The sequence below is a fragment of the Meles meles genome, chromosome 20 (genome assembly GCF_922984935.1).
Source record: "Meles meles chromosome 20, mMelMel3.1 paternal haplotype, whole genome shotgun sequence".
NCBI lineage: Eukaryota > Metazoa > Chordata > Mammalia > Carnivora > Mustelidae > Meles > Meles meles.
Genome location: NC_060085.1, coordinates 52,584,894 through 52,652,950, shown reverse-complemented (window position 1 = coordinate 52,652,950; position 68,057 = coordinate 52,584,894). Strand labels below are relative to the sequence as shown.

Below are 68,057 nucleotides of genomic sequence, written 5' to 3'. Positions count from 1 at the left end.
AAAGTTGTCTAACTCCAGGCGTTGAAAGAATTTCAACTCCTATATCTGGTCAATACTCCCTTCCTTTCTAAACTTGCTTACCCTAGTTGCCTCTTTAGCAAGGCCACCTTCCTCTTGCTGAAGGATGAGATCCAGTTCTCTTTCTGATATCCCAGATCCTTCATCATCTGGCCCCAATCTACCGCTCCTTTAACTCATTAATCCAATATTGTATGTTAGAGACTGCGCTGGGTGCTGAGGTTACAAGTAGGAACCAGATATGATCACTGCCCTCAGGGAGTTTACACTATAGTAATGAGTAGTCTTTTTTTTTTTTTTTTTTTTGAGATTTTATTTATTTATTTGACAGAGCGACAGAGAGAGAGAGTACAAGTAAGCAGAGCGGCAGGCAGAAGGAGAGAGAGAGAGAGAAGCAGGCTCTCTGCAGAGCAGGGAGCCCGATGCAGGGCTCGATCTCAGGACCCTGGAATCATGACCTGAGATGAAGGCAGCCACTTAACAAACTGAGTCACCCAGGCGCCCCTAGTAATGAGTAGTCTTGAGGTAATTATTTGGGTACAGTTATGTAAGTGCTATAAGAGAGAAGCACAGGGTGCTATGAGGGCTTACAAGGAAATTTAATCTAGTTGGGGGTAGGGGAGATTAAGAAAAGCAGGGACAAGTTCTCAGGGATAATTTCTGTAAGAAAAAGGTATTAAAGCAGGGACCTGAAGGCCGAAACAGGAATTAGCCCATAGAAGATGTATGAGAAGAGTAGTCTGGGCAGGAAAATATTCAACACAGAACCGGTAAAGAGCCTGTAGAGTTAGAAATCAAACTGCAGAGGTAGGGGATGTCCTGAACCTGAACACTAAGGGCCTCCTACTTTATCTTGCAAACCAAAACATTCTTGGTCTCAGTGCTTTTGCATAAGGTGTTTTCACCTGAAATGCTCTTATCTGCCTGGAAACTACTACTCATCCTTAAAGACAGAGTCAAATGTCATATTCACTGAAAAATGTTCCTCCTATCCCCCAAGGAGCTTTCTACTCCAGCCTCCCTGTTCCATAGAGTGTATCTAGGATCCCCTACCACATCACACCAGACTATGGGGCTCATTGAGAACAGGAAATCAGTCTCACTTATCTCTGTATCCCTAGTGCCCAGCACAGTACCTGGCATAATATTTCTGAGCATATTCCCTAAATGAGAACGGCTGGCAGGCAGGTAAATACTAAAAACTAACAAGAACGATTTTAAGTGCTTCATAATTACTCACAATTACTTTTTTGAGGTAGGTATCCTTATTACTCTCATTCCGTGGTGGAGTTGGGTTTCTAAGTCAGGCAGTCTGACTCCAGAATCTGCACTACCTACCAACTATACTTTTGATTATAGTGATGGCTTCCAAAAATAGTTAACATTTACTATGTACCACGCACCATGCTAAGGGTTTTCTTTATCTACAACCATCATTAGCCATTTTACGGACAAAAATTAAGTTAGGGTCGTCTGACTTCAGGGCACAAGCCCACAACACGGCTCCTTTCCAAAGAAGCCTGAAAGCCTGGTGGGTGGGGCCGACTGTCTGGACCAGGTCATTCGGAAACGAGTTGGGGGTAAAAGCCTTCGTCATTTTAACGACGCAGGGAGGTACCTGGGTGGGGGGGGGGGGGGGAAGCGGATTATCCCACGACCCGGCAGAGGAGAAGGCCGAGGTTCGGGGCGCGGAGCCCCAGAAGGAAAAGCCAAGCTCGGCCGGGGCCCAGCGACAGGCCACAGTGACTCTGGACCTCGAGAGACCGCGACCGCTGCTCCACTCACCCGCCGAGAAGCCGTCACCGCCCTTTGTTTTCGACTTTGCCGCCCTGCGAGACGCCACGCTGACGCCACGGAGGCGCGCCTCGCCTTGACGCTAAACTTCCGCGCCGGAAGTGGGCGGCCAGGCGGCAGGGCTAGGGGCAGTCCGCGAGGGCCAAAGCTGGAGTTGGGCTCCGGGCCCGGAAGGCTGAGAGGCGTGACAGGGCCCACAGGCGAAATCAAAGAGGGGCCTTCGCGCCCCGCGGGGAGAGAAACCCGGTTACACGGGGTGGGAGCCGGCTCTCTGTGAAGATGGCGGGGCCGGAGCTGCTGCTCGACTCCAACATCCGCCTTTGGGTGGTCCTACCCATCGTTATCATCACCTTCTTTGTGGGCATGATCCGCCACTACGTGTCCATCCTGCTGCAGAGCGACAAGAAGCTCACCCAGGAGCAAGTCTCCGACAGGTCAGCGCCTTCCCTCTCTGGCGGCCTCACTCCCCTGTGACCTTGGGCAAGAAAGTACAGGGGTTTTGTCAGTTTGTTCGGGTTGACATCGCGCCCCAAAGGCTGGGTCACCTTGCCTGTGTTACCTCTGTGTTTCCCTTTAGTCATTTGTAAAATGAGGATAACAGGAGATGCCTCATAGAGCAGGCGTGGGGATTAAATTTTAAATGAAGCCTACAAAGCCTTTAGCACAGGGCTTGGGACCCATTAAGTGCTCAAAAAAAAATGTTGCTGTTAATTGTTAGGCCAATGGCCAACCCTCTTATCTATGAACTATGTATAAGGTGGGTGTGTTTACACTATTCCTTTTACAAGCTACTGTGGTGGTCAGCTGAGATACTAAGTAACCAAGTGCTGTGCAAATGTAGAATTGCCATAGAGATGTGGGGGGTTGTAATTATCATTTCTCCTTCAGGAGTGGAGGCAACTTCTTTCTCATGTGCTTCATTACAGTATTTATCTGTGGAGAGAGGTAATTTGAGATGATTTTAGTTATCTAGATTTGTGCCCCCACCATATTAAAATTTTTTAAAAATTCCAGTGAATCATTGTGATTATTTTCAGAGATCATCTTAGGGAAATGTTGCTGTGTCTTTAACCACTTCGCTATCACTTACTTATCTCCCATTTTAAGAAATAGCAAGTCTCGGGCTCAGAACTGTCAACAAGCAACAGTATCTTACCAAGATTCAATTATATTTTGTCTTTATTGTCTTTATGTTAAGTGTGGCAACTAATACTGGTTTTCCATTGGTTGTCAACTTAAAGATTTATGTTAAAACTTACATAAGTAGAAAAAGTTGATATGTAAAAAATACTAAGCTTTTGGGACACCTGGATGGCTCAGTCAGTTAAGTGTCTGCCTTTGGCTCAGGTCATGATCCCAGTGGTAGGATCAAGTTCCACATTGTGCTCCTTGCTCAGCGGGGAGCCTGCTTCTTCCTCTGCCTAATACTCCCATTTCTTGTGCTCTCTCTGACAAATAAAATCTTTTAAAAAATACTAAGTTTTTAATACTACAAGTGCTAGTGAATAAAACAAAAATCATAACCATGGAATGAGAGTGACTGAAGTTTAGGAAGCACTGCTTTATCATTTTCAGTTATGCTTCCCAGTTAGGCTGAGAATAATAATAAACCGATATTTATTAAGCACTTACTCTATGCCAGGCACTAAGCTAAGCACTTACATTCATTAACTTATTTAAAATTCAAAGCAACTCTTATGAGATAGATGTTGCTGTCCCATTTTATAGAAACTGACGCTTAAGAGGTTTCATGGTGTCCCATTTTATAGAAACTGATGCTTAAGAGGTGTCATCAGAATGATGACATTCTGAACTTGAGGCCAGATTTTCTGGTTCCTAAGTCGGGAATTCTTTCCACTACACCATAGCGGCCACTTCAGTTATTTTTCAGTGGCATCAGTTGCAGAACTGTTGAGAACCAACCTCCTGAGATAACCTGAAGTCCGTTCTCCACAGAAAGGAAGGCTATAAAAAGATGCAATGTGAAGAGAGCTCAGATATATAGCATTTATTAACACCAATAAATTGTTCTCATTTTATCCTCACAATCACACCAAGTTAGATAATCCTGAACCCATGTTTACAGTTGAAGAAAAGAAAGCCAGAGAAATTAGCCTACCCCAAATAGCCAAAATTGTAAAATACTGTGCCTGTACTTAAACTCAGATCAGCTAAATTAAATTCAAGTTAAATTCTCTTGACCACAATTACTGTTGTCATAGATTCTCTGCCACAGTTTTCTGCTCTTGGTTGACTGTGTGATTTCAGAATGATGTTTCTGAATGATATCGCACCCATAGCTCCTTTTTTGGGGGGTGGATTTTATTTATTTATTTGTCAGAGAAAGAGAACAAGCACAAGCAGGGGAAGCGGCAGGCAGAGGGAGAAGCAGACTCCCCACTGAGCAATGAGCCTGATGTGGGACTCTGTCCCAGGGTCCTGGCATCGTGACCTAAGCCAAAGGCAGACACTTAACCGACGGAGCCACCCAGGCGTCCCCACAGCTCCTTTTTCTAACCCAAGATGAAATTCACAGTTCCTGCACTCTATAAATAAAAATAATACTTAACAAACAAACAACATGATGTTTGCAACAACATGGATGGGCCTAGAGGCTACTATATCCTAAATGAAATAATAAGACAGAGAAAAGCAATTGCCATATGATTTCACTTATATGTGGAATCTAAAAAAAAACAAAACAAAAGCAGAAACAGACCCATAAATACAGAGATCAAATTGATGGTTGCCAGAGGGGAGGGAGATAGGGGGATGAGTAAATGCGTGAAGGGGAGTGGGAGGTACAGGCTTCCAATTACAGAATGAATCATGTGGATGAAAGGTACAGCATAGTCAATGAGATTGTAGTAGTGTTGTATGGTGGCATATGGTAGCTACATATATGAGCACACCATAATGTACAGAGTTGTCAAATCACTATTTTGTATACCCGAAACTAATGTGACATTGTGTGTCAACTATACTTCAATAAAAACGACAATGTAATGCCCTAGTTGTGACAAAGGAGAAATAAAAGAAAAATAATTTAATTTCTATTTCATAAGTACTTGTTCACAATGGTCCTCAAAAGTGTAATGCACAAGGCAAAGCATGCACCTCACTATAAAATCACCTTCGTTGGGACAGGTTCAACTGTAGGCTGATACAGTACTCACTATTTAGTACCACAGAAGGCAGTGCTGTTTTGGATGCGATTTTACTAAATGAGGAACTACTCTTGATAAAGTTCTGAACAAAACAAAGTGAGTTTTCCTTATACATACTTGGTGGTTGTGTACCTGGAAGTTGAATATATATAAAAATCACTTCTTCCTTCCCTGTGGAAAAAAAGAGGGAATTAGGTTTGAGGCTCATAATTAAAAGCAATTCAATGAGATATTCAAAAGTAGTATGAAACATGAGATGGTTCTTTGAATTGCACAACTGTTTCCAGCACTGAGGAATACTTAGCATCTCTTACCCCTAACAAATGACAGTTAATTTCTTTACTCCATCATTCTGACAATCAAAAAAGTTCCACAGATTTCCAGAAGTCCCCCAGAGGGCAGGACCACCTCCATGGAGAACGACTACCTTAGAGAAAACTCAAACCTCTCTGGTCATTATTGTTCCTTTATGTGAGATGTCTGAATCATGCCAGTTTCTACATGGTGTGACAGTACCCCACCAGGTCATCCTGTCAACTTGGATAGAATGCTGAGCACGTGGTTCTCAACCTGCCAAAACCAAGGCAAAACATGTTTTCTGGTTGTAAAACATTCCTCTAAATATAGCATAAGTTTCCATTAGCCTAAATAAAAATGGAACCTTTGGTCATAAATTATTAAGCTTTTGGTGCCTCTAAACTTACTAAAATTTTTCTAAAATATATTAAGCCCAAACTGAAAGATAAATGAATAAAATATAGTAAATCGCAGTTGGGGATAGAATGTCTGGAAAAAATGGTACTCAAGCTCAAAGAATATACCGACTCTTAGGAAAGGAAAAAAACAAACTCAGGTCTTTAATATATGATTAAACTCCAATTTGAGAAATACCAGCTTTAAAAACTAAAGCTTTCAGGGTGCATGGGTGACTGAGTTGGTTAGTTGTCTGACTCTTGATCTCAGCTTAGGTCTTGATCTTAGGGTGAACATGGAGCCTACCTAAATTTAAAAAAAAAAAGTTTTAAGAAAATGTCTTTCAATTGCAAATTATCAATGCAGAAGAGCTTTGTCTTTATAAGCAGTGTAAGGACTTATTTTTCAAGAGTAACAGAAATGGAAATGCAAAATTAAAAATTTCTTATCGTATTCTCAGACCTCAGAGAAACTGAGTGTTTAGAATATACAGGACATTGGGGAGGGTCTGTGCTATGGTGAGTGCTGTGAATTGTGTAACACTGATGAATCACAGACCTGTACCCCTGAAACAAATAATATATTATATGTTAATAAAAAATAATTAATTAATTTTAAAAACTATTGATTAACTATGGTAGATGTCAATGGAAGAATGATATGAAATTTTTATCATATAGAGAAGAGATCAAAGAGCACTCAAGCAAGAAACGTAGGGAAAAAAGAGGAGTGTCAGTTAATTATTAAGAATATTGTTATTTATCTGAAAAAAATATAGGATAATTTAAGCTTGCCTTGATTTAGGGTTGAAATGCCTCAAGGTCATGTTCTCAACCCCAGTTCTACAAAATTCCTCAGCAGTGAAAATACAGGAGATGTAGGGGAACTTCTGTTGATTACAGTGCCTGAAGAAGGCCTGAACTATCTATAGTGACCAAATTTTTATTGTTAATCTACCATGTGCCCTGCTCTGTACCATATGTTATAGGATACAAGATATGACAAGGCCAAGACCCTACCCTCAGGGAGTTTCAGTCCAAGTGACAAAACATGCAAAAGGAAAATAACATATGCCATATGCAGTGGTAATCATTAAATGAAACTATATATATCAAGAGCTCAGCTTAAAATCCTCAGTATTAAAAAATAAAAAATATTTTTTAAAAAACCCTCAGTATTTCCCTTTTGCTCCTTTTTTTTTTTTTTAAGTACTCTCCACACCCAACATGGGGTTCAAACTCACAACCCTGAGGTCAAGAGTCACACATTCCACCAATGAAGCCAGCCAGGCACCTCACTCTTTTATTTTTTTTTTTTTAAACTATTTTTAAGTGTACAATCCAGAAGCATTAAGTACATTCTCACTGTTGTGCAAACATCCCCCTCATCCTCTTCCGCAGTATTTTCATCATCCCAAACAAACTCTGAACATATTAAGTAATAACTCCCCATCTCTTTTCCACCCAGTTCCTGCAACCAGCACTCTACTTTTTGTTTCTATGAATTTGACTACTCTAGGTACCTTAATGTAAGTGGAATCATATAACATTTGTCCCTCTGTGCCTGTCTTATTTTACTTAGCATAATGTTTTCAAGGTTTATCCATGTTATAGCATGTGTCACATTTCAATACATTTTGTAACTAAATGAAATGTATAATGTGATTTGAGATACATATACTTTTCTGAATTGATTATCACAATCAATTAACATATACACCACCTCATACTTACCTTTTTTAAAAAAATCAGTATTAAAGAATGCTTAAGGTCTACTCTTTCAGTAAATTTCAACTGCATTACACAGTTTTATTGACTATAGTCACTATACTATATGTTAAACCCCCAGAATTCATCCTATAACTACCTTTTGGCCGGCATCTCCCCATCTCCTTCATCCCCCAGTAACCACCATTTTAATTTCTGTTTCTATGAGTTTGACACTTTTTTTTTTTTAAGATTCCAAATATAAATGAGATCATACAGTGTTTGTCTTTCTCTGGGCTAATTTTACTTAGCATAATGCTCTCAAGTTTCAACCATGTTGTTGCAGACAGCAGGATCTCCTTTCTGGTGGCTAATATTTCATTGTGTTTGTATATGTATATATACTACTGAATTGTGTGCTTAAATAGGATTACAGTGGTAAATTTTATATTACGTATTTTTTACCACAATTTAAAAATGTATACTGGGATGCATGTGGCCTTATATAGTATGTCTCTTGCACGTCTCTCAAGTCTCATTTTCACTATGTTTTCTGTAGTTCTCTTTCTTCTAGCCATGTGGCCTTTTCTCAGGTCCTCAGAGACATAGTCTTTATGCCTGCTGCAGGGCTTTTGCCCATGCTGTTCCCTCCAGCACTTTGCCAAGGTAATCTCTAGTTGTCCTAAGATTCCAACACAGTCATGCATCATCATCAAAGTGTTTTCCCAGACCTTAACTTCCTAGACTTGGTCAAAACCCCATGTTATATACTCCCACCATACCATCCATCTATCCTTCCTAGGACATAACAGGTGAATTTAACATTTATTCCTATGGTTATTTAATCAATGTCTTTATCTCCCACTAGACGTTAACTTTCATAAGCTATTTGCCCCCCCCCCCCCGCGCCTTTTTGGTAAAATTTATTTATTTAAAGGGCGCCTGGGTGGCTCAGTTGTTAGTTGTCTGCCTTTGGCTCAGCCCATGATCCCAGGGTCCTGGGATTGAGCCCCTCATCAGGTTCCCTGCTCAGCGGAAAGCCTGCTTTTCCTCTCCCACCCCCCCACCTTGCTTCTGTTCCCTCTTACACTGTCTCTGTCTGTCAAATAAATAAATAAAATCTTAAAAAAAAAAAGATTTATTTATTTGAGAGAGAGAGCAGAGGGAGGAGCAGAGGGATAAGGAGAGAGAGACTCCTCAAGCAGACTGCCCTCAAATGCGGAGCACGACAAAGGACCTGATCCCAGGATCCTGAGATCATGACCTAAGCCGAAATCAGGAGTCAGCTGCTTAACCTACTGAGCCACCCAAGCGCCCTGAGATACTTGCTTTTTGATGACTGTTGTTCATGTCACCTAATAGTATATGGCATTCAGAAGTTCAAGAAGTATTTTCCCAATGAGAATAAATCTTGTTATTGTGCATAATATGAAAGGAGGCATGGGAAATTTAAATGACTCACCCATGATTGCATAGCTAAGTGGCAGAGCCAGGATTTGAACCCATCTGTTCAACTCTAGAGCTTAAATTTTTATCTGTTACTCTAGACCCAATGCTGCCTAAACCATCAGTGATGAAGGACCATTTTTTTGTTTTTTTGATTTCCAATCTGTCATAGACCGATGCTTTTATAAACTATTTTAGTACATACTTATTTGGATATTGTGGAAATACCAAATTATTATAAATGTTCCTAAACCCTTATTTTGAATGTCTGCACTTAACCTTGTCACAGGCCAGCACTGGTACACAGGCCACACCTGGAGTAGCTTTAGACTAGCTCCGGGGGACAGAACATACTACATGTCACCTCTGTAAGTCTATGTTGAGGTCAAGTGGAGGAAGACCAGAGAGAATTCCATGAGGGCACCAGGCAGAGTTTCTTGGAGAGGGTAGGGCTTGAAGAAGGTATTATGATATAATGGTAGAACTCGTGAAGAAGTGGGGTACTAGAGCATTCCCAGCACATGGAGAGTCTAGAATACGCGTAAGGTGACAAGGGGACCCTGATTAGAGTAGGTGGTTTATACTGAGGAGTAGAGACAAAAGCAAGCACAATTTGCACGTTGTTTATTTCTGTCTGTCTGGTTTTTTTTTTTTTTTTTTTTTCACTTTCCAAGAAGGATTTCCATTAACTTAAGGGGGTTTTCCTCCATTAAAACGACGTTTGAAAACCTAGCAAACATTAGTATTTTGATCTCTGCCCTGTTTGGCATCTGTGTCTTCGCACCACCCACTTGTATCACACTCTGTTTAATAATCAGTTATAGTCAGATATCACCAAATAATTTATTAATTCAGTAAGTGTTTATTGAGAGTTTACTAACGGTCTGAATCCTGCTAGAATTTCTATTTGTTGTCTCTCGGGGATCAATCCTGTCAAATGCTGTACTCATTTCTCTGTGGCGTTTTAAAAGTTCTTTCTTTTGTCCTCACCCTCCCTCCCCCCGCCCCCGGATCTCCTGAGGAGTATCCAGTTCTTACTGTTTTCACTCAGAGAAAGTTCCTTCTTAGCTTCTTATACAATAAGAAAAAGCCGAGTGTGATGTTCCAAACGTGCCTTCCTTGGAAATTTTTATTCATAAACACAGTGACTTCTGAAAAATGCTTTTTTGAAGACCTGATTGTTGGGTTAAATATATTATATTGGTTTTAAGGACACTTGTATTTTGAAAAGTGTCCCCACAGGACTGTTGCCAAATAGGCTCTCTCTTGTGTTTAAATAGGTCTTCTACTCTTATTCTTCATTTTCTTCTAGTGTTTCGCTTTTAAAAATCTCATTGTCTTGGTTGTATTTTTCAGTCAGGTCCTAATTCGGAGCAGAGTCCTCAGGGAAAATGGAAAATACATTCCCAAACAGGTACTCATTTCTCTTTTTTTTTTTTAAAGTTCCACAATTCACTGTTGAGGGCAGTAGATGTCTGAATGCTTAATAAGGGGACTCTTTGGGGAAAGCTCAAGTTTGGCAAATCTGTAATTCAGCTGTGGCCTAGTGGTGTCTGCTGTCATTGTGACCTTGCCCTTCTTAGGAAATTGTTTTTAAATGTGACTCAGCTAAAGTGTCAGGTTGGATGCCAAGTAGGTGGCCAGCTCGGAGTGTAACAGCGTATTCTAAGGACCTTCTGACTAAACCTCTGGGGAATAATTTGACAATTTGCTCTGTCACAGTTTTAAAACTTAAAAAGCTCTCTTTTCTACTAGTCTTTCTTGACACGAAAATATTACTTCAACAACCCAGAGGATGGATTTTTCAAAAAAACTAAAAGGAAGGTAGTGCCTCCTTCTCCTATGACTGGTATGTTTTCTCCCTTCTGTCATCTTTAAGGAAGATTCTTAACATGAGTTGGGGGAGGGCAGGAAGAGGATGTGATTTATTTAAATGTTAAATTGTATGAGATAGAAATCTAAGGGGCTTAGAGATCATCTAATACAGGGACCTACACAAGTGGAGCTCTCCCCCCCCCCCAAAAAAATCATCTGGGAATGCTAATGTATAAAGTGGATTTAAAAAAAAGAAAAAAGAGCCGCTGGCTGGGGGATGAGGAAACTAGAGCCATTATCCCTGAGTCTCTTCCCTTTGCTGTTCCTCAGGACCCAGAGCTCTGTGGAGCACAGTTGGTAAAGCATCCTAGTCCCATCTCCCAGCCAGTGTCTGGATCCCCTTGCTGACAGATGGCCACCCAGCTTCTGTCTGAAAGAGGAAGAGCTCTTAACCACTTCCCAGCCCAGCCATTTCTTTGTCAGACATGATTGCTTGGCCCACCATACAATTTTTGCTCTAACGGACTTCTTACTTCTGCTGACCCTTAGTCATGTGAAAAAACATAGCACTTTTAAAGTAAAACAAAATAATCTATTATTCTGTGTTGGCTGTCTTCTTATTTTAATACCCATTTCTCTAAGTAAGAAACCCGGACAGAAGGTCCTACAATTGATTTTAATAAGTCTTTTAGAAAGCCCACAAGAAACAAAAGACCAATTTATGTATGAAGAGATACTTGACTTCACTAAATCCACAAAATGCAAATTAGAACAAGATGTCCTTTTTAGTTTTTCTAAAGATTTATTTATTTATTTGAGAGAGATGTGTGCACACCCAGTGGGGGTTGGGGGGTAGAAGCAGAGGGAGCCAGAGAGAGAGAATCTCAAGCTGACTTCCCGCAGAGCACAGAGCCTGTAGGGCTCGAATACACGAACTGATCATGACCTGAGCCAAAATCTAGAGTCGGATGCTTAGACAACTGAGCCACCCAGGTGCCCCCAAGATGTCCTTTTTAGACCATTAAACTGACGAAGATTGAAAGCTTCACAAAGCTACTACTGTCAAAGTCTTGGGAAGTTAGGCCCTCCTGCTACTGTTGAAGGACAATCTGATGGCATTTGTTCATTTTATTTATTTATTTATTTTTAAAATATTTTATTTATTTATTTGACAGAGAGAGAATCACAAGTAGGCAGAGAGGCAGGCAGAGACAGAGTGGGGGAAGCAGGCTCCCTGCCGAGCAGAGAGCCTGATATGGGGCTCAATCCCAGGACCCTGAGATCATGACCCGAACTGAAGGCCAAGGCTTAAACCACTGAGCCACCCAGGTGCCTCAAGTTCATTTTAAATGTTCAAACCCCTTGACCTAGAAATTCTTCTAAGAATTCTTCTAAGAATTTCTCTTACAGAAACACATCACATGCAGATTATATACTAGGTAGTTGTTGGCAACGGTGTTTATTGGCCAAAAAAGAAAAAGAAAAAACAATCTATAGGTCCATCCAGAAGTAATGTGTGACCACATAGTAGACTCTTATGCACACACTGAAAATAGAGAGAGATATTAAACCAATGTGAAAATACCATCTACAATATATTTACTTTTTTAAAATTAAGCAGATTAGTAAGTATAATATCTGTTTATTGTATACATATGGAAACTTGTGTGTGTAAATACATGGGCATATTTATACATGTATGTATAAAGATGGAAGGATATGCAACAAAGAATTAAAAGTATTCAGAGAGTAGGCTCAGAGAAGCTGTCTAATCCTATGTTTCCATGTCGTTTGTATTTTTTACAGTGAACTTGTATTAGTTTAATTATCATATAAATTAAAAATTTACAGAAAATCAGGGAGAAGTTCCTGCCAACAGTGGTAAAATGCTGTCTCTTGTTTTTGTCATAGATCCCACTATGCTCACAGACATGATGAAAGGCAATGTAACAAATGTGCTCCCTATGATTCTTATTGGTGGATGGATCAACATGACGTTCTCAGGCTTTGTCACAAGTGAGTTTCAGACCCAGAAGACTTCAGGTTCATTTAGCTATGATCCTTTCCCATGTCCCTGTTCAGAGAAATCCAAGCGCTGCTGAGACACTAATATAATGGGTCCCATATTCTCTAACCATATTCTTTTTTTTTTTTTTTTAAAGTTTGTATTTATTTGAGCGAGGGAGAGCATGAGAAAGCAAGCATGAGCAGGGGGAAGGTCAGAGGGAGAGGGAGAAAGAGAAGCAGACTCACCACTGAGCAGGAAGACCAACATGGGGCTCGATCCCAGGACCCTGAGATCTTGACCTGAGCCAAAGGCAGAAGCTTAACTGACTGAGCCACCCAGGTGCCCTGGAAACTAATCACAATCTTTGAAAAAAATTTTCATATGCTGTGACTTTATGGCTCTTATCCCAAACTCATCATTAGTTCAAGATGTGGATGTTTTTTTACAAATAGGAACTTAAGTGAATGACTTGCTCATTCGTATCCAAAATTAATTCTCATTAAGTAGGATGGAGGGAAGCATGTTTCTATTTTGACTTAATTTCCTAAGTATTGGAGTGAGTTGCCTATTTATAATTTGTTTTGAATCAATTTCATTTCTCAGGAATGTAGTTCTCTATGTGTATATATTCCATTTTGGGTTTTACAGATCAGTGCAAGTTTCTTTTCTAATTTTAGGTCACAACTCAGAGTCCCTGCCTTTTTTTTTTTTTTTAAGATTTTATTTATTTATTTGTCAGAGAGAGAGAAAGAGAGCACAAGCAGGCAGAGTGGCAGGCAGAGGCAGAGAGAGAAGCAGGCTCCCTGCTGAACAAGGAGCCTGATGTGGGACTCAGTCCCAGGACCCTGGGATCATGACCTGAGCTGAAGGCAGGGGCTTAACCGACTGAGCCACCCAGGCATCCCCAGAGTCCCTGCTTCTTAAGCAATAGAGAAGCTTGTGTTGAAGGAACTATAATAGAGTGACATTTGCCTTATTTTTTTCAGAAATTGACACAAATTTCCTGGTAGAAATCATTGCAAACTATGTATGGTACAGAGTTTCTACCTCATGGAAGGATTACATGTATTCATGCTTAAACTGTTCTAAAAACAGCAAGAAAAGATTGTGAACTTTCTCTCTCTTTTCTGTAGCCAAGGTCCCATTTCCACTGACTCTCCGTTTCAAGCCTATGCTGCAACAGGGAATTGAACTACTCACATTAGATGCATCCTGGTAAGAACTTTCTTTCCTTTATAAAAGCACAAACCAAAAGCTAAAACCAATGTCCCTTAAAGAACAGAATTTCTGATTTGCATTCTTCACTGGAATAGATTTTTGATTTTTCTCATTGAAACTCCACTCAAAATGCCATGGGTGGATTATGACAACTTTTAGCCTTACCCCAAGTGATTCTTTTATATACTCTTTGGGTGATAGAAAATTGTGAACTCTGTTAATTCTAAAATAACTACCTATGTTGTTTCACTTTTGCTTTCCTAGGGTGAGTTCTGCATCCTGGTACTTCCTCAATGTCTTTGGGCTTCGGAGCATTTACTCTCTGATTCTGGGCCAAGATAATGGTAAGAAGCATGTTGGGTTTAATCGAATACTTTGATAGACAGTCATCCATGCCAGGGCCAGAAAACTCATGTAGTCTGTTCGTTTGTTAGCATAGTCAAATACAATGCTTCACTCCTTAAACTTTATAAATTTCTGAAGTATTCTGCAAGAGTCTTACAGATTCCAGGGTTAGAGCATATGACTGGTTCTGTCGATGGAGCATGCAACCCTTGATCTCAGGGTTGTAAGTTCAAGCCCCACGCTGGGTATGGAGATTACTTAAAATCTTAAAAAAAAAAAAAAAAATCCCAGGATCAGCTGAAGATCTGAATTCTCCCTGGAAATCACAGGGACAATATTTAGTTCCCCAAGGTATGAAAGCCTCCTGTGAGGAATCCAGTACCGTAATGTAAGCCTGTAAACTGAAGCTGAAAAAAGGCCTGGTTTGACCAGTTAGTTCATTGACTAGAGTTCTTGCCAGGACCAATCCTGGCTCTCTCATTTAATGGTTGGGACCTCGGGCAAGTGACTTAACCACTTTGATCGGATGCTCATTTGTAAAATAGAGACCTTAATAATTAACGTCTGAGTTTGTTGTAAGCAGTGAACGAGGCAGAATATGTAAAGCACTTCGTGAAGTGCCTGGCATAAAATAGTTGTTCTATAACCGGTGGCTGTAGTGATTGTTTACACTTGAAATCAAGTTTAGCACTTCCTTCAGTTACTTTCTGTTATTATCAGGCCCATTTCTCAGACGAGGTAGAGTGACTTTCCCTAGGTCACATAGCCAGTGTGTGGGAGGGCCAGTCAGTGAATCTTTCCTACGGGGCTCCCATCCCTTCCTGAGCACCTGTCAGTGTTGTGTGAGGACCGTTCTTCCCAGAGGGTGCTGGGTGCTTGCGGAGCCCTGGCACTCACATCGGTGTGCCTTACACTGCAGCCGCTGACCAGTCACGGATGATGCAGGAGCAGATGACGGGAGCAGCCATGGCCATGCCCGCAGACACCAACAAAGCTTTCAAGGTACGCTCACACCTACCGTAGCTTCGCTAATGCTCTGAAAGACATTAGTGGACAGTTACTTTAATGTTGGGTTCCCTGAAGTGAGTGTCGTATGGATGGTTCCATCATTTAAATTTAGCACAAACGAATTTGTGTTTACATATTTCTTTCTTCTTCTGAGACAGAGTCAGCTGTAAATAAATTGGAGATTCTTGGTACTTTTACTAGCTTTTAAATGCTCACTCAAATTTAAGCCACACTGTAAATGAAGCTGTAAATAGAGTCCATTCAGAGACACCAAGTAAACATTTAGAATATTCTGAACTATTTAGGACCCTGTGGACATCAGATATAAATTTCTTTTTAAAAAAATATCAATATTAAAAGCCTTTTCATGAAATGATCCTGCACTATGTAAAATCCAGTATAATTTTTGTACAGCAAAACCTCACTAATTTTTCATGATAAAAACTAGAAACAGAAGGGAATTTGCTCATCTTGATGGAAGGCATCTATGATAAACCCACAGCTAACATCATACTCAGTGGTGGAACACTAACAGCTTTCCCCCTAAGATTAGGAACAAGACAACAATGTCCACCCTTGCCACTTCTGTTGAACCTTGTGCTGGATGATTAGCCAGGGCCATTAGGCAAGAAGAAATAAAAGGCATCTACACTAGAAAGGAAGAAGGAAATGATCTCTGTTTGCAAATGACATGGTCTTGTATACAGAATATTGTAAGCAACCCACAAGGAAAACTGTTTGAGCTAACAAACAAGTCCAGCAAGGACTTGTTTTTAGACCATCTTTTAGAAGATGAACGGTAAATGCAAGAATCATTTGTATTTCTACACACTGGCATTAAAGAATCTGAAAATGAAATTAAGAAAAAAATTCCATTTAAAGTAGTATCAAGGGGTGCCTGGGTGGCTCAGTGGGTTAAAGCCTCTGCCTTCCACTCAGGTCATGATCCCAGGATCCTGGGATCGAGCCCCACATCAGGCTCTCTGCTCAGCGGGAAGCCTGCTCCCTCCTCTCTCTCTGTCTGCCTCTCTGCCTTCTTGTGATCTCTGTCTCTCAAATAAATAAATCTTTTAAAAAAATAAAGTAGTATCAAAAAGTAAAATACTTGGAAATATATTTAACAAAAGAAAGATGAGACTTTTACAAGGAATTTATAAAGCATTGCTGAAAGAAATTAAGGTAAGACCTGAATGAATGGAAAGACATCCACGTTCATCGATTAAAAGACTTAATATTGTCAATATGGCAGTACTCCCAAAATTCTCTACAGATTCAATACAGTCCCTTTCAAAATTCCATATACCTTTCTTACAGAAATTGACAGGCTGATCCTGAATATCATATGGAAATGCGAGAGACCCAGAATAGCCCAATTAGAGTTTAATATGAATAAAGTTGGAAGACTAACACTTCCCGATTTAAAACCTACTTCAGAGCTACAGTGAACAAGACTGTATGGTACTGGCATAAGGACAGATCTACAGATAAATGCAGTAGAATTGAGGAGGTCAGAATAAACCCATACATTTAAAGATTTATTTATTTATTTATTTATTTATTTATTTATTTATTTATTTATTTGACAGACAGAGATCACAAGTAGGCAGAGGCAGGCAGAGAGAGAGGAAGGGAAGCAGGCTCCCCGCTGAGCAGAGAGTCCGCAGAGGGGCTTGATCCCAGGACCCTGAGATCATGACCTGAGCCGAAGGCAGAAGCTTTAACCCACTGAGCCACCCAAGTGCCCCCCCATACATTTCAGATCAATTGACTTTCAACAAGAGGTGCCAAGACAGTCCACTGGGGGAAAGAATATCTTACCGCTGCCTGGGTACAGAGTTTCTTCTTCTGGGGATGAAAAATTTTGGAAATACATAGTCTTGATGGCTGCACAGCATTGTGAATGTAATTAATGCCATTGAATTATATATTTATAAACGTTAAAAGTGGCAAATTTTATGTTACCTATTTTACCACAATTAAAAAAAAGAAGAAACTTTAAATGGTTTAAGAGGTAAAACTATAAAAGCCTTAGAAGAAAACATAGGTGTAAAATGTTTGACACTGCATTACGCAGTGATTTCTTAGACACGACATTAAAAGTACAAGCAACAGGGGCGCCTGGGTGGCTCAGTGGGTTAAAGCCTCTGCCTTTGGCTCAGGTCATGATCCCAGGGTCCTGGGATCCAGCCCCACTTCAGGCTCTCTGCTCAGCGGGGAGCCTGCTTCCCTTCCTCTCTCTCTCTGCCTGTTTCTCTGCCTACTTGTGATATCTGTCGGTCAAATAAATAAATAAATAAAATCTTTTAAAAAAATGTACAAGCAACAAAAGGAAAAACAGATAAATGGAACTTTGTAAAAATGAAAACTTTTGGGGTGCCTGAGTGGCTCAGTCATTAGGCATCTGCCTTTGGCTTGGGTCATAGTCCTGGGGTCCTGGGATTGAGCCCCGCATCAGGCTCCCTGCTCAGCAGGAGGCCTACTTCTCCCTCTCCCACTCTCCTGGCTTGTATTCCCTCTCTTGCTGTCTCTATCTCTCTCTCTCTGTGTCAAATAAATAAAATCTTAAAAAAAGAAAACTTTCGTACTTCAAAGAACACCATCAAGAAAATGAAAAGACAGTATTAGAGAATATATTTGCAAACTGTATCTCTAATAACGGTCTAGTATTCAGAATAAAAAACTCTCAGAACTCAGCCACAGTAAGACATTCCAGTTAAAAGTGGGCAAAAGTTTTGAGTAAACATTTCTCCACAGAAGATATGCAAATACCCAGTAAGTTCATGAAAGCATGCTCAGCATTGTTAGCCATGGGAGAAATGCAGATCAAAACCATAGTGACTCACTCGATGACTATAATAAAAAAGATGGACACTAACAGTTGTAAACAAGGATGTGAAGAAATTGGAATTATCCTATTGCTGGTCATGGTGCAGTCACTAAGGAAAGCAGTTTTTAGCCCATCCTGAAAAAGTTAAACGTAATTACCATACGACCACCAATCCGCACTTAGGTAAATAGCCAAGGGAATTGGAAACCTATGTCCACACAAAAACTTACACAAGAATGTTCAGAGGGGCACCTGGGTGGCTCAGTCGGTTAAGTGTCTGCCTTTGGCTCAGGTCATGATCCCACCTGAGATCGAGTCCCACATCGGGCTCCCCACTCCACTGGGAGCCTGCTTTTACCTCTCCCTCTGCCTGCCACTCCTCCTGCTTGTGCAGGCTCGCTCTCTCTCTCTGTCAAGTAAATAAATCTTAAAAATAAGAAAGAAAGAATGTTCAGAGCACTATTCATAATAGTCCAAGAGTAGAAACAATCCACATGTCCATTTTATGAACGGATGAGCAAAATGAAACCTTTTGGGATATACATACAGTGTATGGACAATAAAAGTGTTCATTGGAATATTTAGCAAAAAGCAACGATGTACCAATACATGCTACAACAGGGAGGAACCTTGAAAGCATCATAAGTGAAAGAAACCAGTAAGAAAAAGCCACATATTATATCCAGAATAGGTGAATCCAAAGATACAGAAAGTAAAGTAGCAGTAGCCAGGGGTTGGGAGAGGGGCTTAATGGGGGGCATCTGCTATTTGAAATAGAGCTTCTTTTTGTAGTGCCGAAAGTGTTCTGAAATTAGGTAGTGGTGATGGTTGCATTTCTTTGTGAAGCCACACTGAAAACCACTACATTGTACATATTCCAAGGGTGAAGTTTATGGCGTGTCAATTGTATTTTTTAAAAAATGGAGGGGCGCCTGGGTGACTCAGTTGGTTAAGTGTCTGCCTTTGACTCAGGTCATGATCCCAGGGTCCTGGAATTGAGCCCCACACAGGCTCCCTGCTCAATGGGGAGTCTGATTCTTACTCCTCCTCTTCCTGTGCCCCACTCCCCCTGCTCCTGTTCTCTCTCTGTCTCAAATAAATAAATAAAATCTTTTTTTAAAAAAAAGAAGATGAACAGATAAAGAAGATGTGTGTGTACCACACACTGGAATATTACTCAGCCACCAAATAATGAAATCTTGCCATTTGCAGCGATGTGGATGGAGCTAGAATGTATCGTGCTAAGTGAAGTCAGAGAAAGATACCATATGATTGTACTCATGTAGAATTTAAGAAACAAAAGAGATGAACATATGTGGGGTAAGAGAGAGAGGGACGCAAACCATGAGAGACTCTTAATGGTAGAGAACAAACAGGGTTGATGGAGGGAGGTGAGTGGGGGAACGGGCTAGATGGGTGATGGTATTAAGGGGGGCATGTGTCGTGGTGAGCACTGGGTATTGTATGTAAGTGATGAATCACTGACTTCTACTCCTAAAACCAATATTGTACTGTATGTTAACTAACTAGAATTTAAGTAAAAATCTTTTTTTAAAAAAAGCCATGAGCTAACATTTGTATTGCATATTCTATTTCCTAAAGCATTTTTTTAAACCTGCAAATTAAAGGCAAAAGTAGTCAGCATTTATAGACTGTTTGAGAAATGTAATTAGTTACTAGCTCTAGTGACCTCAGACAGATTATTTTACCTTTTTTAACCTTAATCTCTTTGCCTACAAATTGAGCATGGGGGTGCACAGGGCAGGTGCCATAGGATGAACCTCATAGGATGAAATGAGTTTATACATGTAAATAGCTTAATCCAGCTGCTGGCTAGAATCAGTGCTCCCACAACAGCACTGCTCTCAGTAACAGCCCTCCTCTTCCTTCCCTGGTGTCCTCTTCCTTTGCAGACAGAGTGGGAAGCTTTGGAGCTGACGGATCACCAGTGGGCACTAGATGATGTCGAAGAGGAGCTCATGGCCAAAGACCTCCACTTCGAAGGCATGTTTAAGAAGGAATTACAGACCTCGATTTTTTGAAGACCACAGGGATTTGCTGTGTCAGGAACTCAGAGTAGTGGTTAACTTTGTAACTTTGATTTGAGCTGGACCCTCTCAGAATAAAAAGAAGGATGCATGAGCTGGCAGGTGTTCAGCAAGAACTGTTCTTATCTGAGCCAGGTTCCCTTGTATGTCTGAAGGTAGAGGAGATCTGGGGAGTGTGTGCTAGATGACTTACCCAGAAGCAGCTATTTTTAAAATGTTTTACATTTTCCTTCCGGTGACTCTGATAATGAAAGTCAAAGAAAGGGGGAATACTCGAGCTAGTTATAATGTATAAAACTTAGCAAAAATTCAGTCTTTGGAAAAAGCATTGTCGATTATACCCAATTATTAAGTGCAGTCAGCCTGACTTCTAACCACAGTGAACACCTGTTTTCTTGGGATCCAAATACTTTGTGTTTTACCTTTAATTTTTTGTTAGTATTTGTACAACTTTCTTTACACAAATAATACATTTTCCTTACTGAAAATTTAGCAGTTATGGATGAGCAAAGTGAAAGCTCCCTGTGTTGTTAATTTTGAGCCTACAAAGTGATATAAAGAGCAAATGGGTCAAAATCTGATTCAAATAAGCTCTTTTGAGAGTGAATACCCAGGGCTAGGACAGACTTAGCCAGCCTTCTATCTCTTAACACTGTCCGGTGAAAATCGGCAACACTGAGACACTGCCGGATTCTCAAGTGCCTTCGGGATCATCAGAGATAGGTTACATAATCTGAGGTCTTGAGCTGGAGTTCAGGATGTATCAAATCCATTGACAGCAATAGTGCTGTACCAAATATGGCTACTCTGTTGAATGAAGGACCTCATTTCCCAATTTTTCTGGATAAGACAGTTTGCATATTGCTGTAAGAAGGGAGAAAGTGCGGTTGCTGGCAGACATGTAGTTAAGGTTGGCCCAGGAATCATTCTGTCTGGATTGACTGTCCCAGGGAAGTGTCAGGTGCCATTTCTGTACCAAAAGGTGAATGTAATTTGCATGTTGAACACTGTCATCAAGAACAAACAACTCTTGACTCTACCAATTAAAACATCCTGTTTTCTCTGCCTATAAAATGTTGCCTCTGTGGGTCACTAACAGCCTTGTGCCTGAGTGTCTTATGGATCAGTGCTCAAGAGTCAAAGATGAAAAAGATGTGGGATGCCCAGAAGGCCCAGTTGGTTAAGTGTCTGCCTTGGGCTTAGGTCATGGTCCCAGGGTCCTTGGATGAAGTCCTGCGTCAGGCTCCCTGCTCATTGGGAAGTCTGCTTCTCCCTCCCTCTCTGCCCCTCCCCTGGTTCACGTGTGCACGCACTTTCTCTCTCATAAATAAAATCTTAAAAAAAAAAAAAGATGTGACCCTTGCCCTCAAGGCACTCACTAGAGAGACATAAGAAATTACGACTCACTAGATGTCATTAGACATTGGTGGTTCTGAACCCTTTTTTGGGTCATGGAACTTCTTTGGGAGTCCAGTGGAAGCTCTGACCTTTCCCTCCAGAGTACTGCACATGGGAATAGACACAGAAAGTTCCCACGTAACACAGGGGTGTTGATAGAACTCCAAAGCCTAGTCATAGTGACCTACGGACCCACGCTAAGAAAGCCTAACCTTTAAATATTTAGGGGCGCCTGGGTGGCTCAGTTGTTAGGAGTCTGCCTTCAGCTCAGGTCATGATCCCAGGATCCTGGGATCGAGCCCCCCATCAGGCTCCGTGCTCTGTAGGAGGCCTGTTTCTCCCTCTCCCATTCCCTCTGCTTGTGTTCCCTTTCTTGCTGTGACTCTCTCTGTAAAAAATAAATAAATAAATAAAATCTTTTTATTTTTTTATTTTTTTTTTTTTTTTTTTAAAGATTTTATTTATTTATTTGACAGAGAGAGACCACAAGCAGACAGAGAGGCAGGCAGAGAGAGAGAGAGGGAAGCAGGCTCGCTGCCGAGCAGAGAGCCCGATGTGGGACTCGATCCCAGGACCCTGAGATCATGACCTGAGCCGAAGGCAGCGGCTTAACCCACTGAGCCACCCAGGCGCCCCAAAATAAATAAAATCTTTTTAAAAAATAAAGATATTTGAAATAGCTGCTTCAACAAAATATTAAAGGAGCAAAGGTTCACAGGGGAACTAACCTTTGACCTGGGTCTCCGAAGGGTTATGCAGTGTAGAAGGGCATTCCAAGCAGAGAGAACCAGCAAAGACCCGCAGATTAAAATGTCCACAACCTGCTGTACCCTGACTTAAGTGGGGAGTGGTATGGTATATACCAAAAAATATTGGTTGGATGGGCATACAAGCAGTAATTGATGATTGAGTGACGTCACCCTCCTTCCCATGAGGCATCTCAGAGCATTTCATTTTGCCTCTTCAACCACACAAAGTTTGTTTTTTTCCCTGTAGCAAAGTTGGGTGGATAAAACGTGAACTTTTTCCCAGCCATCATGTTAATGGTAAATGCACATGTCCTTGGCAGCAGCCAATCAAAGGGAAAATCCAAGTTGGTTTTATCAGGCTCTTCCCAGAATCAGTGCACAAGTTCAAGTTCAGCATGCAGCGCTTACCATGTGTGTTTCCTGGAGTTCAACTTGGACCAGGCATCTTTAAGACAACCTGAAATGTCCATTTACTGTTCATGGTATGGAAGGTACCATGCATGGAAGTCTAAATATTGACAGTCAGGTGTACGACACATCTCTGAAAAATAATGAAGACTTAGATGTGAGAATAGTAAGTAAAACTTGCACTTGGGGCAAAGTCTATGTGGTTCTTTGATTTTTTTAAAATTTTTTATTTATTTGACAGAGATCACAAGTAGGCAGAGAGGCAGGCAGAGAAAGAGGAGGAAGCAGGCTCCCTGCCAAACACAGCCTAATGCGGGACTTGATCCCAGGATCCTGAAATCATGACCTGAGCCGAAGGCAGAGACTTAACCCACTGAGCCACCCAGGCGTCCTATGTCCATCTTTTATTTGGTTGAAAGGACCAAATAAGACAGGCAAATGTATAAGTGAATGACATGGAAGATTACAAACTAAGAAATACTGCAGTTGCAAATGACAAACTGAACCTGGCTTAAGCAGTATTTTTAAGAGGAATGTAAACGACTGGATAAATAACCAAAATGGTCAGTTGGCTTCAAGTTTAGCTGGGTCCAGGTCCTCAATGATGTCATCAGGACTCCGTTCCTTTCTCAATTCCTTTTTTTCCCCCTTAAGATCCATTTTATTTTTTTATTTATTTATTTATTTTTTTAAGATTTTATTTATTTATTTGACAGAGCAAGATCACAAATAGACAGAGAGGCAGGCAGAGAGAGAGAGAAGGAAGCAGGCTCCCGCTGAGCAAAGAGCCCGACGCGGGACTCGATCTCAGGACCCTGAGATCATGACCTGAGCCGAAGGCAGTGGCTTAACCCACTGAGCCACCCAGGCGCCCCTTAAGATCCATTTTAGAGCGAGAGCATGAGTGAGCAGGGGGAGGGACAAAGGAGAGGCAGACAGTAGCCTCCCCGCTTAGCACAGAGCCCAGTGCAGGGCTCAATCCTGGGACCCCCAAATCACGACCTGAATCAGAATCAAGAGTCGGCTGCCTGAACTGAGTCACCCAGGCACCCCTCAACTCTCCTATTCTCAGGCGACACTGGCTAGTGAAAAGAAAACACTCCTTTCTGAAACTTTCCAGTAAGTCAGGTAATAGACCTGATTTAGGTCACATGCAAATTCTATGAAGTGTTTACCCCGCTTAAACTGTAAGGACCAAAGGTGGGATGGAAGCAATTCCTTTGAGTCAAACCCAGCTTCTGCTGCCAGAACAAAGTGGCAGGGGTACAAGTCAAGAAAACAATAATTTTTACCCATTAATCACCCAAACTGGAATGTTACCAAAGGGAGGTATTGTCCCTGTTCTGGTAGGCAATAAAGTCTGCAAACATTTACTGGATTTCTACAACATGCTTGGTGTCATTTTGGATATTTTCAGATCTTTCTATTCACTCATTTACTGACCATCTGCCAGATACTGCAATCCTAGGCCTTAAGACCTCAGACTGCTGTGACACATGCCATGACAGGGTGACCCGGGGGAGGCTGTGGGAATGTCCTGCAGGTCATCTGACCAGCCTGGGCGGTCAGGGAAGGCTTCCCAGCAGGAGTATCATCTCAAGATATGAAGGATCATAAGGACAGATATATAGAACCAAGGAAATAAATAAGGAAAGATCATCCCAGGCAGAGGGGACTGTGTGCAAGGGCCCAAAATCAAAGGTGATGGCATTTTCACAAAACCAGAACAAGGCCTACATGGCCCTGAGGGTAGAGAACAAAAAGATGTGATAAGCAAAGGGCTCCTGGGCTGCTCAGTCATTAAGCATCTGCCTTCATCTCAGGTCATGATCCCAGGGTCCTGGGATAGAGCCCCACATTGGGCTCCCTGCTCAGTGGGAAGCCTGCTTCTCCTTCTATCTGCTCCCTGCTTGTGTTCCCTCTCTCACTGTGTCTCTCTCTGTCAAATCAATAAATAAAATCTTTTTAAAAAATGTGACGAGTGTTGGGTTAGACACTCTGAATGGGAGACTGGTCTGGTATGTGAACTAGATTTCAGTAAAGTTGCTTAAAGAGCATGAGATGAAGCAGCATCAGGGCCAGATGGCAACTTGTAAGTCATCCCTCAGAGGTGAACTTGATCCTGACGTGGTAGCAGGGAGCCTTTGGAAGGGACTGGTGTGAAGGCGTTTGCTGCTGGTGAGCAAGGAATGGAGAGGGTAAAGTGGATGGGGGTGCAGCAGGGAGAGTGGGGTGGGACTGTGGTCATTTACATGCTTGGCTCCTGCTTGCTTGCACTAACTCAGGGTTGTGTATAGCTTTGCATGGGACACTTGCTTTCTCTGGGCCTCAGTCTCCCCATCTGTCAAAGGACTCATAGTGGTTTAGACCCTTGGGATAATAGTCTGGCAGTTCCTTAAAAGCTTAAACATAAGGATTCCATATGACTCGGGAATTCTACTCCTAAATACACCCAAGAGAAATGGGAACACACATCCACATGAAAATTCATATCTGGGGGTGCCTGGGTGGCTCAGTCGTTAAGTGTCTGCCTTCGGTTCAGGTCATGATCCCAGGGTCCTTGGAGGCTACTTCTCCCTCTCCCTCTGCCTGCTGCTTCCCCTACTTGTGCTCACTCACTCTCTGTCAAATAAATAAATAAAATCTTAAAAAAAAAAAAAAGAAAGAAAACTCACACATGAATGTTCATAGCCACATTATTCGTAATAGCTACAAAGCAGAAATGACCCAAATGTCCAAAATAAATAGATCAATCAATAAATAAAGAAATACAATATGGTACAAACACACAGTGGACTGTTTTACAGCAATAAAAAAGAATGAAGTACGGATACAGCCTACAACAGGGGTGACCCCTGAAACACATGAAATGAAGGAAGGCAATCCCCAAAACCACATTTATGTTCCTGTGTTTTATGAAACGTCCAGAATAGGCAAATCCACAGAGACAGAACACAGATTAGTGGTTGCCAGGGCCTGGGGGGAGGGAATGGGGAGTGACTGCTAATTGATACAGGTTTCTTTTTGCCTGATGAAAATGTTCTAAGATTGCCCAAAAAAAAAAAAAAAAAAGAAAAGAAAAGAAAATGTTCTAAGATTAAAAGTGGTTAGTTGTACAACTTTGTACATATTCTAAAAACCATTAAAATAGTACCCTTTAAATAGGTAAATTTGGGGGGCACCTGAGTGGCTCAGTGGGTTAAAGCCTCTGCCTTCGGCTCAGGTCATGATCCCAAGGTCCTGGGATCGAGCCCCGCATCAGGCTCTCTGCTCAGCGGGGAGCCTACTTCCTCCTCTCTCTCTCTGCCTGCTTCTCTGCCTATTTGTGATCTCTCTCTGTCAAATAAATAAATAAAATCTTTAAAAATAGATAAATAAATAGGTAAATTTTGTGTATGTGAATTCTATCCCATTAAAGCTGGGGGGATCATAAGCCCTCGGTCATAATTCTATCGTATTAAAGCTTGGAGGTGGGGATCATAAGCCCTCGGTCATAATTTTATCGTATTAAAGCTGGGAGGTGGGGATCATAATTCTATCCCATTAAAGCTGGGGAACAGGAGTCATAAGCTCTTGAAAACAGACATCAAGATTTCTCATGATCATGACTATGAGAGGCTCCTGGAGGCTATTGTGATTGCAGATGGAGTCTGGCTGCAAAGGGCAGAGGTCAACCAACGTGTTCCCCAGGCTCTTACCTGCTTTCACTGCCCTGTGCCCCACCCCTTCCTGCTACCCCTCGTGCTGCCGCTTCTCTACACCTGGTCCCACCCACCCACCTTCCTTCCAGGTCTCTTAGCTCCACCTCCCTGGAAATATCCTGGGTTCAGAAGCCTGGGTTCTGTATCCATGATCCTCCAAGATGGGATAGTACCCAGTAAGTAAAATATTTCATTTTTTAAATCAGCTCACCAAATGCACAGCCAGCCCTGTGCTACCTCCTCCTTTCTCCCATTTCTTTGTGAATTTTTTTCATTTTTTATTACGGAAAATTCTGAACTTATCCAAGAGTGGAAAGAATAATATAATGGTGTACCCACCACACTGCTTTAATAATTATTAATATTTTGCCAATCTTTCTGTGTATCTCTCAAACCCACTTTTTTTGAATGTTTTAAAAGTAAATCCCAGAAACACTATTATTCCACACATAAATATTTTAGTAAATTGGAGCACCTGGGTGGCGTAATCAGCTAAGCATCCGACTCTTGATTTTGATTCAGGTCATGATCTCAGGGTCGTTAGGTTGAGCCCCGCTTCCAGTTCTGTGTTTGGTGGGGACTCTTCTTCTGTCCCTCTCCCTGGGCCCCTCCTCTACTCGAATCTGTACCTCCCTCTCAAATAAAACAATATTTAAAAGATATTTTAGGGGCGCCTGCGTGGCTCAGTCGGTTGACCATCTCCCTTCAGCTCAGGTCATGATCTCGGGGTCCTGGGATCGAGACCCACATAGGGCTCTCTGCTCACTGGGAAGTCTGCTTGTCCCTCTCCCTCTGCCCTTGCTTGTGCTCTCTCTGTCTCTGTCTCTCTTTCTCAAATAAATCAGTAAATTTTTTAAAAATAAATAATTAAATAATTAATATATTAGTATGTGTGTCTGACAAATAAGGAATTTTTATTTTTATAAAAGATTTTATTTATTTATTTGACAGAGAGGGATCATAAGTAGGCGCAGAGAGACAGAGAGAGAGAGGAGGAAGCAGGCTCCCCACCGAGCAGAGAGCCCGATGCGGGACTCAATCCCAGGACCCTAAAATCATGACCTGAGCCCAAGGCAGAGGCTTAACCCACTGAGCCACCCAGACACCCCAAATAAGGAATTTTTAAAACATAACCCATAATGCCATCATCCAACCTAATCAGGCGTTCTTCAGTATGTTCTAAGGCCCAGTCATGTTCAAATTTCCTATTATCTTAAAATGTCTTCAGTTGGCTTATTTGAATGAGGATCCCCAAAAGACACTGACACGACATTTAATTGCTACATCTCTTAAATCTTCCTTAGATTGTTTTTCATTTCAAGAAAAGATTAAGGAGACTGAATTAGTGACAGATGCACAGAACATTAAACGAATAAAAAACCAAGGATTACCCCAGGAGAAAACAGTACCTCTAGCAAAGGAATTGTAACCACAGTATACATCTTGAGTCAGGCTGACTCACCGTTTCACGGTTCTAGTGTTGTAAATGCAGATTAAGGATATATACCAAAGCAGTACAGAAAAACGTGGGAATGCGGAAAGCTACATCTTCATATTCCTCGGTGGTGATCAATATGTAAAAATCTAAAACTGAAAAAAAATTAACATGAGCTGTACAAGTCTGGCACTTAGATAATAGATATAAAATCCAGAAGAAATAATCAGAAGTACTAGAAAGAGTTAAAAGGAATTGGAAGTGAGAGGGAAGTTGGTTTTAAAGTATGTACCAGATTATCAGATTTATTAACACAAAAAGTATCTTTTTAAAAGGTTCATTTAGGGGCGCCTGAGTGGTTCAGTTGGTGAAACGTCTGCCTTCAGCTCAGGTCATGATCCCAGGGTTCTAGGATCGAGCCCTGCATCAAGCCTGCTTCTCCCTCTCCCTCTGCCTGCTGCTCCCCCTGTGCATCTGTCTCTGTTAAATAAATAAACAAAATCTTAAAAATAAATAAAATAAAAAATAAATAAAAGGTTCATTTAGCCGATATCCATGCAGGTTAACATCTGAGAAAGAATGTGTTAAAATTCCAGGAACCTGGGGCGCCTGGGTGGCTCAGTGGATTAAGCCTCTGCCTTCAGCTCAAGTCATGATCTCAGGGTCCTGGAATCGAGCCCCGAGTTAGGCTCTCTGCTCAGCAGGGACCCTGCTTCCCCTCTCTCTCTGCCTACTGCTCTGCCTGCTTGTGACTTCTCTCTCTGTCAAATAAATAAATAAAATCTTAAAAAAAAAATTCCAGGAACCCTTGAGGCTTAATTTGGCAAGTTTAGTGAAAAAGTCTAATGTTCTACCCACCCCGTCCCGGTACAGGACAGCAGGCACAGGACAGAGAAGGTTCGCCAGGCTGCACCCTCTCCCACCTGTTCTGTCTTTTGTTTCTTTGCTCGTGCCTGCCAGGGACCAGCCAGAATGAAAATGCCAGCCAGCTGTCCTGGGCATTGTCTAGACAGGAGGCTTCATCATTGCCAGCCACAGCACCTCTGTCTTTTCCTTCTCTCTCCCCTTCCTTGGGACCTCCCAACGTACTTTTGGGTGGGAGCGCTCAACGACTCCCAAACCCTGTTGAAGTCCCTTCAAAAGAGAATCCAAGTTGGAGGCCTACTTTCATAGACTCAAACTCCTAACACAGTCCTCAGCTTTCTTCACCTCCCGTCTCCCCTCTCTGGGGTACTTCCTCAGGGGCGGGATGGTGCCATCGGTATTAAGGGTGCTGGTTCTAAAGTCAGACTTAGAGCTTGGCCTCTTATTTGCTGTGTGACCTTGAAGAAATTACTTAAGCTCTCTGGCTTCAGTTTGCCAGCTATAAAGTGGACAGCATAAAAACACATAGGTTGTTGTGAGGACTTAAAAAGAATAATGCGTGGAACAAGGTGTGTAGCACAGCCCCTGTCCGACTAAGTGCTTCGGAGATGGAGCCACTGACCATCACCCTTCTGCTTAAAATCATCCCCCACCCATCACTGGCCTCCCAGAGTCTCCAGGATGATGCTGGCAGCTCCTATACCTGGCAATCCATGTTCCCCACTTATATTCTTTCCAGAGGATCAGATTTCACCTTGGCCTCTGGCCAAAGGGATCATAATCTCTTTTGCCTTTGTTTGAAATCTCAAAACCCCTACCAAACCATGGTTGGGAAACACAATGGGATTGGGGCTCCTGCCTCTAAAGACAGCAAGCAGGGAGCAGCCGGATGGTCCTCTGGATGATCCTCTGGACTGGGGGGCTGGGCACTGTCAGGTCAGTAAGACTTTGCAGGGATGAACGGGTAGTCCTCCATAGGGGAAACTGAGGAAGGAAACCAGGCCAGCTCTGAGCCTACTGAGGGAATCTCAGCATCTCCAAAGAAGTCTCACCAGAGAGTTCACAGGAGGCAATGAGAGTAGGGATCTGGACCCCTCAGCTTCGGTAGTAGACTCCTAGAGCTACCCTTCCTACAAGACTACCCATGAGGGAGAAGACATCAGTTCCTCAAAGGAAATTAGGATGCTACCAGGAAGAGAAATGGACCTTGGACAATGCTAAAAAAAAAAAAAAATGCCAGTTATCTACTATATATAGAACCAGGATCCAGATGACGTCCCACAAGATCAGAACAACTGACTAGATCTAACAAGAGAAAAAAAGAAGAAACAAATGTTGAGCCCTACACTGAGGGTCAAGAAACCAAATGCATGCAAAGAGGTGGGGAAGGCCTCTTGATGGATACTGGGCAACACAGGGATGCAGCTGCCAGAATCATTAATTCAGTGTGAGGCCATATTAATGAAGGAGAATCTAGGAAGGGGAGGTGAAAGTCCAGCTTTGTTCCCAACTGGGTTCAGTTCCAAGAGTTATACTTTATCTTTTTAAATATCTACTTATTTATTTTAGAGAAAGAGAACATGAGCAGGAGGGACAGAGTGAGAAGCAGAGAGAGAGAGAGAGAGAGAGAGAGAATCAGCCTCTATGCTGAGCCCGGGAGCCCAACATAGGGCTGAATCTCACCGCCTTGAGATCACGACCCGAGTTGAAACCAAAAGTCAGACACCTAATGGACTGAACCACCCAGGTCCCCCTTCCAGAATTATGCTTTAAAGAGGACATTGTTGACCGGGTAAGAAGCCAACAGAGGAGAGATGTCACAATGGTGAGAGCCCAGAATCCTGTCCTTTGAGGAAAGGTTGAAAGAACCAGGAGGGTTTGGCCTGAAGGGAGAAGATTCTAGAGAAATGAGAGGGGCCTTTACAATTCTGAAAGGGTTCCCACCAAGAAAACGTAGAGCTGGTCAGATGATTAGGTGAACTGGGAAAAGCCCCATCCTTCTCCTAGAGTCAGAAAAGCAGGATTCAGGATCTGAACACATTTTTTACACTGCAGCATGTCAGACACAGCTGAGAGCTGAGGGTTGCTCTTCTGTGAGACCCAGAGGTAGAGAGGGAGGCAAATCTCTGTTCAACTCTAGGAAGAATTTTCTTTCTTTCTTTTTAAAATGATATTATCATTCCTGTCTCTGATCCTAAAAGAAATACACAGTTGTGTAGAATATTGGTAAACAGAAACACAAAATTAGATAAAAATCACATCAACCACTATTTACCTTTTAATAATTAGGAATAGGATGGATAGGTAGGAAGGTATATAGACGACAGGTAGATAGAGAGATAGATATTAACAAAAATGTGATCGTATGAATAATTATCTGAGAGAATTTAGAGAATCACCATGTAAAGATGTATGTGTAGGTATGCAAGGATGTTTATTGCAGTACTGTTTCTAGTAGGAACAAAAATAGCTGTCACCCCAGCTATACCCCCTTCAGTAGGAGAATCTGGGAACGTGAGTAAATGACAGTGCGTCCACACCATGTGGCAGTGTGCGGCTAGCTGGAGGAAAAGGCTGGAGCTTATATGTATGTATTTCCTTCAGAATGTTTCCAACATACATTGCTTAAGGCAAAAAAAAAAGTTATAGGACAATATGCCCAGTATGATCCCATTTTTGTGAAAAGAAAGACAAGCACATGTATGTTTTTAAATAAAAGAAACAATACGATGCTAATGGTGGGCACACCTGGGGAGGCCGACTTGAAGAAGCCAAGAGTAAGAGACTGAATGCGTTCTTTGAACATTTCTGTGTTCCTTAACTTGGGACAATCAGCATATATCATTTTTATATCAAATGACTGAAATTTAAATAAATAAACAACAATCAACCCTGGAAATTTCGCCATGGCATTAAAGATTTTATATCATATTAAGTGACCACATGTATTCCTTCTGTAGATTTCTCTTAATGTTTATTGAACCCAATGCTGGACATGGAGTATATCACAAGCTGTCCAAAGAGGGACCAGGGACATTTGAGTGTCTCTCTGACCTGAAAATGCGCAGACTCATAGGTCTAACCATATCTTAGGTAGGAAATCATCTGATAGGTACACTAGCGTTTGTGCATGAAGAGGTCTGTGCAGGAATGGTCCCTGCCTTACTATTCCTGCTAGCAAGAGGCTAGAAACAATCTACGTGTTCAACCTCAGGACTGGATCAAGAAAAAATTATAGGCTGACTATATGCTTCAGTTCTCAACAGCAGATATAAGAAATGAGATGGATCTGTAGAACTTTACATGGAAAATGTGCCAGGATATATCTCACAGTGAAGAGAAAAAAGGCAAGTTTCAGAACAGTATGTACAGTGTGATCTCATTTCTATTTAAAATGTGTATGTGACTGTGCATTGAAAAAGATCTGAAGCTACCTCTGAAGCTAACAAAAAAAAAAAATTAAAAAAAAAGAAAGAAAAAGAGCTGAAGGATAAATAGCAAACTGTAGGGTAGGATTTACCCATAGGTATGTAAGTTTGTATGTATCCCTGTAAGAATATAGGTATATAGGTATAAAGGAAGTGAGCTCCATGTCCCATGGGGTGTGCAAACCAGGATTGGCTGTCCCTTATTCAGGGAGGCTGCGGAAGGGATTTCCAAATTGCTCGGAGGTACCTCGGTTCTCCTCTTAGCCATGAGAATCTCTGAGAGAGGGGAGGTCAGGACTGGGACAAGAATCCACCCCTAAGGGGAAAGGGTTAAGTGGGGATGGCGTTCCTGTGGGCGGGCTCCGCGATCGGCAGCGCCGGGCTCTGTTAGCCAAGTCTGAGCATCTCGGAGGATGCGGCGCGGCGAGCGGCTGCAGGGACGCGCGCAAGGTGAACGCGGGGGCTGCCGGCGCGGCGCCCAGGTGAGGAGCTGGCCCAGGGAGGGGGCGATGGCAGGGCCCCGGCAGGGAGCGTGGCCTGCAGCCCCCTTTCTGGGCACGAGCGGCAGAGGCTGCACCATCGCCCATCCCCACCCGGGACACTGCGGGAAGGCGCGGAGCAAGGGGAGAGGAGCCCGAGGAGGAGAGGTAACCCGAGCTGGACCAGCTCCCGAGGCTGCCCTGCGGCGGCCCTCGCCCTGCCCCCAGGCCGGCCTCTCCCCAGTCCCTAGGGCAGGAAGATACCCCCTATTCCTCACCCCACAAAAATCTCAAAAAATGTCTCCCGTAGCAGGAGCCTAGGTCTGGGCAGCCCCCTCCTTGCCCACAGATGCCTAAATCTCGTTTGAATTGCGGCTGGTGAGCAGATAGCAGATGCTTATCATTGAAGGCCTAACTCAAGTGCCTCCTCTGAAAATCTTTTGGACCCCCATGTTCAAAATGAGCTGTTGCGGGTTTCACAACCCCTGGTGTGGTCATTCCCTGGCTGTGTGACCTTGGGTGATTTGCTAAACCCCTCTGAACCTCCCTTTGTTCCCCTCTGAAATGGTTATACCCACACCTGCTTGTGTTGGGAGGGTTGGACGAGATGGAGGACATGCAGCTAATCTTAGCGCAGGAGCCTCAGTGGGTGAGTGCTCAACACAGGAGCACTGTTCTTAACCGGGACATGGATTAGTGGCCCTTCAGGCCTTCCTCCTCAGCTGGCCCCAACTCCTGACACCAGCTGGGGCTTCTCTGTGGGTCCCCAGCACCTAGTTTGGGCTAGGAGTAGGGCATGGGGTTCAGCCAGTGTTTGAGAAATAAAACTAAAAAGACTTCAAGGCAGAATCTAAATTCAGTTTGGGGGATGGGTTTAAGGGATCTTTGAACCCCCTGAAATTGTCCACAATCTTGGATGAACCTGGGCATTTCCGGGAGAGAGCCCCCGGAGTTTTCATTGGATTCTCAAGGTGTAGGTGAGGCACCAAGGTTGAGAAGCCAGGGAACTCTGGGCACACCTGCTTCCCAGAGAGGAAGGGAGCAGGGCCTCTGCCCCTAAACACACCCAGGCCTCTCCTCTCTCACAGTTGATGTGCTCCTGCCCCCTGTCTCCTGGCCATCGGGTCCCTTCCTGCCTCCCAGGCTTAACTAGGGGCTCTCAGGAAGAGGAACCTTTAGGGGATATCTACGCAGGGCCAGGCATATGCAGGGGGCTGAAGACAGGAAATAAATATGCTGCTGCAGCCCCTGAGATGCCCCAGACCCGGGGAGGAGACAGGAGATTACATTCTGTGACCAGGATGATGAAAGGGTAGAGGGGGTGTCAGGGAAAGAAATGTCTGTGCCTTTGCCACCCTCATATCTCACCTGGATTTTCTCTCCCCCTTTTACAAATTTTATTTATTTATTTTATTTGGAGGTGAGAGTGCATGTGCACCAGTGGGGCAGAGGGAGAGGGAAAGAATCTCAAGCAGGTTCTAGTATCAGCACGGGTCCCAACGTGGGGCTCGATCTCATGCCCTGTGATCATGACCTGAGCCAAAGCCAAGAGTCAGATGTGCTTAACCAGCTAAGCCACCCAGGCGCCCCTCTCCCCTTTTAAAACACCAGGCTTGTTGCTTGTATTGGCTTCCTGTGATACTTAGGATAAAATCCAGGTGCCTCACTCTGGTTTACAAGGCCCCCTGTGATCTAGCCCTACCTTTCTGAATTTATCTCCCTCTGCTACATTCTCCTTCATTTGCTATACTCCAGCCACACTAGCCTTTTCGTTTCTTGAGTTCACTCATTCATTCTGCATCAGGGCCTTAGCACTTTCTGTTCCCTTTGCCAAATACTTTCCCCCTATATCTTCAAATGGCTGGCACCTTCTTCTCATTCAGCATCTAGCTTAAGTGTTACCCCAGAGGCCTCCTGCTACCCACTGTGTAAAGTAGCCCCCCATCCGCCTATCTCTTAACTCTGTTTGATTTTCTTCACAGCTCACCTTATTTAAAACTATTCATTGTCTGTCTCTTACCCCAAAATGTCAGCTCTGTGAGGGCAGGTATCTTGTCAATCTGTTCACTGCTTTTAATCCCCCAGGCCTATCACATACTATGTGTTCAAATTATTTGTTGATGTAGTTAAGGTGGGGGAAAAAAAAGCTTTCTGGACAAAGGGTAAAGTAAAAAAGGCGTTACTGCTTATTAAACTCCTCTTATGGGCCTGGCCTATAATGTGTTTTGTTAGGTAAGAGCTCCCTTGACTTAGGTACCCATTTTACTGATAGAAAAACCACGATTTGGAGAGGTGAAGGACGTCACCCAGGAAATGGCAAAGCTGGGATTCAAACCCAGATCCCTCTGTCCCTCTGCCTCTCCACCTCTCTGATATTTGAGCCAGGCCTTTGAGATTGGGATTTCGTAGGTTCAGTCGGTTAAGTGTCTGCCTTCAGCTCAGGTCATGATCCCAGGGTCCTGGGATCAAACCCCACATCATGGTTCCTGCTCAGCAGGGAGTCTGCTTCTCCCTCTCCCTCTGCTCCACCCCCTGCCTGGGCTCTCTTGCATACACACACTCTCTCTCTGTCAAGTAAATAATAAAATAAAATCTTTGAAAGAAAAAGGATTTCAGCAAGTGAAGGAGGAGAGGGCATTCCAGGCTTAAATAGCAGGAACAAAGGACTGGGGCACTTTAGAGTCCAGTGGGATAGGTAAGCAGCCTGCTGGGGCCTTGGAAGGCTAGGAGAGGAACTTATATTCTTTCCTGAGGGTAGTGGGGAGCCATTGAAGGTTTTGAAGTAGGGCAAGTGGCATGACCAGAGATGCGGTTTTAAAAGGTCACTCTGGGCAGCATGAAGAGGTTGAACAGGAAGGGGCTGGGGAAGGGGGAGCTTCTCCGTGTCTCTCTTCTTTCTTTCCCACCATCCTTCTTGGGGCAGCTATGGGCACTCCCAGTGTTCACATGTCATCCCCCTTCTTTTTTTAGGCTCATCCAGGGAGGACTGGAAGTTGAGTGTTCTAGGCCCAGGCATCAGAGTGGACCATGGCTCCCAGCCCATGGGGCCGTGGATGTGGCCCCCTGCTGCTGTTGCTGTCCCTGGGGGCTGGCCCTGCCCTGGGCCGGGGTCTTCCCAAGCCACTTGAGGACTCGGAACCACATCTGATCTCAGGAAACCACCCCCAGGGCCCTACAGGCACAGAGCCCCAGGCCCTCGACTTCCTATGGGAAAAGTCCAGAGATGAGAGCCCCTGGAACTCCAATGGTCCCCATGCCCCTGCTGAGGAAGTACCTGAGAAGCCAGCAGACTCTCCCCTTGGCCCAGCCTTGCATGGACCTAAAGCATCCCACAGGGCTCAGAGAGAAGGACTCCCAGTAACTGATGACCTCCAGATGGCTCGAGGGTCAAGTTCTCATGGCTGGACAGGACTGCCTGACTCACAGGAGCCTATAGAGCAAGAAGCACCAGCTCCCCATCCAGTAGGCCTCCCCCATCTCACTTTCATCCCCATAACTCCCAGACTCCAACTTGGGATAGCCACAGTTCTTCCCTCCCCGGAACCAGAGGAGACTGCAGGCCAAGTGGAGCAACGACCACCTAGAGATGAGGGTGTGGTGGATAAAGCCAAGATCAGCATCTCAGAAATGTCCCCCTTAGACCACCAGGGCCCTCCACACACTCTTGCTCCCCACTTGGGCACTACCAGGAGGCCAGTGCTAGAAGAACAGGGAGGAGGTGAGGACTTCCAGGAGGCAGCTCGAGGGCCCCTCTTCACCCAACAGGATCCTGAACTCCTTCATGTTGGCTTGGTATCCCCAGCTGAGGTGGTATCCTCTCAGGAGCCTGGGTCCCAACCAGACCTGGTCTTGGCCCAAAGCCTTCCTCCTGCTGAGGGGCTTCCAGTGGAGCTCCCCAAGAAGACTGGAGGTGAAGAGACGTGGGAAGTCAGTCTTTCAAGTCCCTCGCCCAAACAGGCTGATCTTCCTGATGTTAGGGGCTCACCAAGACCCCAGCCCTCAGGTCCCCCTACCACAGAGACTCCAGATGGGCAGCCCAAGCCAGGTGGGTATCAAACTGAGGGTGCTGAGCAGTGCTGGGAGGGGGCAGTGTTCCAGGGTAGCTGGATGGCCCAGTTTCTGTGTGACCTCTGGTCCCTCTGGGTCCCGTTTTCCTCATTCTGCCAAATGAGGGTGATTGTGCCTCCCTTTTGGGGGCTCAGACTTCGGGGACCGCTGGAAGGTCAGACAAAGTGATGACTGCTTTTGTTATTTCAGAGATAGCAGCAATGAATGGAGCAGACCCCATCTCCCCCCAGCGGGTGAGAGGAGCATTGGAGACCCCAGGTACCCCCAAGTCCCTCATTCCTGGCCCCTTGGACCCCGGCCCAGCTACAAATCGAACAGAGAGCCCTGTGGGGGCCCTGCAGCCAGGTGAGGGCATGGCTAGGGCTCTGGGAGGGAATGGGTACTCTGTCTAATAACTAAAAACCTGTGTGAGGTATCTGGGAGGAGTGAATGGGCACAAACACCTGCTTAAAGGAACTGACCAGGACCTCCTTCAAAAAACTCAGGATAATAAACTAATGCTCATTGGGTACTCTGGGACAAGTCATTTGTCCTTTGGGGGCTAGAATATTCTTAAATGTGACTTGGATATATTTAGTGCAGTTTCTCCAACTCCTGCAAATCAGTGGAGATTTTTAAAAATTCCCAATACCCATGCCCAATCGCAAGGAAATCTGATTCACTTGGTCTCTAGGTGATTCTAATGGGCAGTCAATGCTGAGAACTGCTGGTATTTTATTAGTAAAAGCAATAGATCACATCATTTAACATTACTGGGTGTTGGGCACTATGCTACGCCCTTAATCCTGCCCACACCCCAATGAGGTAGGTGCCATTACCATCTCCATTTTATAGATGTGCTTAGAAAAGTTAAATAACTTGCCCACCACACTAGAGAATGTGGAAAATCAAAAGCACTTTTCAAAGGGCTATTTTGATATTGTTATTGCAGATGAAGCCGAGGAGTGGCCGGGGCGCCCCCAAAGCCATCCCCCAGCACCCCCAGTCCAGGCCCCCTCAACGTCACGCCGGGGCCTCATTCGGGTCACCACGCAGCGCGCCCTGGGCCAGCCACCCCCTCCGGAGCCCTCAGCCAGCTCCGTACCATCAGCCCCAGCCACCAGCCCTCCCGCCAATGCCACCGCACCTCCTCTGCGCTGGGGTCCCCTCCGGCGGGTGCTGAGCTTTTCCTGGGAGCTGCACGTCTATGGGGTGGGGGTGCTCTTCCTGTTGCCCGCATTATTGGCACTGGCCTCCCTGGCAGCCGCCCCTGCGGGGCCCCGGCTGGCTCTGGTGGCGGCGGTGCTGGTGCTGGTAGCATCCGGGCTTCGATCCGCCTACATGCTCGCCGACCCTTACGGCTCTCAGGCACGGCTGGGCTTACGCGCCGGCCTGGTACTCTACAACCTGCCCTTCCCCTTGCTGCTCACTGCGCTGGCGGCCCTGACCCTGCTCGGTCTAGGCGTGGGGCTGCCCCAGCAGCTGCAGAACCCGCTCCTGCTGGGAGCACTGGCGTTGGTGCACGGCGTGGGGTTGCTGACTACTGACTTGCTGTCGGTGCGGCCTGCGCTCAACCTCCTGGCTCAGGGCTTGTCGTGCGCCTGGGGCGCGACCGTGTCTCTGGGCACGCTCTGCCTTTGCCGTCGCCGCCTGCTGGACGGGCCTCGGGGCTGGGATGCCAGCCCGGGCCCGCGGCTGCTGGCCGTGGCCGGCGCGCTGGGGCTGCTGGCCAGTGGCTTGCAGCTGGCGGCCGCGCTCTGGCTATACCCGGGCCCAGGCCGGGTGGGTCGCTTTTCGTGGGCCTGGTGGGGTGTCCACTTCTGGCTGCGCCTGCTGGAGCTGACCTGGGCCCTGGCCCTGGCGTTGGCTGCTGTGGCCGCCGCAAGGCCCCGGCCGCCCACGGAGCACGCTTGCTGGGCTAAGTTGCTACGCCTGGCGTGCCCCACGCCCTCTGGCAAGAGCGAGGTGCCTGAGCGACCCAACAACTGCTATGCAGGGCCCAGTGGCGTCGGCGCAGGGAGCTTGGACATCAGCAAGAGTCTCATCCGCAACCCGGCGGAGGGCGGGCCGCCCGCCACCCCCAGTTCAGGCGCCTGGGGCTCTGCTGCGTCTTTGGGCCGCGGCCCCCAGGGTGGCCCGGGACTGTCCCGCAACAGCGTGGGGCCGGCGCCGTCGATGAGCGAGCTGGATCTGCGGCCGCCGTCGCCCATCAACCTGAGCCGCAGCATCGACGCCGCGCTCTTTCGAGAGCACCTGGTGCGAGACAGCGTCTTCCGGCGCTGTGGCCTGCGCGGCCTGGCCTCCTCGCCGCCTGGGGGCGCGCTGCGGCCGCGGCGGGGCAGCCACCCCGACGCCGAGCTCGACGGCGCCGGCTCTTCTCTTCTGCGGGGCCGCTGCCGGTCTCTCAGCGACGTGCGCGTGCGCGGCCCGGTCCCACCGCGCGTCGCGGATGACCCTGACGGGGCGCCGTCTCGCAGCTCCTTGGACAGCTTTTCCCGGGGCTCGCTCAAGATCAGCTGGAACCCGTGGCGTCACGGGCTGTCATCAGTGGACAGTCTGCCCCTGGATGAGCTGCCCAGCACCGTACAGCTACTGCCTGCCCCAGCCCCAGCCCCACCCCCAGCCCGGCCGGGGGAACCTCAGAGTGAGGTCCAGCCTCGCAGCAAGCCCGGGGACTCCCGCAGCGCCTCCAGTGACACCATTGAGCTCTGAGGGGTGGAGAAATGCAGGACCAGGGCCCCACCCTCGACGGCCTTAGGGCATGGCCCATTGGGACAGCTGAACATTGGAAAAACTGGCATTTCCGGGCTTCCACCTGACAGTCACTTGAAGACAGCTGGGCATGAACCTACCCCCGTTTTTTTGGTTTGTTTTTTAATATTTCCCCCCCAGCGGGTATTTTGCACAGAGGCTGTGACTTACGTGGAATACAGGGTGGACATGCATGGATTTGGGTGTGGGATATGGGGTCCAGTTACCCCCAGACACCCCTCCAGACTCCCCAGTGTGGAGAGATGAGGCTTGCTTGTCCAGACTGACTGTCCTCTTTGTGCCAAAGAAATAAACCCTTAGGAGTTGGCTTATGCCTCTCTCTGGCCATGCCAGGATCCTGTTCAGAGAGGAGGTAGCAGTCCCCACCCCCCAGCAGTCCCAAGTCCTGTGTATGTTGGGGAGGGGAGGACTTAAAAAGGAAAGGGCACTTGATTCTTCCAACAGAGGCTTTAGGAGTAATGGGTACCAATAATTTGTAGCACCTCTTGTCTGTTGTGCACTGTCTTCAGCTCTTCATATCCATCATTTTACTTCTCATATTAAGCCTGAGTGGAAAGCACTATCATGCCCATTTTACAGATGGGAAGAGTGAAGTTCAGAGAAAAAGTCATTTGTCCAGGGTCTTGGCAAATGATAGGTGGCACCGAGCCCAGGAAGTTCCACTCCAAAGCCTGGTTGCTCCATCCCTCCGACTCCTAACGCCACTTAGGGCGAAGCCTCTTGATCCTCCCTCTACTGCTCCTCCATCAGGGTAACCCTCAATTTCCTAGGGTTTCAGAATATTTCCCCAAGGGCTGAGGGCTCTCAGTAGCTCAGGCCCACCCATGGGGAGTAGGAGGCAGGTGATGAGACTGAAGCTTCTCTACTTTCCAAGACCTTTATTTCCTGAGATGAATAAATAATCAGTGGCTGAGGGGCAGGGGCGCTGAGTACGGAACAGGAGCTGGCAGCATGCAGCTGGCAGGAGGGGGCTGTGATGGGCCCACCCCCGCAGAGAACCCCCCCTCATCCTGAGCGGGGGCCAAAGCCCATTAGCAGTCACCACAAGGAGAGACTCTTTAAAAATTCACACACGTTGTGAAGCCTGTCCAGCTCCCCCAGGCCAAGATCTCATGGCATCCATATTCAGAGCTACTTTTTCACCCCAAGGGCCTCACCTGCCCAGGCCTGGTGGATAGAGGGTGCTTACCCCACTCAAAAATAAAGCAAGCTGCCTCAAGTGTCCAGGCAGGAGAGAGGCTGACCTCTGGGGACAGCCTGGATGGGAAGAGATCCTGCAGGTGTGGCAGAGATTATCTGCCCTTGATGAAGCCCTCCAGCACGCGGTCACTGCGCTCTGACAACCAGTAGCCAGTCATGGCCGCCACAGCCCCGATGAAGATGGCGGTGAAGACCAAGTCGCCCTTGGCGGCCAGTGTAGCCAGCGCACAGATGATGACCCCGAAGAACATCTGCTGCAGCACCACCAGCTCGTCCTCTGTCATCTCCGAGAAGAAGCCTGCTGACTCTGAAGGACAAGAGACACACCTGTTACTCCTTCCCTCTTCCTGGAGCTCCCCACACACCGCGTCACTGCTGCCGCATGCCTGCCTGCCTGGCAAACAATGTCATTTGCCACTGAGAACAACTCTGACGGGGCAGTCGTCCTCCCTATCTCACTGAGTGGGAAACTAAGGCTCAGAGAGGTAAAGAGCTTTGCCCAAGGCCATGTGGTGGACACATCAGGACACAGTGTGTGTACTAGCCCAGCTCCAGAGCCGGACTGCCTGGCTTTGACTCCTCTATCTCTGTGACCTGCTTGTCACGTGGCCCTGGGCAAGTTATTTCATCTCTCTGCATCCTAGTTTCCACTGTGTAAAATGGGGATGAGAGTAATACCAACAGCACTGGATTTGTTTTAGAAGCAAAAGAAATTAATACATGCCACATGCTGGGGACAGCACCTGACACATGGCCAGAGCTGTGCAAGTGGTCCCTGTTGTCATCAGTGTGACTGTCCTTCATCTCATCACACCTACAGCCTGCAATAGCTCTCAGCAGCCCCAGGCAAGAATTGGTCCCATTGGACAGATGAGAATGGAGGCAGAGTGATTTGACACCAAGTGTGATTTTCTTTCTACCCTGGGAGGTGTGAGGTGGATAGAAGTCAGCCTGGAGATAAGATGTAGGGTTTGAGTCTCAGTGCAGCCTCATGCAGGCAGTGCCCAGGGGCATGGGGCAGGGCCTGTGGGTGCCTGGAGAAGGGTCTTGCCTGTGCTCCCCCTGGATGAGCACCTCCCCTCCTCAGGTTTCTGGAGGCCACTAGGAGGCTCACCTGGGATCTGCTCCTTCACACAGATGCCCTCCATCTGTTTGTAGCCCTCGGCACAGACACAGCGATAGCTTCCCTCGGTGTTCTCGCACTGCTGGTTCTCTCCTGGACACACCTCTGTCTCACATTCGTCCACATCTTAAGGGAGGGTGAGCCGGGGTCAGGCCCCCACTGCCAGAGTCCCACATACAGCAGCCCTGACTCCCATCTCACTCACATCCAGACACTCCCCTCTACCCTTGCCCAAACAACATTCCACCCTTCCTTCTCTTGCCCTGTCCATATCCCCCCAGCCATTCTCAATTCATGGTGGACAAAGCACTCCACGGCGTCCGTGCCCCAGTAGCAGGAGACTCACCGAGACACTTGGAGCCCACCTGCTGGTAGCCAGGGCTACACTTCTTACAGCGGCCTGGGCCCGCCCCCATGCAGCCCAGGCAGGCCTTGGCACAGTCTGGAGAAGCAAGAGGACAGATGAGTGAGAGCTGCCTTTAGGCCCAGGGTAGATTATGGAGGGCGAAGCCCCACTCCAGAAGAAATTGGGGGGAAAGGCATGGATGAGCTCCTCCTACCTTCCCCACCACCCTCTGCTCCGGGACTGGCACTTACCTCGGCACTCATAGGAGCCTTCCGTGTTCACACAGAACTGGTTGGCTCCACAGCTCGCTCGCTCTGTGCCACACTCGTCAATGTCTGCAGAGATGCCGGCAGGGTGGGAATTTCAGTCCCTACTGCACTAGCAGGGAAACCGACGCCAGGGTTGCTGGGGAACAGACCTGCCCCCACTCAGATGGTGGGCCAGAGACCGCAGGCCGTGTGCCAGAGGCACAGGGGCAGCAGGACTCAGGGCTGCCCAGCCAAAGACTGCGTTTCCAATCCGCCTAGAAGCTAAGCGTGGCCTGAAACTGAGTTCTGGCCAACAGGATGTAAACAGGAATGATGTGCCCCACTTTTAGCTTGGCCTTAAAATGACAGAATTGGACTCCTCCATGCACTTTCTTCCCATTCTCACTTCCTGAGTGTCGGGTCGTGGAACACAGAGGTAACTATCACCCAACCTCGAATCCTAGAACTGTCCCGAGGGGATGACCACACAGTAAGACAGGCAGTACTATGTCCCAGAATGATTATGACAAGCAGAACTTCCCTGCCCGGCCTGGACCACTTGTTTTGAGACTGTGATAGAGATAAAAATAAAACTCTATATTCTTTAAGCCACAGTCTTTGGTCATCTTTCTGTTATGGCAGCTTAGCCTTTGCCCTTGTCTACATAAATAGCAGGACAGAGACCAAACCAAGTCTTGAACCCAGGCTTCCTGACCTCAAGTTAAGCATTTCATTTTCCTAGCTAATCCTTTCTCAATTTTCAAGACTTGGCCTAAGTGGTACCTCCTCCAAGAAGCCTTTCCTGATTGCCCTCCCACCACAGAGCTGGCTCAGGGCCATCTCTAACAGCACAGAGATCCATCTATACTCTAACTGCCTGGTTACTCTTCCGTCTTTCCAACCAGGTTGAGATCTCCATGAAGATGGGGACTGTGTTGGTCTAGCCCAGAGATGTGTGTGTTGATGGGGACCACCTTCCCACACCGAGGGCAGGGCCTCACTCACCTACACACTTAAGGTGATGCAGGGCCCAGCCCTTCTTGCACTGGAGGCAGTTTGATTCCTCAGGGCCTGAGCAGCGGGCACAGGGGCCAAAACAAGCTGGGCGGAATGGAGAAAGTGTGAGGATGGGCAGGCAGGCACCCCATTGGTTCCTGCCCAGCCCCATGCCTCTTGGCTACCTACCCGAACATACCAGATGGCTGGCGTTGCGCTCTGCCTCAAAGTAGCCAAGGCCACACTGGCCACAGGCCTCGCCCCCGTAGCCGGCTTGGCAGTCACAGCGCCCGCTGCCCCCTCGAGTCCCTTCCCCTTCACACTGCCCGTAGCCACCGCAGGGCTTCTCTGTGCCCCCAGGACAGGCTGTGGGCAGACACCAAACCAGGTAACATCACAAATACAACCGTGAACACAGAGAATATTCCCCCATATCATTAAACATTTTGGGGGAAGAAACTTAATTTTCAGGGCCACTTGATACCTCATGGGACATGTACTTAACCAATACCCGCCTGTAGAACAGATTACTTACAAATCTTTCCTTTTATAAAGACTGAATTAATCATCTTTGTCACTAACTCCCCTTTTTGTTTGTTTTCAATTTATTTCTTTTTTATTCTTCGGGTCACTAAGTCTTTATCTGAAGCTTCCAGAGAGATTTTTCTAAAAGGGGCTGGTGGTAGGTGCAGCTCCTCCCTCAGGACTGTGTGTAGGAAAAGGTGAAAATGGGGGCTTCAGTGCAGCACCTGCCTGTCCCTAGGTCACCTTAGTTCAGGGGATGGGTCTGATCTGATCCAGGCATAGGAAATGGGGGTGTGGGTAAGGGCACTTCTCATGCACATGAGAAAAACCACAGCCCCATCTGACTGTCTAGCCCTATTACCTTTTTCTCACAGCCATTGCCCACTGATCTGCTCACCTCAACAGCCCTGTGAGGCAGAGGAGAACCTAAGGTCCAGAGGAATTATCTGAGCAACCTGAGCTCACACAGCGAGCTATGGGACAGAACCAGGACTGGATCCCTGGCTTGGCAATGCCCGCTCATCCCCCGAGAAGAGCTTGAAAACTCACGAAGGCAGGAGGGCCCGAAGGTGCCTGATGGGCAGCAGAGCTTCAGGGAATCTGAGCAGAGCCACTGGAAGAGGTCTGGGGCTTCCTGCTGCCTGAAGGGGTTGGGGTGGGGATGACAGTAAGCAGGGCTGAGACAGTGCCAGAGGTGCTGCCCACCCCCCAGCCTCCCCAAAAATCTGTGCTACTACCCACCTTGGATATAAGACCCACAAGGCTACCTGACCAACACCCTCTCCCTATTTGGCAGAGGAGTAAACTGAAGCTCAGAGTGAGAACCTGGGTCCCCCCAACCAAGTCCTTAGCAGATCTAGGTTTGGAAGAAAGAGCCAAACCGGGACACAGACCCAAGCATGCAACCCCCTCCTCTACCACAAGGCCCTGCCTGTGGCCCCCTCCCTGGGAAGGCCCCCAACAACTCACTTGTGAAACCACCAGCTCTCCACCAGTTCCTCACTCAGCTCCAGTAGGCGGTGGCACTCAAAGTCCGACTTGCCGCACACGCTCTCGAGCACCTCTACCAGGCGGGTCTCACTGCCCGGACAGGGTGGGGGTGGCAGGACTATGTTCCACCCCATCCACCACCGTCCTTAAGGTCTCCTCTCCCACCCAGCTTGTGCCATGACACCAAAGGAAAGGCCAGAGGGTGTAATGGAAAGGGTACTCTTTTGGGGAGTCAGATAGACCTGGGTTTGAATCTAGTTGAATGACCTTGGGCAAGTCACTTAACCTCTCCCAAACCTCTGTTTTCTCATCTGTAAAATGGAGACAATAACCCATCCTGCAGATGTGTTGTAAGATGCCTCAGTCCCTGCATTTGCGCAATGAAATGTAATACCCTTGCTGGGTATATGTGATTAAACATACATCACATAACAAGTGTTGGCAAGGCTGTGGAGAAATTGGAAGCCTCCTACGTTGAAGGTGGGAAAGAAAAATGGTGCAGTCACTGTGGAAAACAGTTTGGCAGTTCGGTTAAACATAGAATTACCCCAAGAATCAGTAATTCCACTCCTGGTTACATGCCCCAAAGAATGGAAAATAGGTGTTCAAACAGAAACCTGTACACAAACATCTATAGCAATTCTATATACAATAGCCAAAAGGTAGAAACAATCCAGATGTTCATCAACTGGAGAATGGGTAAGCAAAATGTGGTAAAGCCATACAATGAAATACTAAGTTTTAAAAAGGAATGAACTACTGACATATGTTAATATGTTAAATTATGACCAAACCTTGAAAACAATACACTGAAAGAAGCCAGACACATATAGATTCCAGTAAAATCAGCAAATCCACACAGATAGCAGAGTAATGGTTGCCAGGGGCTGGGGGAAGGGGAGAATGGGGAGTGACTGCTTCATAGGTATGGAGTTCCATTGTGGGTTGATAAAAATGCTCTGGAACGAGATAGTGGTAAAGTGCAAAACACTGTAAATGTACTAAATGTCTACAGTGGCAAATTTTACATTATATATATTTTAATATGTTATTATATTATATACAATATATAAGAATATATTGTATAATTATATATTATATTATATTATTTATTATATTATATTATTTATTTAAATATGTATATTTTTTTACCACAATACATTTTTTAAAAATACATATATACACACACACATATATTCTGTATTTAAAGGGTCTGGCATGTGCCTGGCATATAGGAGGAGAGGACTTAAAAAACAAAAGCCAAACGATCAAAAAACAGGAGCCAGTATACAGCTAGAAGTGTCCTTCAGGTTATCTTGGCCGATCCCCTCACTCCTAAATGAGGAAACTGAGGCCCATTAAGGAAAAGGAAAATGACCAATGTTACATAATAACAAAATCTTTTGTTTCTAGTGGGCATTACAGTTTAATCCTTACCATGATCCTATGAAACAGGCAAAGCAAGTATCAATATCCCCATTTTACTGAAGAAACTGAGGCTCAGAGGAGTTAAGTGAACTTCCCAAGGGTACATAGGGTCAGAACTGACAACCAGATCTGTCTACCTCCAAGTCTTGCTGATTCCTTCTTCTTAACTTGACTTTCAAGAGTGGGAGGGCCTAGCACTCAGGCCTTTCGTCTCATGGTCTCATGTCATCCCATGGCTTTATAATACTGACTATATGCTGATGACCCCCCAATTCAGGTTTCCAGCTCCTACTTTTCCCCTGAACCTCAGATGCCTCAATCTAACTCTATTTGGCTGTTTAAGGGACATCCCAGCCCAATATGTTCAAGGACACCTAATCCCACCCCTTCCCTATATCCTCTCCTGCTTCCCATTTACCCATACCAGAAAACAGCCCCACTATTCACCCAGTTGCTCAGGCCCCAAACCTATAAGTACTTTTTATTCTTTTTCTCTCCTACCCCATAATGATTCCATCATCAAGCCCTATCAGTCCATCTGCAAAATATACCCAGAACTGGACCACACCAGCTCATGCTTCTGTCGTACTTAGACTACCCTCCCAAATGGTCTCCTTGCTTCTTCCACTCCCGCCCCTAGAGTCGTTTTGCTACATCGCCATGAGTGATCTTTTAAAGGTAAAAACAAGGGGCGCCTGGGTGGCTCAGTGGGTTAAAGCCTCTGCCTTCGGCTCAGATCATGATCCCCGGGTCCTGGGATCGAGCCCCACATCGAGCCCCGCATCGGGCTCTCTGCTCAGTGGGGAGCCTGCTTCCTCCTCTCTCTCTGCCTATCTCTCTGCCTACTGTGATCTCTGTCTGTCAAATAAATAAATAAATAAAATCTTTAAAAAAAAAAGGTAAAAACAAGACATCACCTCTCAGCTCCAAACTTCCCAATGACTTCCCATTACACTCAGAACGAAATCTAAACACCATGCTGTGACCTTCAAGGCACTCTGGCTTCATGTTCGATCACTCTCGTCTGCTCACTCCCATCCAGCCTCTTCTCAAATACACCAAGCTCAGTCCCACTCTGTCCAAATCCCTTCCCTGTCACATAGCTTGCTTCTTCGCTTCAGGTTTCGGTTCAAATGTCACACCTTGAACTCCATGCCTCCCACCCTTGCGTAGTCTATCCTGCTTTCCTGTTCTTCATTTGATATGACATTATTTATTTACTTATTCACTGTCTCTTCAACTGGAATTTAAGCACCTTGCAGATAGGATTTTGCTTGCCTTCTTTACTGCTGTACTAGAGATGGTCAGTGATATTTGAGTCTCAAGAGTTTCAAGGCCCCCACCAGTTGAGCCAAGATTGGGAGGTGAGGTATATAAACCCACCTCTCCCGTCCCTTACCTGTCTTTGTATTTGGACAATTTTTCTTCCTCCCAGGCAGTATTTCCACCTCCAAAGTTGTCCCGGATTGTTCTCTCCAGGCCCTGGAAACAGAGAACATTAGTAATAGCTAAGTACAGTGCCTGGCACATTCTAGCACTTCTGTTTCACTGCCCGGGGCACTGAGGCACAGAGAGGCAACCTGCCCAAGGTCACACAACTAGTAAGCAACCAAGCTGGTACTTGACTCATGCAGACTTGCATCCCAGAACTCTTCTTAACCCCTGTGCCATCACGGTTAGGCCATCTCCCACAAGGCTGCTCCGGCACCCACCTTGTTGAAGCTGTCCACCAGTCCCCGGCAGGTATGACATGGATGGAGCTCAGTTGGGGGAGAAGACTGGGGAGGTGGAGAGGGCTGGAGCCAGACGGGACCTGGGAGGCTAAGGAAGAGACTCAGGCCCCAGAGTAGAGGTGGGACTAGGCCCCTCCGGGGCAGTGAAGCCATCTTTTCCCAGGCTGGGAACCTGTAGATAAGAGGGAATGGGATGACTCACTGGAAGAGTCAAGAGAGAAAAAAAGGGTTGGTTCGGAGGTGCCGCGGGTCTGGGAGCCCGGATCTGTGTTATTAATAGGAGGCTAGACTAGGGGGACGACCGGGGGGAGGGGAAGTGGTGAGAAAGGAGCCTGTTCTGCAGTTCCAAGACGGGAGTAAGTTATCCTCGTCACCGTGGGAGAGGTGGCCTGAATCCTTAGCAAGGGAGAAGTCAACTCATTGTTTTAAGGTCTGAATATGGATTGTTATTAGGGCCCGGATAGCGGAATTTGGGAGAATGGGTCAGAGTCCAAGTATTAGGGTAGTAGAGGCCGGATGGGCGGTCTCGGGCGGGGGGGGGGGGGGGGGCGGGGAGGAGTCCGGAACGGAACCCAGGTCTAGGGGGGTGGAGCCCATATCCGGATATGAAGAGAAGGGGATCAGGTTTGCGGGCCCGCGGGCTGCAAAGGCGCGGCCTCTAGCAGGCAGGGGAGGATCCAGACCCGCGTAGGCTGCGTGGGAGGAAGAGACGACCCACCCAGCCCGCTGGCGCCGACCGTTCAGTCTCCCCAACGCCGCAGCAGCCGCGGCCCGCGTAAGACTTGCGGCCTCCGCCGGCTCCGCAGCCTGGGGGGCGGGGCAGGGCCCACCCCCAGCCAATGGTGGCAGTCCATGTGCCATTGCGTCACCTCACGTCAGCCACCCGCAGGCGGTGCCAGGCTGCACCTGTCCGGGTGTTAAAGGGCCGCGGGCGTCGTGCTAGGCCAGCGAGGCGGTCACGGACACAGGCGGGAGACACCGGTAGAAAAATAGCGTCTGCCTTTATTCGAGCCGTCGCCCCTGCCTCACGTGCCAACCCGCGTGCCGTCCTCGGGATCCCCGGCATCCCCGGGATCCCCGGGAGGCTGAAGCAGCTGGTCCAGGGCGGGCTGCAGGGCCCGGGACACTCGCTTCGCCCTCTCCCCGAGCCGCCCGGGACGGGGGGTGCCAGGTCCCTGCAGGGTCCCCAGGAAGTCGGGCAACTGGGAGGGCAGGGAGAAGACGGGTACGCTGCGGAAAAGGGCGGGCACGGCCTCCGGGTGGAGCAGTCCGTCGAAGTAGGCTCCCACGTAGCGGCCGGGCGCCCGGCCCTGCAGGAAGTCGGGCAGCACGCAGCTGAGCGAGGCGGCAAAGGCGTCGTGCGGGCCGTGCGGGGCGGACGCTGACACCCCGTCCTGCAGCCACTCGTGGCATAGTGCCACGGCCCCCGGCGAGAAGAGCAGGACCACCACGCCCCCTTCCTGAAGGGTCTGGCGCCGCTGCGCGTGGAACCAGGCCAAGGGGCCCTGCGCACTCAGTTCGCGACGGCTCCAGAGGTCCACGGCCACCCGCAGGGGCAGCTGGCACAGCGCTGAGGCCAGGGCGCCCACGAGGCGCTCGAAACCAGAGTCCTCCGCCGAGTAGAGGAGCAGAGCCGCGCGGCCCCTGGCGACAGCTGCCAGAGAGAATAGAAGGGAAAGGAAGACGTGAGAAGGCCCGAGGCCCGGCCCCCTAGGGGCGGCCCCCCGCCCGGCACTTGCTCACACTCACCCCCCGCGCGGAGGTCCTCCTTCAAGAGCCTCAGCCACCCTGTTAGGGGAGAGGGGCGGGGGCGGCCCATGAGCTCAGCTGCCACCCCCTCGAGGGGAACTCCCAGCCCGCCCTTGGGGAGTGGGAGGTCGGGAAGTGCTCACCTTTCACTTGGTTCTTTTTGACAAGGAAGAGAAGGAAAAGTGCAGAGGCCAAGAGTAGGCAGGCTAGCCACACCAGGGCCCAGCGCTTGTGAACGTCTAGGAGACCCAGGGGGAAAGACAGGCTAGTTAGACACCTAACACTTTCACCCTACTTTACGAAGGAGAAAAACTCGTTTAAAAGCTCTCTGGGGCTGCCATGTGGTGACTGAGCTGGCTCAGGGGAATGGAAAATCTGCCGCAAATCCTCCGCATATTGTGTCAGAGTCGACATATGGACATAGATCCACCTACCTGAGTGACCTCAGATAAGTCACTTAATCTTTTGCCTCAGTTTTCACCTCTGTAAAACTGGGTTCACAAGTACTTACTTCTTAGGGTTGTTTGAAGACTACAAATATTAATACACACAAAGCACTTACGCTGGGCCCAGCAAGTGCTCAAATGTCAGCTAATATTGTCTCCTAAGCATAGGGTTGCTGGGCCCTTGACCTCACTCTCTTGATGACTCCAAAAGCCTTCTAACTGGTGTCCCTAAACCTCTTTTTTGCTTCCAAGTCCTTCACTACATGGCAGCCCCAGAGATCTTTTTAAAATACAAATTTGATTATAGCCTTTCAGGAAGCTCCCATTGCTCTTAACATAAAATCCAATTTCCTAGGGGGCACCTGGGTGGCTCAGTTGGTTAAGGGTTTTATTACTCTTAGTTTTGGCTCAAGTCATGATCTCAGGGTTGTGAGATCAAGGTGCGGAGTCTGCTTAAGATTCTCTCTCCGGGGGCGCCTGGGTGGCTCAGTGGGTTAAGCCGCTGCCTTCAGCTCAGGTCATGATCTCAGGGTCCTGGGATCGAGTCCCACATCAGGCTCTCTGCTCAGCAGGGAGCCTGCTTCCCCCTCTCTCTCTCTCTCTGGCTGCCTCTCTATCTACTTGTGATCTCTCTCTGTCAAATAAATAAATTAAAAAAAAAAAAAAAGATTCTCTCTCCGCCCCAGCCACTCTTAAAAAAAAAAAAAAATCTAATTCCTTCCATTAAGGCCCTAGATGACCCTTGCATCCTTGTGATAGAGGTCTGCCTTCCAAGACCCTCCAGCCACACTGGCTACCTTGGAGTTCCTCAAAAAAGCATCTCTCCCTCCTTTAACTAGCTCAGCCTTCAGAACAGCCAGAACCTTTTCCTGGCGTCACCCCACCTAAGTCAGTTTCCCAATATATGCATTTATGGATCTGGACACTTTATAAGTGAATGTTTCAATAGCTCACATTTACTAAATGAAAGCAATTATTTAGCTAAGGTCTTTCTAGCCTTCTATGGCTGTGGTGGGGGTAGGGATTGTGTCTTTTTGGTGATGCTTGAATCCCTGTAAGCTCTCTTCTTGGTTTTTGAATGAAGGAAGGACTGTCCTTCTGATTGATCTGAGCCAGGGAAGGACAAGGCCATTGCATGAGCTCCCTAAAAATGTCTAGATTCCAGCCCTTGGTGGAGGGGAAGGGCAGATTTTGTAATACTCACACTTGTCCATGGGGCAGGCCCATAGTGCTCTCAGGTCATCTTCCCAGAGCTGCAAGACAAACAAAACCAAGGCCACAGCCCAGAACACCCACCAAGTTTTGGCCAGCCTGATCTCCAAATTCGCAGCCTCAGCTATGCATACTTCACACACACACACACACACACACACACACACACACACACACACACAGAGTAGGTCCCCGCAAGCTGCTCTGCCTTTGTTCATGCTGTGAACTGGCCCACTTGAAATCACCCTTCCTTGACGCTCTCCCTGGAACCCAATGCTTAGCGCATATAAATTTGGTTATCTGTGTACTGTTTTCTAGCCAGCAGCGAGCAACTTGGGAACAGCAGCTATGCTTCTTCAATTCTTGGCTTCCCCACGGCTGGACACAAAATAAGCAGAAATAGATGGTGAATGGGTACTAGAGGGACAGTGAGGAGGTCCCTGTCTAGAAGGAGTGAGAGTTTCCCTGGTACCCTCTGCTAGGCACAGGAAGAGATGGAAGAAGTTAAATATAGAGTTTTAGACCTCTTGGCCTTGGGCACTGGGGCAGCACCCTCCTGCCACCCACTCACCTGCAGACACTTGCCTGATTGCAGGTCCTGTAGTAACTGCTCTCCGAGGCGAGCTGCCCTCTGCCAAGCCAAAGACAGGTTGTCACCTAGGGGCATCATACTTAGGAGACCACCAAGCTGCAGCTTGCAGAATAGTTGGGGGGAGGGGAGCGGCTGGAGACTTCTAAGAGGTCACTAAGAACAGGGCCTAGGTCTGAGTCACCCCCACATTCCCAGAGAGCAGTGCAGGGTCTGGCACAGAGGAGGGGAAATTGAATGCAGTGAAAATCTGAGGCCAGGCTTGAGATGGAACTGGAAAGGTACATGGAGGAGGGTCCCCTCGTCCTCACCGTGGAGGCCTCGCTGAGTAGTGGGGTGCAGCCACTGGGTTCCAAGGCACAGAGTGATCTGTTGTCCTGGGGGCCTCGTGTCTCTAGCAGCAGCATATCATCCTTGAGGGCCCCGAGGGAATCTGGAAGGGGTGAGAGCCCACTCTGAGCGAGACCCAAGCTTGCTGGAGGCTACCACTTGCCCCCACCCCTTCCCGTGCCTGATCTTCACCCCCATGAGGTGGCACTTCCAGGGTTCACCTCTATTGCAATGGCCCTTCCCCAGCCTTTCCCAGGCTCCACTCACCAGCCCACAAGCACTCCTGTAGCTGCATCTGCTCCCAGCCGCTCACCTGCTTAGAAGGGGCCAAGGTTAGGGCCACAGGGAAAAGCAAGAGGCAAGGCCACAAAGAACAGAAGAGCAGGACAGTAAGGAGAGGTCTGTTTGGTTGGAGTGGGGGATCTGCATCCTGAACCTAATGTTAAGCAGATCAGGATTCAAGGCTGGGTGATTAAGAGATACTTTATTTTTCTCAGCCACAACCTTGCAAGGGCATCTGTGCTAAAGAGACTTATGGCCCTAAATTAGTTCTTTTCATGTCTGACAAAGCACTTTCTATGTTCCCTTCTCATCTAACCACCTTCACCAAGAGGCCTCATCTGACCACTCCACTTGTATACTGTATTGTTCATTCAGTCTGTGTCTTCCTCCATTATTTTTTTTAAGATTTTATTTATTTGTCAGAGAGAGAGCAAGCACAAGCAGGGGGAGCAGCAGGCAGAGGGAGAAGCAGACTCCCCGCTGAGCAAGGAACCTGATGCAGGATTCATCCCAGAACCCTGGGATCATGACCTGAGCTGAAGACAGATGCTCAACTGACTAAGCCACCCCTGCGTCCCTCTCATTCTCCATTAGAAAACAAGTTCTATAGGGTGGGAACGTTGATTGGTTTTATTCACTACTGTGAAGTCGTTATTACCATCCCCATCAAACAGATTAGGAGACTGATGTTCAGAGTGGTGAAATGACTTGCTCAGAGTCCCATAGTACTGCTAAATAAATAGTACAACTCCCAGAGGTAGCCCAAAACAACTTTGCTCCCATGACCCAAGGATAAAGTGGGTCCAGAAGACAGTGAATTATCTGGTGGGGTCCACTTGGGGTCCTCCCCTAGCCCAGAGCTCTTGTGCCCTTCTTACCTGAACACAGAGGTTGGGGTGGGCATTCAGCAATGGCAACTCAAGTGTCTTCTGTGGGAAAAGGGTAATGGGTGAGGTCAGGAAATAGCCCCCCCAAGCTCCCCATCCTTTCTTGATCCCAGGAGCCTCCCACGGCTTCACTTACATTTACAGTGACATTTTCTCGGGACAGCGGCGGGACCAGCGACAGGCAGGGACCCCCGCCTGGTGCCTGCCAACACAGAGTGGCCTCAGCAAGCAGCAAGCAGGGTGCATTTAGCTGCCAGCCCCGGGGAGACAGTAGCCGCAGCCGGGCTGCACGCCAGAGGTTCCGGTGTGCCCGGGGGTCTGCAAGGAGAGGGCTGCGTCACTGGGCACCCAGCATGTGTCCACCTGCACCCTTCCCACCCTGGCCCCAGCCCTGGTCTTCTCACCCTCCCTAAAGGGGCAGAGGCTCGTCCTGACAGAGTCGGGCTCTAGAGGCCACACCTGGAAAAGAAACAGGGTTCTATTAGTCCATTCAACCCAACTGCCCGCCAAGACTATGTGCCAGGCCCTCTGCCAAGCACTGGGATGCATTCATTCAACTAATATTTCATCAACACTTGCCCAGTCTTTTTGCCCTTTGTAAAGTCCTAGAGTTGCATGCATTGATTCTTCCAGCAGACCCTATACCAGGATCTGGCAACACCTTCATTCAACAGATTTTTAATGAATACCTACTCTGTGTCTCAGCACCATGGTTGGCACTAGGGACGTTGATAATGAAATCCAGTCACTGTGTGTGAACCTACTATATGCCAGGTACTGTGCTAAGTGTTAACATATATTAATATGTATAAATTTATTTGTCCTGTGTCATACATATTATATATATTATACATAATATATAGTATATTACACATATATTTTATATTATGTAACAATATATCACAATAATATATATTGTCTTATATAATATAGACAGTATATATTTATATATTATCAAATATCATATATGATCATTATAATATTATATAATTGTATATTATATAATATAAATATATTATATTCTATTATATATTTACATAATGTATAATATAAATATATGAATATATAGATATATATCCACATATTTATATTCTATAACATATATGTCTAAACATGATTAATTATATATTATATAAAATACATAATATGTATTATACACTATATATAACAAATATATATTTTTTAAAGAAAAATTTTTAAGGATTTTATTTATTTATTTGACAGAGATCACAAGCAGGCAGAAAGAGAGGAAGGGAAGCAGGCTCCCTGCTGAGCACAGAGCCCGACATGGGACTCGATTCCAGGACCCCGGGATCGTGACCCGAGCCAAAGGCAGAGGCTTCAACCCACTGAGCCACCCAGGTGCCCCTATGTATATTGTTTTAAGTAAACTCTACTCAGTGTTGGGCTCAAACTCATGACCCTGAGATCAAGAGTCACATGCTCTATCAACTGAACCTGCCAGGTACCCCATTTCTTTCAAAAAGCTTTTAAAGCACATCTATTCTGTGCTTAGCCCTATGGTAAGCAGTAGAAATAGTACATTAATTTATTCAGCAAACTTTTAATTAAGACCACCTACTATGTGGCAGGCATTGTTCTTGGCAGTAAAGATGTTTATATCACAGCAAACATTTCATGAACATCTGTTATGTGTCCTATCACTGTGCTAGTTAGTAGAGTTTCTTTCATTCATTCATTCATTCATTCCTTTAACAGACTTAATTAGCACCTGTTACATGCCAGGCATTGCATAAGGCTCTGGGGAGTTACTAAATTTGAATTAGGTATTATTTCCTTGTCTTCAGGAAATTACAAAGCCACAATTTTAGTAAAGATAAAACGTGTATAAATTAATAAACTGATGACTCATTTTTACAAGATTTTATTTATTTATTTGACAGACAGAGATCACAAGTAGGCAGAGAGGCAGGCAGAGAGAGAGGAGGAAGCAGGCTCCCTGCCAAGCAGAGAGCCCGATGCGGTGCTTGATCCCAAGACCCTGGGACCATGACCTGAGCCGAGGGCAGGGGCTTTAACCCATTGAGCTACCCAGGCACCCCGATGACTCATTTGTTGAGCATCTGTTGTGTGCAAGAAAAAAGGAGACAGGTGCCCAAATAAGAAAGGAAGTGATAAATGAACAAGAAAAGACAGAAGTGTAAGAAGTCTGGAGGGCAGGAGAGGCCAGACAGTTGAGGAAAAGCTTTGGGAAAGAGGTAATACCTGAGCTAGAAGGATATGGCTGTATAGAAAAGAAATGAGGGCATTTCAGGCAGTGGAAATGACAGGCATTGATGTCAGAGATAAAATAGATGGGACCTGATCACCATTTAAATGTGCAATCCGAAGAGAAAAGGGGTGTCTGGCTGGCTCAGTTGGTAGAACTTGTGACTCTTGACCTCAAGGTTGTTAACTTTGAGCCCCACATTGGTTGTAGAGATTACTTAAAAATAAAATATAAAAAAAGAAGGGGTGCCTGGGTGGCTCAGTGGGTTAAAGCCTCTGCCTTCGGCTCAGGTCATGATCCCAGGATTCTGGGATGGAGCCCGGCATCCAGCTCTCTGCTCGGTGGGGAGCCTGCTTCCTCCTCTCTCTCTGCCTGCCTCTCTGCCTACTTGTGATCTCTGCCCATCAAATAAATAAATAAAATCTTTAAAAAAAAAAAAAGAAGAGGAAAGAGCCAACATAAAGAAGCTTGGATACTTCCTTTTGTAACAGTTCTATGAGGCTGGTATGTTATTCCCATTTTACAGATAAGAAACAGGCTCAGAGAGGTAAAATGACTTGTACAAGGTCACATAGCTAGCAAGTGGCAAGAGTCAGTATTGAAACTGTCTGAGTTGACAGCCTATAGTCTACTTTCCAGAGGAGTACAAAGAGGAAATTGGAGGAGTAGGGAAAGGCCTCAAGGAGGAGGTGACATTTGAATGGGGCCATGAAGAATGAGTAGGAGTACTGTGGACAGAGGATCAGGAAGAGCATTCAGAGCCCACAACGGGCAGAAGACAGGACAGCAAATGTCAGGAAAGGGCTAGTCACTTTAGGGAGCAACAGTTCCCACCCCAAAGAGGAATACAGAGGATGGCAAGACAAGAAAGGTAAGGGCCACCCCCCTTCTCAATTCCTCAATCCCCTTCCCCTGGCAGCTAGCTAGTCTCTTCTCTTACCTGAATACAAAGGCAGGGAAACAGGTCTGTGTGGTTCAAGGTAATGTTCCGTGGTCCCGTCTGTGGACAAGCACAAGACAAGAAGTTGGAGAAGATGAGGAGGAGGAAGATGGAAGCCAAAGCTGAGGAAACCAGGCAGGCAGCAGTTACCCCACCAATGTTCCTTGCTTGGGGCATGGGTCGCTATATCCTCCTCAAGGGTCTCCTTTGATAATGCGCTCACATCCTTAGCCTGGGCATCAGCCCAGAGTGGGAATGGTCTTGGGGAAGGGGCGGCCTCACCAGGTTGCTGTGCCACCATGGTTTTGTAGGGCCCTGGACCTGGTTCCAGTACAGGGAGAGGCCAAAGTGCTGCTCCTCAGAGACGTCCAGCACGAGGTGCACATCGTCGCCATCGGCAGACACACTGATCCAGGGCAGGGCTGCGAGCAAGGTGAAGAGAGAGAGACTTCCTTCATCTCTTCTGCATACCCACCCCTGGCCATACGCCTCCAACTGACCCTTTAGTTTCCTTCATATCCCTGAGACTGGAAGGCCCCTGGATGGCAGAGCCCGTGTCCTCATCTCTGACCAGACTTTGTCCCTAGCAGCCAGCCCAGTATCCTGACCCAACTCTTCTCCCTCTGCAGCCAGGAGGATCCTATGACCACTGTAAGATAAACCATCTTCCTCTGCTCAGAACCTTCTGATGACCCCTCCCTGGTTACTCTCAGAGTAAAAGGCAGAGTCCTTACGACGGCTTGCAAAACCCTACCCACTCTATCCTCATTTCCCAGCACTCTTGCCCTTAATTGTTGCAGACACACTGCCCTCTTTGCTAATACTTAAACACACCAGACACACTCCTGCCTCAGGCCCTTTGCACTGGCTGTTCCCTCTGCATATGGAACACTTTTCCTTCAGATACCCACAGGGCTCCTCCCATACCTCCTTCAGGTGTTTGCTCACCACCATGAAGCCATCCCTGACTTCTGCAAACTCCCAAATCCCTTCTCCTCCTTCCCCTTCCCCCATTTTTTTTCATAGCACTAATCACATCTTATTGCATCTCCATTTGTTTGTTGTGTCCTCCATCACCCCTATGCTGACCTTGACTCCCATCTAGAATATCAGCTCTGTAAGGCAAGGGTTTTTGTCAGTTCTGTTTGTTGACTAATCTCAAGTGCACAGGACTATTTCTTGGGCAGAGTAGTTACTCAATAAATATCTGTTGAAGAAGTGAAACAGTGTCTACTGAATGAATGAAGACATGAAATGCATGTTGTGTATCTGTGTCCTCAAAGGTCCGGTGCTGAGTAGTCTCTAATGAATTACCAAAGAGGCAGGCCAAACTTAAGGAACCGAAAAGGAAATAAAATTGAAAAAATTTAAGAGTTCAGGGCACTTGGGTGGCTCAGTTGGTTGGGGCTCTGCCTTGGGCTGAGGTCATGATCCTAGGGTCATGGGATCAAGTCCCAGGTCAGGCTCCCTGCTCAGTCGACTTCTCCCTCTGCCTGCTGCTCCCCCTGCTTGAGTTCTTTCCCTCTCTGACAAATAAATAAAATCTTTTTAAAAAAGAAAAAAGAAAAAATTTAAGGGTTCAAAAATATCACTGCTTATATCTTGATCTGGGTGGTAGTTTGCAAGTGTACACATATGTAAAAATTAACTGAACTGAACCTTGAAATTAGTGCACTTTACACACTTTTCTATATGTGTGTTATACCACAGTAAAAAAAAATACAATATGAAAAAATGAACCAAAGTGAAAATAAAATTCAAACATTGCCTGGGAAAAATCATCAGAACCTTGACTTTCCTAGTCCTCATTTTATGGATTAATATTATTTGTATTTTGGTATATGGTGGTAGTGGGGTGTACCAATATCTTGACAATGCCTTGGGCCTCTAGATGTCCCTGGTACTAATAAATAAATTTGTTATAAAGAGTGAGAGATTCACCTTCATATTCCCAATGCCTGGCACAGAGTCGGAGCTACTGCAGTTCATGTGTGACGCATGAAGGAGCTACGAGCATCTGGGTTGTGGCAAACCCAGACCTGAAGCCACCTCCAAGGGTCCCTCATACTCCAGACCCTGCCCCTCCCTCCTTCCAGGCCTGCTGGCCATAGCCCGTACCCCAGCAGCTCTGGATGCTGTCCTGGACTTCAAGCCCCTTGCAGTCTGGGGAGAGATCACAGAAAAGCCTCCAGTGGGGCTGGGGGCCAAAGAAAGAAGGGGGGGCAACCCAACCCATGGGGAGCACTAGGAAGGGCTCCTTGTCCCTTAAATACCATCCCATCTATCCAGTGCCCAAAGCACCCTTCTCAGGCACTGGGAAGCAATATCACCTGGGGAGAGGAGACAAGAGGGACAGACTCTGGGGAAGATGGGAGCTCAGACCCCTGCCTGTGAGTGGAGGGGACTAGGAAGGGAGTGAAAGCAGAATGGTAGTAGCCGGAGGGGAAAGAGACCAGGGGGACAGGAGTTGGGGACAGGCCCCCTGAGGCTCTGGGGCCACTTACCAGGCAACTGCTGTGTGAGGTTGAGTTCCTTCTGGTACCTGGGCTGAGTGTAGGACCAGAGTCGCACCTCAGCCCCCAGAGCAGCCTCGAAGCAGTCAAATACTACAGAGCCCTGTGAGGAGAGGGGTGGTGGAAGGCTGGTGGTATACGGCTCAGAATACAGGCCAAGGGCTCCTCTGGGGACCACTCCACTTGCCTCCTCCCCCAACCAATGACTCTATACTGTAGGGCCCGAAATTCTCCCATTAGTGTTTCCTTTAAAGGCCCTTAGTTCTAAAGCACACACCCTCAGTAAGGGTGTCAGCAGGGCAGGGATAAGGGCTCTAGCTATTTGAGTCCCTGCTCCCGCCCTCGCTGTCCCGCATCCCATGGCCAAAGCTAAGGTGATCAGATACGCCATCGCAAATGTGAGGTACCCCTTCCCACACCCAGTGCCTCAATGGTCCTCACAACTGCCCATCGAGGTAGGCCAGCAGATTCTCTCCCATTCTACAATTTTCCAGGCAAGAGGATATTGGCTGGGAGCTGCGGGCAGGAGGGGAAGTCAAAGGGTTTGAGTGATTTGGCCCAAGTGGAGCTACATCTTCCAAACACACGTGGCCTCCCGAAGTGGGGAGAAGCCCCAACCCCTGCACCACGGCCTACACGCAGGGCAGACATGGTACAGAAAGTCCAGAGAAGTAGATCCAGAGCACAGACTTCCCCTCTCCAACCTCAGTTTTTCTCTCTCTGGAAAATGAGGGTAATAATAACACGTAGTTCATGTGTTCTTCTGAGAATTACAGAAGAAAGGGAGAATTAACTCTCCTGAGATCCTTCAGTGCTGGGCATTACAAAATGTGTTTTACACATACCAACTCATCTTTTTCTCACAACAGCCGCATGAAGTAGGACTATTCTTTTTTTTTTTATTTTTTTTTTATTTCTTATTTTTTTATAAACAGATAATGTATTTTTATCCCCAGGGGTACAGTCTGTGAACCGCCAGGTTTACACATGAAGTAGGACTATTCTTATTCCTGTTTTACAGACAGGAAAACAGAAGCATAAAGGGCTGGAAGGCCTTGTGCACAGCCCTGCCAGAGTCAGCACACAGAGATAACACACACAAGAGCACTTCAGAGACGCCATATTGAGAAGATGGCTACTGCTAAGATTAGGATTTTGCATACCACAGACTGACCAGGCTGCACGAGGGCAGCAGGCACTTGCACCTCCAGCAGGACACAGCGGGCAGTGGGGTAGGCCTGGAAGGAGAGCACCACCTGGGCCTGGAGAAAGGCTGTGAGCAACAGGGTGGGGCACTGGTCAGGCTCCAGGGCCTCCGGCCAGGCCGTGGCTAGGGGCGGTTGGGCCAGCCAGTTTCCCCTCACCGTTCCTAGGCTCCTCAAGCTCCAGATCAGCGGCTCTTCCAGACCTGTCCTCATCTTTAGGTTCTTCCCAGTGCCCTAGAACCGCCCAAGAACAAGGCCCAGGTCAGGCCCAGGCTCTGGGCTGGCTTTGGGCTTGGCTTCCCTCCTGAAGGCCCAGTGCTGAGAAGCAGGGGCCAGGCCTGGGCCCGGGGGTGGGGTGGGGGAGACAGGGAGACCAGGCTGACCTGGGTGTCCTTTGGCCGGTGTTCTCCAGGTGAACACTGAGGATGCACAGGACTGCCTGGCGGACCCCCCAAGCCCATCCCAGACATGCTGAAGTGTGCACATACAGCTAGGGGATGAAATGCTCACCATGTACAGCCAGGTGGATGGCCACACGCACACAGAGGTCACAGTCAGTCTCCTGGTGGCACCTCAGCACCAGCTCTGTCTGCAGACGTGTGGGCACCAGCACAGGGCCCGGAGCGGACACGATGCTCCCGGGCAGGCAGAGCACGTCACCATCTGTGCATCAAGGGTCAGGGGAGCTAAAGCTGTTCATAATCCAGAGTTTAGTTGCACCTGCCACCCCCAGAGGGCCAAGAAGCTTTGGGCTCTTCCTGGGCTAGGGATGGGTGGTCAGGGCAGGGAATTGGAACATCTCCCCTCCCTTCTGCCACCCTGAGCAGTTCTTTTCTTTCTAAAAGTAGGGCTACTCACCCCAGAGGTGGCAGGAAAGGCCCTGGGAAGGAGGGAAAGACAAATCAGAGTTTATGCCACCGAACCTAGCCATCCTTCCTCTGCCTGATAACCCTGGCCAACCTTCTGGGGCTCCCCATTCAAGCCCCTCCCAGGAGAAGACAAACCCAGCTCTTGCCCCCTCCCCATTCTTCTCTTATCCCATCAGCACCAGACAGACCAGCCAGGGCAGTTCTGGTGACAGTGACAGGAGCCAGGCTAGGGCCTCCAATAGGTGGCAGACCGAACCCTGAGCTTCCCCCCAACCCTCCCATTACCCCAGACTTACCGGAGAGCAGCGGGCAGTGTCCTGAGGCCCCATAAGCTTCTCTAAAGAGAGGACCATGGGGCTTCGGCCCAGTGCCAAGGACAACAGGAACCAAGGCACAGGCATCTTCCATGTACCAGGAGGCACCAAGGCCCAAGGCCCTGTCCTGCCCCCCCCAAGGGGGGGGCAGACACCGTACCTCTGTTCCTAATCAGCCCCACTAGGGGCCAGAATCCCTCTTCAGCCTAGGGTCCCAGTGCTGGCTTGAGCACTCCCTCTCCTGGGAGCCCTGAATCCTGTCCCAGTCCAGCCGGGAGTGCTTTCCTTTCGGTTTGGCTCCCGGCAGGCAGCTGACTGTTCCCGCCCCGCCCTGTCCCTCCCACCGACTCCAGGCCTGGGAGCCAGCAGCCTTGGACTGGGGTGGTGGCCTCCTCTCTTCTCGCTCTTTCGTCCTCCTCCTTCTCTGCTGACACCTGGCTGGGAGGGGCCCCTGAAGAGGGTGGTGGCATCACCGCTGAGTAAGGGAGCTCTTACTCACCCTGGGAGTCCCTAAGGAAGAGGGCCTGGGCAATGCTGGGGCATCTCCACTTCCCACGTGAATCTGGGATTTTGCTGCCCATTAGGTCCCCTCATACAGGGCACCCCCGGTCCCTTCACACATCTGCCTTGGGATTCAGTGACCCTTTGTGGGGCAGGAGCTCTAAAGGGAGGGACAAAGGGCATCAGAAAGTGGGCTTTTCACCCCTTCCTGGCCTCTGCTCAAGGGCGGGAAGGAACTCAGGACCCAGAGCCAGGCAGACAGGGGCCCCATCTGTGCTGTTGCCATGGTGCATGATTGATGGACTTTCTGAACCTGTTCACAGTGAGGATTAAGATTTCCAGGTCCTGGGGCACATGGGTGGCTCAGTCATTAAGCATCTGGCTTCAGCTCAGGTCATGATCCCAGGGTCCTGGAATCGGGCCCCACATCGGGCTCCCTGCTCAGCAGGAAGCCTGCTTCTCCCTCTCCCACTTCCCCTACTTGCGTTCCCTCTCTCACTGTGTGTGTGTGTGTGTCTCTCTCTCTGTCAAATAAATAAAATAAATAAAATTAAAACAAACATAAAAAGATTTCCAGGTCCTCTTTTGGCTGTTCAGAGGCTTTGCTCATGAGAATGTGAAGGATGTGGTTGTGGGTGTGGACATGGAAGATCTGGGCCCACAGATGATGCATAACAACCCCAGGGAGGGCTGTGCTGTCCCCCCCTCCAACTCAGTATCCTGGGCACCCTAGAGAAGCACACCGTGTCTCTTAGCTTATCCATTATGCTTGCCTTTATTAATTTTCTTTTGATCTTGGTTTCTACTGTCCCACCTTTGCCCTGGACACCCAAGGCCAAAACCTCTTTCCCTGGGTCAGGCTCCCTCCCTCCCTCCCTCCGTCCTCTGGGCAGGGCTCCCTTTTGGGAAAGCAGTATCCCTGCCTCAGAAAGGGTTTTCCTCCCCTCCCCGCCCCCCAGAATTGGCATGGCTCCTGCCTCCTCTACCTCTGTCCCACACCTCTCCAGCCTGGACTGGAGCATGTGCAGACTGCTCTTTCTGCAATTTCGAAGAAAAGAAGTGTGAGGAGTTCCCCACCCCCAACAGAACTGGGGTCACTGGAGCCCTCATTAAACAGCGACTCTCCCTGCTGGCTCCTAAAGGGTAAACACGAGGAAGAAGCCCGACGCTTAAGGAAGGGGCTGGGACAGAGAGGGAGGTGCTCTACTCCCAGGCCAGCAAACAGAGCTGTAAGAATTTTTGGCCAGTAGTCCTGAGGAAGCACCCCAAGGATTCTAGGGTAGAAGGCTCATTCAGGGGTTCCAGCCAGTACCCGTACGCCTGTCTCTGCTCAGCCTCGGTGGGCAAAATTTGGCGGCCTCGAGTTCCAGCTGGTGGCACAGCTCCAGGCGACCCCGCAGGCACCGCCGATTCCCGAGGCGGCCTCCGCTGGCGGCTTCGGTGGAAGGCGGCGCGTCTAGCGCCCGCAGCAGGCGTGGCAGGTCGCGCAGGAGGCGGTAGCGTGGCAGGTCGCGCAGCGGAGGGGGAATGTCTCCCTTGGCACAGAGGCGACTGAAGTAAGCAAGCAGCAGCAGCGGGCGCGGGGCGGCGCGGAGCAGGGCGCGCAGGGGTGCGGAGTGGGGATCCCGGCCTTGGGCTGGACTGGGGCCGGCACTGCTCCACAGAAGCAGCACGGTGCCCCGCTCCTGCGCAACGCGCGCCCGTGCAGCCCACAGCCACGGCAGCGGGCCCACGCGCGCCACGCGCGTCCCCTCCCACAGGTCCACGATCACGTCGCGCCCGCCGCCCAGCGATGCCCGCAGCAGTTCAGCCAGCGCTCCCACCAGGCGCCGCTGCGCCTCCGAGTCGGCCACGTGCAGGAGCAACACCGGCCGAGCTCGACCAGGGCCTGCGGGCGGGAGTAGCAGATGAAAGGGTGGGCTGCTGAGGGAGAGCCCAGCACTTCCCCTCCCCTACTCCACCCTGACTCTCCTTTTTCCTGCCTTGGGGCTAACTCACCGAGTGCCCCACCTGGTTCCTTATCTGCACTAGGGGTAAGTACCTAAGGCAACTTTAGCCAAGAGGGTGTCATTGGGCTAATTAGATAAAAGCACCCGGAAGGGGTCCGGTCTAGGGCGCCAGGTTTGGCAGGTGCAGCGCAGGCTGGATTTCCGCCCCACTGGTCTCTTCCTAGAGACCACTAACAGTGAACCATCTGCACAGAGGGACCTTTGCTCTGCCTTAACCATTCCGGACCACTAGGGGGCCTGAGCCTCACCACTTTGGGTAGCAGAGAACTCCGTGCACCGGCAGGGCCACGGCTCTTCTGGAAGGGAGCCTAGGCAGGGGAAGGGTGGGGGGCAACTAGCTTAGGCTCTGTGCAGATCTGAATCCTCAGGTTACCCCAGAGTAAGCTTACCTGGCAGTGGACGCCGGCGGGTGAAGACCAGAACAATGCCCAATAGGGTGGTGAGGGCCAGCAGTGCCAGTATCAAGAGCCCCACGTGTCTATGAGAGACTGAGTCAAGCAGGGTGAGGCCAAGCCAGGCTCCTCAGTGCTCAACCTCCTTCTAACCCCACCCCGTCTCTCCCAAGAACTCACCATCTGGACACAAGAGGTGCTTCCAGGAAAACTGAACATCTGACCTCCACACCTGAGGGCAGAGAGCCCCCCACCCCTGTAAGCCAGGGTAGCCCCTTCTTCCAGGGGAAGCTGAGTAGGGCAAGAGAAGGGTATAGGGAATTTCTGCAGCACAGGGTTTGTGTTTGGTCCAACTGTGGTTGGGCTCGCAACAGGTCAAGAGTGGCAACCCAAAAAATAAACTTGAAGCTGGCCAGGGCATCCAGGAGGACCAGGAGGGCAGAGGCCCTGAATGAAATAATCAGATGCCATGGAGCTCAAGCCCATTGTCACCATGCCTGAATGATTCTTTCCAGGAGAAGCCAGAAATCAGCTTTTTAAAATATGACCTCTCCAGTATTTAAATGGTAGTAATTCGTTCCAATTTCAAATACCAGGCTGGCCAAACCAAACATTTTTGCAGACTGCATTTGCCCCCATGAGCTCCCTGTAGAGTAGATGCTAGGGGAGTACGTACAGAGTGAGGGCAGGACTCCTTACCAGGACACAGCTCCCTGGCTTCAGGAAAGGAATGATGAGATCTAGTGTCACTGGGCTTGAGCCCTGAGTCTGTGGGAACAAAGAGCAGAATGTCTCCATAGTGTCAAATCTGGCTCTGTCCAGTCTGAGTCTTTGCCCACACTCTTCTTCCTTTCTGCCCTCCCACCCCCACAGAAATCCCACCCAGGATTAAGGCCAAGTGCCACTGCTGACAAGAAAGAGGTCTCCTGGGATGCCTGGGTGGCTCATTTGGTTAAGCGTCTGCCTTTGGCTCAGGTCATGATCCCAAAGTCCTGGGATCGAGTCCCGCATCAGGCTCCTTGCTCAGAGGGGAGTCTGTTTCTCTCTCTGCCTGCTGCTCCCCCCCTGCTTGTGCTCCCTCTCTCTGACAAATAAATTTTTAGAATCTTAAAAAAAAAAAAAGAAGTCTTCCTCCTGCTTCATTCTCAAGCACCCCACTGATTATTCCCAGAGCGGAACTGTTGCACAGATACACATTAATCAGGCGCTCATCAACAAACATGCTCTGGGTGTCTACTTTGTGTCAAGCTCTGAGGAAAGAAGACACAGATATTGTCTCTGTCCTCCAGCAGTTCATAAACCAAGGAACCTAACTATATAACCTGCCTCCCTTCTCTGTCCCACACATCTGAAGGGATGGCTTGTTCACTGAAAAGAACCTAAGTTGTGAAGTGACCACAGCTAAAACCAGGCTTAACTATTGCCTTTGTGGCTCCTAGCTGTGTGATCTTTGCACGGAGATAGGTTACCTCCCTCCCTGACCCTCAGTTTCTTCATTTGTACACGAGGACTAATAATCTTTATTTTACTGGGTTATTGAGAGCATCCCATGGGAATATGCATGTTAACACCCCCTACAATACATGGTGCCGGGTGAATTTCTTCAGCAGTAGTAGTTATTATTACACTGTGGACTCCTTAGGGGCAGACACTGTGTTATTTACTTTTTTTGTATCTCCCAGGGCCCAATACAGGGTAGGCACAGAGTAGGGATTCAATAAGTGCATGCTAAGTTGGACAGAACTGATTGCCATCTGTATACAGGCAGAATACGGCTCCACCCTATGTTCTGGGTGTTGGTTAGGGAGTTGACCAGCATCTCCATCCTTCCGGAACTCCCTCTATCTCCAACACCCCTACCACCCCTGTCCCAGATCCCATTCTTCAGCCAGCTGTCAGCAGCTGCTGACACGGTGATGCTCAAATCATGGCTGAACTCAATGAAGGTGGTCTTCCCCCTGCTCACAGAAACAAATGAGTCCATGGATTTAGCTATCAATTTTAGGTTATCCCATGGGACTTGGTCTTAAATCTTAAGCATGGCTCGGTATTAAATTTTAAACATTTTCTTTTAAAGTGTAATGTTCCTCCAGGAAGCTCCCAGCTATCTTTTTGTTTGTTTGTTTGTTTCAAGATTTTATTTATTATTTGACAGAGAGAGAGGGAACACAAGCAGGGGGATGGGAGAGGGAGCAGCAGGCTTCCTGCTGAGCAGGGAGCCTAATGTGGGGCTTGATCCCAGGACCCTGGGATCATGACCTGAGCCAAAGGCAGACACCCAACGACTGAGCCACCCAGGCGCTCCAAATTTTAAACATTTGCTATCACCTATTTGCTTGCGAGCCCTCATAGAATGCAAGACAAATAAGCAAGCTACAAGTGAGTGTTTAAGAACTGGAAGGAGCTAGTCATGCTTAGTCAGATTGGTGCTATGGTTTGAGGGACATATATGATTGTGGTTTTTATATCAGACACACAGAAGAGAGTCTGCTAGTCAGACTGTTCCTGGTTCACATAATAAAGTTAAGTCTGTGAGTAGTTCACAGTATTCTGTGAAGACCTCCTCAGCTTCTAGGGGCTCTGCCTCCTGAGATAGGGAACATCTGCCAAGTGCCTTGTGGAGACAAACAGGAACACAGGGACAGAGGATAGCGGTCCAAGAGAGGGCCTTGGTATAAAATGTGGCAGCAGACTGAGTGGTCAGAGGACAGCTGGGTGTGGGAGCGCTGGTCTCTTGCCACTTTATCTGGGGTAAGTTCAGAAACTAAAAGGATTAGAAACTGCTCCATGAACCCTCCACTGACTGAAGAACCAGCTGAACAAAGACCGGTCAAGTAAATAAATAGCCAGATGATATAAGTTAGAGATTTGTCTGCCTCCACTTGTTGTGCTCTGAGCAACGAGATGGTGGGGGTGGGGGGAGAGGGTTGGAGCCCTGGCTGGGCCATACCTGACTGATGCTGTACACAGGGGGCACCAAGCTGTCCTGCCCCAAGCTTGGGTGGCTCCAGGCAGCACTGAAGGTGGCGTGTATCCTTGAGGAGAAGTGAAGGACCAGCTGCTGGGCCTGGGTATCCATGCTCACGTTCCAGGATGGGGCTGCCAGGGTGGGAAAGGGCATCATGGGAGACATTCTGTTTGCGGGAGGCGATAGGAGTGGGGATGTGGTTGCCAGAGAAGTCAGAACAGCGCTTGAGCCTGGTTTGGTCCCAGTTGGGTAAGGGTTCAGTGGTGGAAGGGCGTCCCAGCCAGAGTCACTTATCAGCTCACCCGTCTGGTGGGGGCATTCAACATGGCTGCTATTTCCAAATGAGAACTGAGAAATCCAAGAATGGCAAGTCAGCAAGCTCCAGGCACCATCCATACCCCTCCCCATCCACTGTCACCCACGCTTGTACCTTGAAGCAAAGCTGGGGATGCAGGTCTATTCCCTCCAAGACATACCACTGCGGTAGGAGAAGAGAGTTAGTCAGGGAGCAGGGCCCTGGACCCCAGCCCTGCCCACTCAAGTCCCGGGGCGGGGGGGCCTGGCTCACCCCCTCTGACTCTCGAGCTGTGGCATTGGGGAGGTCTTCACAGAGGGTGTTCCAGCCCCACTTCTGGCAGAGGGAGGCCTCCAGCTTCAG

The 68,057-nt window shown here is 47.6% G+C and overlaps 6 protein-coding genes across 19 annotated transcripts in view; 2 read left to right on the top strand and 4 right to left on the bottom strand.

The window, feature by feature from the left end:
- The window catches only part of FANCD2 (FA complementation group D2), a 58,599-nt gene extending 56,719 nt beyond the window's left edge, over positions 1-1,880 (bottom strand). For all 3 annotated transcript variants that reach the window (XM_045992389.1, XM_045992391.1, XM_045992392.1), the window contains exon 1: positions 1,804-1,880. The gene's annotated coding sequence lies outside the window, so the exon portion shown is untranslated. The remainder of the gene's footprint in view (positions 1-1,803) is intronic.
- Positions 1,881-1,913: 33 nt separating this feature from the next.
- EMC3 (ER membrane protein complex subunit 3) lies at positions 1,914-21,167 on the top strand. Its single transcript, XM_045992292.1, has 8 exons — positions 1,914-2,246; positions 10,181-10,238; positions 10,580-10,673; positions 12,551-12,655; positions 13,781-13,862; positions 14,130-14,209; positions 15,130-15,212; positions 19,959-21,167. Exons 1-8 carry the CDS (start codon positions 2,092-2,094, stop codon positions 20,085-20,087), a joined length of 786 nt encoding a protein of 261 aa, XP_045848248.1. The 5' UTR covers positions 1,914-2,091; the 3' UTR covers positions 20,088-21,167.
- An 11,170-nt stretch (positions 21,168-32,337) lies between these two features.
- Positions 32,338-40,131, top strand: PRRT3 (proline rich transmembrane protein 3). 2 transcript variants are annotated; one of them, XM_045990336.1, is made up of 4 exons: positions 32,338-32,558; positions 35,526-36,600; positions 36,813-36,968; positions 37,555-40,131. In XM_045990336.1, exons 2-4 carry the CDS (start codon positions 35,583-35,585, stop codon positions 39,312-39,314), a joined length of 2,934 nt encoding a protein of 977 aa, XP_045846292.1. In that variant the 5' UTR covers positions 32,338-32,558; positions 35,526-35,582; the 3' UTR covers positions 39,315-40,131. The 2 variants fall into 2 exon arrangements, with proteins under 2 accessions (XP_045846292.1, XP_045846294.1); XM_045990338.1 differs by lacking the exon at positions 32,338-32,558 and adding an exon at positions 32,572-32,723.
- Positions 40,132-40,235: 104 nt separating this feature from the next.
- CRELD1 (cysteine rich with EGF like domains 1) lies at positions 40,236-48,845 on the bottom strand. Its single transcript, XM_045990349.1, has 11 exons — positions 48,682-48,845; positions 47,943-48,135; positions 47,630-47,712; positions 44,782-44,892; positions 44,362-44,453; positions 43,477-43,653; positions 43,297-43,392; positions 42,295-42,378; positions 42,044-42,139; positions 41,689-41,823; positions 40,236-40,881 (listed from the first exon to the last, which is right to left on the bottom strand). Exons 1-11 carry the CDS (start codon positions 48,822-48,824, stop codon positions 40,667-40,669), a joined length of 1,425 nt encoding a protein of 474 aa, XP_045846305.1. The 5' UTR covers positions 48,825-48,845; the 3' UTR covers positions 40,236-40,666.
- A 100-nt stretch (positions 48,846-48,945) lies between these two features.
- Positions 48,946-61,827, bottom strand: IL17RC (interleukin 17 receptor C). Of its 9 annotated transcripts, none has more exons than XM_045990339.1 (19): positions 61,512-61,827; positions 61,205-61,226; positions 60,857-61,009; positions 60,506-60,580; positions 60,305-60,414; positions 59,133-59,244; positions 58,747-58,791; positions 56,911-57,050; positions 56,629-56,688; positions 53,863-53,917; positions 53,595-53,776; positions 53,450-53,500; positions 52,557-52,605; positions 52,271-52,392; positions 51,942-52,001; positions 51,363-51,411; positions 49,856-49,951; positions 49,713-49,751; positions 48,946-49,617 (listed from the first exon to the last, which is right to left on the bottom strand). In XM_045990339.1, the coding sequence occupies exons 1-19, from the start codon at positions 61,614-61,616 to the stop codon at positions 48,989-48,991; spliced, it is 2,154 nt and encodes a 717-aa protein (XP_045846295.1). In that variant the 5' UTR covers positions 61,617-61,827; the 3' UTR covers positions 48,946-48,988. The 9 variants fall into 9 exon arrangements, with proteins under 9 accessions (XP_045846295.1, XP_045846296.1, XP_045846297.1 ...); XM_045990340.1 differs by having other exon boundaries at positions 52,557-52,602; XM_045990341.1 differs by lacking the exon at positions 49,713-49,751.
- A 1,183-nt stretch (positions 61,828-63,010) lies between these two features.
- IL17RE (interleukin 17 receptor E) overlaps positions 63,011-68,057 on the bottom strand; it is an 11,109-nt gene continuing 6,062 nt past the window's right edge. The window contains exons 9-17 of one of the 3 annotated variants that reach the window (XM_045991530.1): positions 67,968-68,057; positions 67,830-67,877; positions 67,702-67,747; positions 67,382-67,530; positions 65,131-65,199; positions 64,612-64,663; positions 64,429-64,527; positions 64,288-64,347; positions 63,011-63,918 (exon numbers count right to left, since the gene is read on the bottom strand). The exon at positions 67,968-68,057 is cut by the window's right edge and continues 86 nt beyond it. In XM_045991530.1, the coding sequence (XP_045847486.1) occupies positions 63,323-63,918; positions 64,288-64,347; positions 64,429-64,527; positions 64,612-64,663; positions 65,131-65,199; positions 67,382-67,530; positions 67,702-67,747; positions 67,830-67,877; positions 67,968-68,057 (1,209 nt within the window). In that variant the 3' untranslated portion in view covers positions 63,011-63,322. Of the gene's footprint in view, positions 63,919-64,287; positions 64,348-64,428; positions 64,528-64,611; positions 64,664-65,130; positions 65,200-67,381; positions 67,748-67,829; positions 67,878-67,967 lie in introns of all 3 variants that reach the window. The other 2 variants (XM_045991527.1, XM_045991529.1) reach the window with 2 other exon arrangements.

What these genes read in the sequence shown, in the direction of transcription:
- IL17RC (XM_045990339.1), bottom strand. Translation starts at nt 61,616, where the DNA reads ATGCCTGTGCCTTGGTTCCTGTTGTCCTTGGCACTGGGCCGAAGCCCC. An exon ending in CATGGTGGCACAGCAACCTG is followed by an intron (nt 56,689 to 56,910) that starts GTGAGGCCGCCC and finishes GCTTGTCCACAG; the next exon opens with ACGGGACCACGGAACATTAC. An exon ending in TTCCCTGCCTTTGTATTCAG is followed by an intron (nt 53,918 to 56,628) that starts GTAAGAGAAGAG and finishes TTTCTTTTCCAG; the next exon opens with GTGTGGCCTCTAGAGCCCGA.
- PRRT3 (XM_045990336.1), top strand. Translation starts at nt 35,583, where the DNA reads ATGGCTCCCAGCCCATGGGGCCGTGGATGTGGCCCCCTGCTGCTGTTG. An exon ending in AGATGGGCAGCCCAAGCCAG is followed by an intron (nt 36,601 to 36,812) that starts GTGGGTATCAAA and finishes TTGTTATTTCAG; the next exon opens with AGATAGCAGCAATGAATGGA. An exon ending in TGTGGGGGCCCTGCAGCCAG is followed by an intron (nt 36,969 to 37,554) that starts GTGAGGGCATGG and finishes TTGTTATTGCAG; the next exon opens with ATGAAGCCGAGGAGTGGCCG.
- EMC3 (XM_045992292.1), top strand. Translation starts at nt 2,092, where the DNA reads ATGGCGGGGCCGGAGCTGCTGCTCGACTCCAACATCCGCCTTTGGGTG. An exon ending in GTTCTCAGGCTTTGTCACAA is followed by an intron (nt 12,656 to 13,780) that starts GTGAGTTTCAGA and finishes TCTTTTCTGTAG; the next exon opens with CCAAGGTCCCATTTCCACTG. An exon ending in CTCACATTAGATGCATCCTG is followed by an intron (nt 13,863 to 14,129) that starts GTAAGAACTTTC and finishes TTGCTTTCCTAG; the next exon opens with GGTGAGTTCTGCATCCTGGT.
- CRELD1 (XM_045990349.1), bottom strand. Translation starts at nt 48,824, where the DNA reads ATGGCACATGGACTGCCACCATTGGCTGGGGGTGGGCCCTGCCCCGCC. An exon ending in CAGCCATCTGGTATGTTCGG is followed by an intron (nt 43,393 to 43,476) that starts GTAGGTAGCCAA and finishes CATTCCGCCCAG; the next exon opens with CTTGTTTTGGCCCCTGTGCC. An exon ending in GGTGGGCTCCAAGTGTCTCG is followed by an intron (nt 41,824 to 42,043) that starts GTGAGTCTCCTG and finishes CCCTCCCTTAAG; the next exon opens with ATGTGGACGAATGTGAGACA.